At 37.5% G+C, this 60,463-nt stretch overlaps 1 protein-coding gene across 4 annotated transcripts; it reads left to right on the top strand.

Moving 5' to 3' along the window:
- Positions 1-11,251: 11,251 nt before the first annotated feature.
- On the top strand, positions 11,252-50,780 carry VAC14_1 (PtdIns(3,5)P(2) sythesis regulation factor). Of its 4 annotated transcripts, none has more exons than XM_051211404.1 (17): positions 11,252-11,459; positions 11,546-11,654; positions 11,688-11,838; positions 11,880-12,047; positions 19,602-19,772; positions 21,673-21,782; positions 27,526-27,638; positions 36,144-36,476; positions 37,686-37,857; positions 40,030-40,306; positions 40,406-40,716; positions 42,846-43,020; positions 44,281-44,399; positions 45,333-45,412; positions 46,898-47,054; positions 47,808-48,144; positions 49,096-49,399. In XM_051211404.1, the coding sequence occupies exons 2-17, from the start codon at positions 11,557-11,559 to the stop codon at positions 49,153-49,155; spliced, it is 2,832 nt and encodes a 943-aa protein (XP_051071459.1). In that variant the 5' UTR covers positions 11,252-11,459; positions 11,546-11,556; the 3' UTR covers positions 49,156-49,399. The 4 variants fall into 4 exon arrangements, with proteins under 4 accessions (XP_051071459.1, XP_051071458.1, XP_051071460.1 ...); XM_051211403.1 differs by having other exon boundaries at positions 47,805-48,144; XM_051211402.1 differs by lacking the exons at positions 11,252-11,459; positions 11,546-11,654; positions 11,688-11,838; ... (10 more) ...; positions 47,808-48,144; positions 49,096-49,399 and adding an exon at positions 21,843-22,778 and having other exon boundaries at positions 18,790-19,772.
- Positions 50,781-60,463: the final 9,683 nt, after the last annotated feature.

The following is a 60,463-nucleotide window of genomic DNA, read 5'->3' as shown; positions in this document are numbered from 1 at the left end:
ATGTCTAAGGACCTAAGTATGCTTTCAAAACACAATGGGCCAGAATGTGTCGTCCAGTTGACGGTGAGAAGGTTGAAATCACCACATACAACTTTGTAGGTGAAGTCAAGCGAGGCAGCCTGAGCAAATGACTCACTTATAATAGTGTCAGTTGAACTAGGAGTGTTAGGAGCTCGATATATGCATCCGATTAGTATTTTACATTCATGAGTGTGCACAGTAAGCCGTATCGATTTAGGAAGTTTGCTGAGGACGTGGTTGCTATAGATTTCCGCTCTCAAATTTTTTGATACATAAACAAGACAACCACCACCCTTCTTGGTGACTCGATCACAGCGGAAGAGCTCATAGGTGTCTATTTGTAGATATGTGTACGTGGTATCGGAGGACAGCCAAGTTTCCGTTATCAAAACAAGTGAGGGGTTGTTTAGAAGTAATAGGGTGCGTAGGTGAGTCATCTTACTTTGTACAAATCGAGCGTTGATTAACATAAGTGTCAGGTACGGTGACTGTTTGTCTAGTAGAAGGGTATGATGTAAATCCAGTGGTTTGTCTGGTTTGCCATGCGAAAAGGAAGAATTGGGAGCGTTGACTCCATATTGATGAGCGTTTAGTTTATTACCAGTAGGGTTAATGCGAGAAGGGTAGTCGGGTGTTGTTTTGGTGAAAGAAGTATGTCTAAGAGTGGAAGGTAGAGTTGAATGGTTAGGTAGTGTGTCCGGGGAATGATCAGGAGGTTCAGTCAAGGAGTTTTCAAGACTAGAGACAGTTATCGAAGTTAAGAAGGATGTGCCACTCCCCATTAAATCGGAGTATATAGATGGTTTCAGAATAGTGGGGTTGTCGCCCTCAACATTTGGAGACCCCATAGCAGTAATGTTGAGGGGGAGAGAGATAAAAAAGCATGAGATAGTGTGTATGTCGAATCAGGGGGGACTAAACCGTTGTATTGGGTGGCTTGACTTAGATAGTACCTAGAATCAGTAGGTGGGTTCCCAAGTAGGCCAACGTTATGGCTTCCTTGTGTGCGGTGGGCAATTTTAGTCCTACTGTGGGTAGTTGGGGAGGTTGTATGTTTCTGGTAAGGAACGAAGGATTGCCTGATATTATTGCCAAGAGAGGTGTTTCTTATGTGTATTTGTGTGCTGGTTCATGGAGCTCGCAAGGTTAACACTATATGACTTACGCGTATCACGTGTAGGTGTGGTTCTTGTCGAGTGTCATTTCACATTAGGATGAGTAGGTGTTGTCAGTTCACTATGTTTGTTGTAGGGCATTCTATTTCTATGAGAAGGTGCATGTTTTGGGTTAGGGGTGCTGGAGTATTGGTGAGTTTTTACGGAGAGTTTGGTATTATTTCGTACAGCGGAGTCTGAAAGTCTGTAGCTGTTAGCGCAATTCCTGGGAGGATCATTTTTAGGCATTTTATAGGGCCGCTAGGGTAATACTTGGACGCCATTGAGGCATAAGTGGTTTGGCATTGTGGGGTAGCTGTGTGCTTGGGCTGAGGGTGAGTGGTTATAGCTGCTTTATGTGCGGTCTTGTCCTTAGGACAAATAGCAGTATCCGACGTGCCTCCTTTTTTTAGGGGGGGGCAGTGTATGATGTTTTAGGATTTGTGCAGTGGCAAGAGCTGTGGCTGCCGCGGCTACGTAGGCTGTGTTGATCAGTTTGTGTTCCATTGCAGTTTCGACGCTGGATAGCGGTCCTGTCATGAATGATCCTAATTTTTCTAAATGTTGGAATACGTGTAGCGTGGTGTCGAGTTGGGATTGACTATGAACACCGCTACCAAGAAACACGTGCCAAGTAAATCAGAAGGCGAAGGTTGAACGTAACCAAATAAATCACTAAAATCCCTGAGAAGCCAAATATCAGAAGGCAGTTAATGGACGAAGTCGAGATATATTTGCCGGCGATCTCGTGGTATCGAAAGGATACCGAGATCGTGCCAGGATACAAGCTTGGTTACAGAACGTAACCGAATTCGCGCGAAGTCACAATCAAAGTGTAAGAATAAGAATGGAAGCACAATATAGCTGTCATTAGCACAGTCAAACAAAAGGACATTAAAACAAGCACTGGTACAGTTGGTTATAATAATAATCGTTTTTGTCAAACCAGTCGTGTTCTCGTGATAAATGTGAGTCACTACATACGCCTCAGTAATGACTGACTATTGAGGAGGTGATCAGCTTCAGTGGTACTACCTAACTGAAACAGAATGGGACAGGAGGCTTTAATGTGTGCTTTACGTAATCTTCTTGTTACACACCGAGATTGCGACAATCCACATTCTTGTAGTAGGGTATTTTTAGCAATCTTTACGTTCGTACTATCAGGTATATTATACACAATGACATTCTGCATACACTGAAGTCTTTTCAACACTTCAGTTGATATATGGTCAATTACTTTTACAGTGTTTTTTATAATTTCCAGATCGGGATTTTCTGGAACACTGATTAAATATTTGTACGGTAATAGGTCTTGAATAGTTTGGGTGAGGCTAAGTTCTGTTTGGCTGCTTTTAAGTCTACCAATGGTGAGATTATTGAAGTTTACATCAAAGTTTTTAAGGTTGATATGGTTACATACAGGCCTGTTGCAGGTGTCTACCGGGTGGTCACTTTGTGCACACTTGGTTGGGGGATGGGGTATATGTCTGGGTGAGTAGTCAAGATCTACATCATCGAGCTGGGTATTGTAGGCAGGCTTACATGTACTCCGTGGGCCGCTACTCTGGATGGCGGATTGTGAAATTGTTGGGTGTTTGGGGTCAGCAGCACTGTTTAAATACTGCTCACAACATGTGATGCTTTTGTTTGGACTGACAAATGATGTCGACTCTAACGGTATGTGACTGCTTTTATTTATATCGACAAGCGAGATGCAAGGTAGTGATATGTCTTGTCCAAGTAAACGGTGCACGTTTAGTGTAGCTGAGGGAAGATCAGAGTAGGATGCAGACTGATCAGTGTGTTTATAAGGTTTCACATTATTCGCTTTAGTGACTGACTTAGATCTTTTGCAGGTGCTATAGGCATCAGGAGAGATTATATGTTTTTTAGATGGCCTGGATATTATCGGAAGTAATGTAAATACAAAGTTTAATTAGGTGGACTGCGATAGTTGTAATTTAACTTAGTGAACGTGTAAAGTTTTATGGTAGGATCAGACCCAGTATTAGTTAAGAGTAAATATATTGACGTTAATTGGTGATAGAGATAGCGTGAAAATTAGCAAGATTAATTTATGACGTTGAGTTCCTAAATAAGGTGTCAAGTTGATAGAACCCTATCAATTACGAATTATTTATCGCTATTAAGTGTTAAATTAAAGAGAAAAACTAGTGGGGAAGTAAAATAGTACCACGTGACAAGAAGTTACAACCTTCAAAAGCGCGCGTTTGGCCGGCAAGCGAAAGTGAAATTTTGAACAGATTATGACAACTACGACTCATAGTGCAGTGCCAGCGTACAAACCCGTTTAATAAGCTGTTCGGATATATCTGCATTCATAATCTGTCACAAATTTCCACCGACACCTATTTAATATCCTTCCCCGTGTAGCATCTAGAAGACCCAAATACCAATAATCGGTTCAAATACAGAGCTAACAAACCAAAATGTAACCAATTAGGCCAGGCTACTTTTTTTCGTATAGCGTGGGAAGCATTTATATGTGACTTGTATTCGGTTATATTAATACACAAACGTTGTGTTCAATTTAGACTGTTCTTATTTGAGGAAGAGAACAAATTATTTCAAAGGTAATAAACACTTTAATCATACAACCTGTGTTGTACAATCAAGTGTTTCTCTAGCACAGATTAGCGCGCTAAACAGGAAAAGGAATAGTAAATGAACAAGACTTCTACACCTGAGAATCGATAAAAATATTCACAACAAGATGAGGTCGAGTATCTATCTGCAAAAGTTTCAGCAACCTTTCCAAACAGACTACCAACGGCCAATAGTCATAAACTGAATGACGCCATGACCTTGATTTAGGTCAAACAAGACCTTATTGTCAATGACTGGGCAAAATGCAACATAACTCAAGCAAAAAGAGTGAAATCTTCGCCATAATCATATAACATAAGCCTGAAACCCAAGGTTGAACTATACACAGTGTGGTTAAAAGGAGACCTGTACATTGGTTAAAATACGGGATAGGGAGAAGAAAGTAATAAATGAAAAAACTGTTCAATAAAATGTTGTGGAGCCATTTTCAGCTTTTTCTTACCGTCCCAATCTTATTCGTAAATCCACATTCTGAATTATTGATTATATCTGTGAAGATGGCGTACACTTGCATTTTCAGAAATATGTTATTACAAAAAGCATTCAGTCACGTTCTGCCTTCGTAGTGGCTAGTTTTTCAGTGTCCAGTAATATGTAGATCTAATCAAAACACTATGTCCAACATAAAAAGCTAAAAGTTATGTTCTTTATTAGTGAACATTGGCTTAAAATATTTGGATTTGTAGGACAATACGGGTAGTTTCCGTAACTATTTTGCAACTATTTTGCATTATACCCTTCGTATTGCCTATACTTTGATTGACAACGTATAATTTATACTCCAGTTAATTAAAGCATAGCGTCGATGCCTTACTCACAGTCCATAACTGCTTGATTAGCTTGCAAAATGTTTCTTGTATAAATAGTGTTTTTAAATGTATGTGAAACACAGAGCATCGTGTGAGGTATGACATTTGTCTAAAAATAAACATAAAGGAACCTAACATCACAAAAATAGGGAGAGTGGACTTACCGACCAGAAAGCATTGGTGGTGAGCTCCATACCTTCAATCCACTCGTGTTTGTGGGGCACGACGTTTTGTTTGTATCATGCTTTTATGATTGAAAACAAGTCAATCAATCCGTGATATTGAGGTTTTTTCCTACACTCATCACTGAGACTCATGTTTCCAATGTTATTCTGGATTTGCAATTCCACTAAGACAACCTATAACATGGTAACTCGGACTTTGACACTAAAACTATGTGGCTGGCATTAGATGAAAAAAGACAATAAAGTTTATAGTAATTAATTTTCTTAACACTCTCGCAATGAACTTTCCGTCCAAATAAACAGCTTTCTTATTGTGACTTCGAATTTCCCTCCATTATTTGAACCTGCTCCCGCTTGTTAAATATCAAAATCCACTGTTCTTTAATAATACATTCTCTTATGTGTAGACTTTAATCACATTGCTCTCTAGCAACAAGGACTAGTATTAGTTTGATCTACTAATTTGTCATACCTCTCTCTGTTCCACTACAAAATATTAAGCACTGTTTAACGTTCATATCCAAGTGTTTCGATGCTCCTTTGTTTCTCTATTTTCAGAATCTTACTCTGAAAGCAGCACAGAGGTCGTATTTAAACAACTCGATGCAATGGTACTACTATTATCTACCTGTATCAATTTTTTGAAACTACAGAAAACAAACCAACAAACGACAGTTAAAGTGGTCAATCAGCAGGAACGTTTAACTAATCACTCAGTGTGTACGAATGAACACATACCGAAAATATGAGGCAGCACACTATTCAGAAGATCACACAATGGTTTTCAAATGAAGGATGCCTACGACCACTTTAGCATTTCAAAAAGATGTAAGCCATAAATAAGTACCTTTTATCTTATGCCTATAAATATATCCTCCAAAGTGGTAATCTATATATTTAAAGAATAGCAAACAATAAGGTACTTCGAATATAAAATAAATACTGCTCAATTCTTTTTGTTGTATTAAACGTGCAATCAGTGGAGTACTACAGGTTAGGAAAGATGTTATCATACGTCATATTGGATATAATTTCCATTCAAACAGATGACCAACTTCTTTCAAGACTCAACCACGCTTAGTGATGGAATTAAAAAACATACGAACAAACTAGATGATAAACACTTCTTAGTTATAACCTGTAGACCTTGAATATAGCATTTGAAAGAGGTGATTTCAAATATGCCACAGGTATTCGGAGTTTGACAGTGCCTTTTTACACGTAACATATTTATAATCAGCGTATACCAACCCAGTCGAATCAGAAGTCAGAAGTGAAGGAATTCGAAGATATATTTGAAAGGCTATTGATATATCGGAAAGCTCGTAGTCTAAGCTCGTTAGCGGTTGAAAACGGTGTATCTCTAAAACACAGATTATCTGTCATGTTCTAAAGCACTACTTCGAAGATGCATTAAAAATATCATATTGCACTGAACTTATTGGCCTCGCATTTTCACGTCAGCGATAGGTACTAACAAACTTTTGCATAACCTTATGGAGAGAGAAGAGCATACCTGTAGCCGTAAATAAATCCACAAAATCAACAGCTTTGTAAGTCCTGGAAATTTAATACTACTCGGGTTCGTTTTAATGGACTCACCTGGCTGAAGGCGCTCGGTCACGCATCCGCAACAGATCACGTGTAGGTACTCTGTGAACAACTTTTACTACAGCCACTACTCAGTCTATGTCAATTACTTTCCGATATATCGATGGCCAATCACAGATATCTTCGAACCTATTCGCTTTTGACTTTTGATTTCACTGGGTGGGCATGTTTCGACCATAGAAAGATTTGCTGATTAAGGTGTTGTCGAACTCCAAATACTCGTGTCAACTTTGCACAATATCGAGTATTCTGCGTTAAAATTTTTAACAGTTCACATCTCTTATAGTGATGTTTTTGAGCAACTAAGTAAGGAATTTCCGTTCTGCTCCTCCTCATCTTATATCTACTGATTGCAGCTCCATCTTTTTTCATATTGACCTGAGTGAGCTTGGGCTTCTCAAAGGCGGTGAGATTCTGAGCCTTCCGAACTTATGTGGATCTGCTGTCTTGGATATAATCTAGCCTTTGTTTATAAAAGAATATATAGACACTATTCATCTTCTTTCTGCTAGTTTCTTCAAATATTCTTTAGTCGAGGGTTGTTGACCGATAAGAGAGTTTTTTCATGACGCTAGGAAGTTGAAAGCTTTTACTTACGGACTAATTTCCGCACTCCTGGTTGTCCTTGAAATCAAGTAATGAGTTCTTATAGTATCGTTGTGAAACTACCTACACGGTAACTTTAGGGTCACCGGATTTCAACTATGCTGTACAAACCTACTAGCTAGAAGTTCCCATTTGGACATGAATACTCTGTGCACTTGGGTCTCGGAGATTTTTCCGAGGTATTTGAAACGGTTGATGATCAAATTCTTTGAGTAAATCTGATGTTAGTGAGCATTAGTATGTACCCGATGAAGTGGCTTTTGGATTAAATATGGAAAAGATCACAAGCCGAAAGTTTATGCTCCGTCATATCTGATTGTTTATTGGTGACATATAGAGTACTACAAGACGCGTCTCCCTAACCACTTCTTTTTCTGGTTATTTGTCTGCCGCTCTAGTCTTGTGAACTATGCTACATGTAGATCATTTAAGACCTGGTGAGATATACTAGTTCACTCAAATCTTATTTGCTTAATATAACTTGGATAAGATGTACTAATAGGGTGCTGAAAATCTCCTCTCTCAATACCAGAAAATATAGAGTGCTAGCTGTGAATATAGGTAATATTCTATCCACTTTTTATTTTCTAAATTATTCAGCATCCCATCCCTAACCACAATAAACAGCATGAAAATCACTCTATATGATGTTCTACGTGCTTCCTACCATTGATATTCTCAAACATCAAACATGCTCAGTCTCTAGCTTTCGTCCCATAAAATCAGGTCGCGTGATTATTTAATTATTTACTGTTTTCAGTAATTACTGAAGACCTAGTTTTTAAAAATCTGTATCATACCCCATATCTTAAGAAGGGATATCAATCTTCTGAAACGTGCTCGAAGAAGAACCGCCTAGTATGCATTCAATCCGGAATAACCTTACTCAACTCACCTAGGAGCTTTGAATTTACCACCTACAAAGTACAGAAAGATAAGAAGTATTATAACCTAAAAGTATCATCATTTTTGGCTTGACAGATCAATAATCCGTGAATAGCCTATTTTGTATAGACTTTCTTAAGAAAGCCCACTTTTACTGCTGATAATGCATATAAATGTTAGTAGTTGGGATCTATCCGCAAGGTTGTAGTTGGCGGTGTCTTTGTTTTTAAAGTAACGACACTGTGGTATCGTGACGCTTTTTTGCGCTACTTCTCTATTTCTGCTTTGCGTACAGCCAAACATCGAAATCAATTATAAATAAATTTGAAGCTGTATTTTCTGATTCCAAAACTGAGTGCTTTCAGGCTATAGACAAATCTACTGAATGTTGAACGCCAAGAGGTTTTCGCTCCGGGGTCATTTAAAAGTATTGTCTATCTATCATTAGTAGCCATCTAGGTGGAGGCGGAATATGCGTATGGCTAACAAATGTTTGGTTGTTAAACGGTTTATGTTGCAAAAAGCGATGTAGTTATAATTTGCATACATCCCTAATGTTATTAACGAAGGTTTTTGAGGTATCCCGATCCCTCGATTTGAGCGAAACTTTTACACATTTTGGGGAAGCCGCTGTAGAAAATTTTGGGGAAATGGCACAAAAACCCAAAAATTTCCCCAATTCTGATTTATCGCGACAGATCGGTTCTTGTTACTATTTGTAGTTGAATTGTTCTGCTACTGCGTTTACTGTGAAAAGTTAACAAGGAAAAATGGAATGCATAAATAGAAACTTTTGGGCACTTAATATTCCAGGGAAATTCCCCGAAATTTATTGTGTTAACAAAATATTTGTTCACAATTTTCAACTGATATCAGAGAAAAGCCTGGCAACTTAAGTAATAACAATCCAAAAGTTTCTATTCATGTATTCCGATTTTTTCCTGTTAACTTAGCACAGTAAACTCAGTACAAGAGCAATTTAACTACAATCGGTGATAGGAACTGATATGTCGCGATAAATCAGCACTGTTGTAATTAAAAGGCTGATTCGTCACACATGAAAATATTTGTTAAACTTTAGTAAAGTATAAATTATCCATTAATACATAACTTCTTCCAACTCCTGATAATTAATCATGTGTTTTGGAGAAGTACGTTATGTAGATGTTGAACTTTCATTCACAATCTTCTGTAGAAAGAAAAAAAGTTACTCTTTAGTAAACAAACACATATGATGGCAATCATCCAACTTATGAATCGTAACTGCCATATAAGAGGTTGATTACGTACCAACGGTATAACAATAATGTAGTCTGAATAAAAAGCTTATAGTTACGTCTATTAACACTTGCGAAGCCAGCCGAAAATGAGATGGACGAGAAATAATTTCAGTATAAAAGTTTATCAGAAACCAGTATATAGTCACATATATAAAGTGCATTAGGCTAATCCTATCTTTGGATCGCCATCCACGGCAATTTACCTTATTTCTTGAGTCGTGTAAGAAAGCCTGTTTGCAACATCCATGGCTTGTGTTGCACCGCGGAACTGTTGACACAGAATATCTACAAATAAATTAGTGCTGTGATGTGTACTTACTTCGAATCGTCCTGTAGAATCGGTAATTACTGATATCTAATTTACTGTTAGTTCCATGATTGTCAGTTCCGGATTCAGCACGTAAGCTGGACATGCTCTGATTGATTTCCGAATATCATTGCATACGATCTCGGATAATCTGACCACTTAAATTTTTTAAACATCTGTTACAACTTACGAGCTGATCACGAAACAGGAACTCCTCCAAAGCAGCTTCAAAACTGCACACTTCTCAGGTGTTTTCAATTGGGATGCGAAGCTTGAAGTGTCTGGGTTTTCGCTGCACCTGTCCTTCGCACCCATGTATATGCTCCTAACGTAAGTAGTCAATTTATCCATCTTTTCAGACAGATAACTGATTGCTTTCAGAATCATTTTGGTGTCATCAATGTACAACTTTTTGTTATCATGTTTACATTAACTCCAAATTACGGTTTACTAACTTCCATTAAAATGGATGGAGGCGGTAATGAGAAAAGCTTTGTTTTCGATGAACTGTTTTATTGACATTTATTCAATAGGTGCTTACCTCGTTGTAAGTGAGAAGTTCAAAATGTCAAAATTCAAAATTTCGACAACATGTGGAGGCATTTCGTTAGTCGCATTTGTTAATAAAAAGCCTAGACTACACCATTTGCTGTACTCTGTGCACACTAGAAGTAACCACATGATGCAGTGGATGATTTTGGGACAATGCTGCTACACCGCTTTGTAGCTACGGCGTTCTACACTTCTTCCACACCAGCTGAACTGTAGTTTTCATAGTCAGTGGTCGTTGACTGTTACTTCTTCTAAAATTCAGATCTTAACCTCCTCAACTTTTTGTTAAAGGTTGATCTGGGACAGCCCATCAAGTTTAACACTCTGTTGGCTGTAACCTGTCTTTTATCACTTTCATTACACTTTGGATTATTAGTCTAAAAGAAACAATTAGCTGCAGTCAGACTGAACATGTGCATCGATCGAAGGTTTGGACAGTATAAATAACTCACATGCATGGAGTGAGAGTTTTAAAAAAGTGGCGTAGAGTCGACAATTTTCGTGTCTGTTTGGCATACTAAAACAAAACCTCAACATCGGCAATGTACTCGTAACTGAAGTTCATGATAATATCCAAAAATCATATTTATTAATTGCAATTTCATCTTTGAAACTTTTAAAAATGCAACGGTTACTAACTGTTTGTCCAAAAAACAGTGCAATACAGACTTTTGCGTTTTTTCTCAAAATTTCTACATAATATGGAGATCGGGATTGTGGTTCTCATCATGACGTAACATTAGCTGTAGTGTAAGAACAAATTCCGACCGGAAATCTGATTGGTCTGTCTATATACTTTACTCCTGTAGCTATTTTTAGTACATAAATAAATTCTGTGTTTTCGCCTTGATATCTGCTTTCCGTTTAATTTTCCTAAACTCACTTAACTTTTAAAAGCAACTGAACAATAGGTCAGGAGCGAGTTAATTAACTGCTAGTGTTTACATACAATAAAAAAACAATGTTATTCACTTGTTCAAAAGGTTGTAAAGTTTTTGCACTTAGGTTTTTAGTCGAAGATGGCAATTTTGTATAAATAGTTATTGCACGTGCGATAACTACTCATTATGCATATTAGTACTAATATGCATAATGAATTAGTACTAATTTTAGTTATTGTTTCTCATATTTTTGTTTATTAGCTTCTGTAAACATTGTTCCTTCCTCTAACTATACATATATTTCGGTTTCGGGTGTTTTAAATTTTTAGGCGAGACTAATTTATGAACGTACCAATCAAATTCAAGATAGCGGATCTTGGATTTTGGAGCGAAATTCATTTACTCATTTGGCCAAATACTATTATAGCTGATGTCGGTCCGTGATAAAAGCATTAAATCGAATTCCTAACCCTGACATCCAACTTTAAATCCTACTCTTAATTCCTCACACAAATATACAACCCTCATTTAACCCTGGTAAGTAGGTGGACATTTTCAAGGTCATTCTAACGTTGCTCAAAGGTCGTCCATAAATTATAGTCCCACCACATTTTCTTCTGTAGGTACTACAACCATGGATCGCGATTATGCTCCACTTTCGTCCAGCTGTATAAAGAACCTTGTGGATAAGCTTTTTGATAAACGCAAATTAGCATCTCAAGAAATCGAAAGGTAATTCGTATTGCGTACTGATAGTGAACATAGAGTTGTCAAGGATTATATTAGTCAGGATAAGCTATCAGATATTTCTCGAATCATTGGATACTTCAGCCAGGACTTTATTCAGTCTGCCAACCCTCATACTCGAAAAGGTGGTTTATTTGGTCTAGCTTCTGTAGCAATCGGATTAAATGAGGTAACGCAGTTGTATGTTACTGGATATTGCAACCTATTTAGGACGCACGTTTTTTTCATGGACCAATAATTTTACCTATAATTCGCACATTCCATGATAACGACCCACGCGTGCGACATTATGCATGTGAAGCCCTTTTTAATGTGATGAAAATAACTAGGAAAGAGACGTTAAATTATTTGAGCGATGTGCTTGATGCCATTAGTCGAGTGAGTCAGGTTAATTCAAAATATTGATATTGCTTTCCTGATAACTAAGAGTACGTCTCGCTTTTTGCTGTACATATATGTATCATAATTTTTTTCTTTTCTCAAATACATTTGTAGATAGAGTAAGATTTTTATACGAGACTGTATGTAGTTCAGGTGTCACATCAGTGGAAATAAAAGCTTAGTGCTGTTGATCAACTACCTATTCTGGAATATTTGATCGACCATTCCCTGATACCCTGTGTCTAACTTCACTATTACTTACCCAGTGGTCCTAGCATATACGAGCAGTTTTTCTAAGGCATCTGTGGTCAAATACTAGTAGCTTACGAGGATATTCTACTCTTAATTGCCACATTTCGCAGCCGTAAAATAGAACGGAACAAACTGCCGCGAAGTATACTGGTCCCTTAATTAATAGACGGATATCTCGCCTTCGCCATAGGTGACGTAAGTTGGCGAAAGCCAAACGACAACTTCACTCCCTATCCTTAGTTCAGGTGTTGATGCAGGCCAGTCCTGAAGCAACAACTTGTATTTAGAGGGGGAGGAACGCATTCCAAACCTTCTGGTATAGAGTTGTTCAGTGCTACCAAAAGACTGCATTTGATCAGCGTTTTAACCAAACAGGACTATGTCATTTGAGTATTCTAAGTCGATAAGTTGACCTCCTGGTAGGAGATCAATTCCCAAAAATTCAGTCGACGAGAACGTTATTTCCATCAGTAGGTCTATGATGAAGTTAAACAAAAATGGAGAAAGTGAACAGCCTTGACGGACACCACTTGAGGTTGCGAAAGCAGATGACAGTCTGCCATAAGCTCTGACTCGACTAGTAGTGTTCGAGTAAAGAGCCTTCACAAGGTTTATGTACTTCTGAGGTATGTCTTTCAATGACAGACACTGTCTGTGTTCTAGAACCTGACGAATGGTGAACATGTGGTCGATACAGCCACGACCAGGTCTGAAGCCAGCCTGATTTTCTCGTGTTTGCAGTTCACGAGTCTTAGTTAGGCGACCGACAATTATCGACGCTAGTATTTTAGATGTTATGTTAGTCATACTAATCTTTCTATGGTTGTCACAGGATGATTTTAACCCTCTCTTATATATTGGGACGATCAGTGATTGTGACCAGTCAGATGGGATAACGTCCAACCCCCAGATTTTAGCTAAAATATTAGTCAACTTAATCACCAAAACTGGACCACCGTACTTAAAGACCTCTAGAGCCAATCCATCTGGACCAGCTGCCCTTCCTCATTTCAGATTAACTATAGCCTTTTGAACTTCAGCTAGATTTGGGAGACCTACTTCAATGTTCCATTCACACTGTCTGGGAATGGTGGGTAGTTGTAGAGTAGCTGAAATTTAACTGAACTGCTCCTTAGATTGTTCCGCCCATCATAGTGCTATACCTATACCCGCCAGTCCACTTTGGTTAACCTAGATGTGATTTGTTTTCGCCCTTCATCATGTTCGGGGCCTGATGGGATGAGTTTACGAGAATCTGTCAATGCAATAGACTTAGTAGAAATCCATTGATTTTTCGTAACCCTTCGTTTTGAATCACTAATAGATGTCGTTTCTGTTTCCACAGCTGTCCGTGTGTCTTTCCAAGCAACATCTGGGTCAGCCTCGTTTTCAGAACTACCTAAGTGTGACCTTAGTTGTTCCTAAAATCTACTTTTGGCTTCCTTGTCACTGAGTTTGACTCTAATGGGTATTCTTAATGTGGTTTCTCTGGGTCCAGTGATGCGCAAGCAGATGTGTGCTCGTATTAGAGCATGATCCGAGTCCAAACATGTACTCTTGAACTAGTGGCAGTCTTCTATCGAGCTTCTGCAACGATGACTGATGGCAGTATGGTCTATTTAAGTCCATCGTTGATTTGGTGTAGGGGGTCGCCATGTTAGACGATGTCTCTCTTTATGCTTGAAATTCGTGTTTGCTAATAATAAACGATTATCTGAGCACAGTTGCAGCAGATGATCACCATTATCTGTTCCCTGAGCCGGAATATCAAAATACCCACCTAAATGTCTTTCCTTTTGGTTTGTGCTACCTATCTGGGCATTGAAGTCACCTTCTACGAGTACTATGTCTGAACGTTTAGATTGATTATGAATACAGTGATCTTGAGTTCTGTTAGAGGTATGAGGGCGGTTATCACTTCCCGGTTGCTCACACTCTGTAAGGGTTCTTCTGGAGGTACCTGGGAAGGGAATTGTGTTAGAGGTGGTCATAGTGACCTGAGAGCGTGACCGCAGTGCCCAAGGGACAACTGCTTGAGGCTGGTCACACACGGTTTTTTGTGCTAGTTCGATACTTATTGAGACATTATCACCGTGTTACATTTTTCTCTTACGGTTATGACCCAGCCACTCCTATTGCTTAGTATTCTCGGACACCGATTCACTCAACAAGTCACCAAATCAGAACACGGTTGAACAGGAAAGAGGTTATATTCCAAATAACAAGGTTAGATGGAAGTAAGAAGCACAATAGGGAAAGCGTTAGTATATTTATAGTTTTTACATGAGAAGATTCTAGAGTATTCTCTAAGTATCGACTAGTGCTGATTGGATAAGAATTAGCCAATCAGCGTGCAGCAAAGCAATCGTGCATTGAGCATGCTTTAATCCAGTCTATGTCCCGCTAACACACCGGAGACGGAAATTCGTGGGATAAGGCGAGGTGTGCATTTTTAGGGTCGACCTTCTCTAACCCCACCCCTTCTTATGAGAAGGGAGCATCGCTGTAATGCTGGTTATCTGAAGGAAACACCTTACTGCTGTCACACCTCTGTACATTCATCGACCCCGAATGCCCATGGTACGGCCCCCGAATGCCCTGGTACGGCCGAGAGTGGTGAGAGTCCGCTCTCCCTCTCGAAATACTCTCACATGGCCACGCGTATACAGCCTCTGCCAGGGAAGTCCTACTCATTGCCTTCTCGTGGCGGGGGTGTTGTTTACGAAAATGAGAGGACGAAAAGCGAATGTCCGGCGCTTTAACCGGATTCCAAACCAGTGGTGCACATGGGCTCCAGTATCCTGCGGGAACAAATGGCGTATGAACCAATCGTTGGTCACCGGCTACCATGGGATTGCATCTCCTTACGATGCTCCACTGCCTTGTGGGTTAGACCTTTAGGTCAAAGGCTCGGGGTGTGGCCCCCTAAGATAACCACCTGCTTCGGTCTGGGCACCCGGGCAGTATCACAGCCCACACAAATGATGAACTCTTTATGTCTATGGAAATTACTTTTCTCGCTTCGAAAAACAATCAATTGATTCAAATTATTATCATTACAATTATTGTCATTATTAATACTATTATTATTATTATTATTATTATTATTATTATTATTATTATTATTACTATTATTATTATTTTCCACATTATTCACCCTCTTTTATATTTATACAGCGGCTCGTCTTTGGTGGAAATTCGACTGTATCTAACGTTCTCGAGTCACTGTCCGGTTGAAAATTGTATGTTACCACCGAATACGAGAACTGAAGCAGTTTTTCTGAAACCACGTGCACCAATCAAACTGGCTACCTTCAACGTTCGCACATTTATGCAGGTCGGACAACAGATAGGGCTGGCTATGTCTTTGGAAAGTCTTAATATTGATGTTTGTTGTCTATCCGAGACCCGTATTCAAGACTCTGGCGAAGTACTACAAATTCGATCTCCATCTGTCGCTTCGAAAAGCTTGTTTTACGTGCGCTTATCCGGGGACCCTGTGGCATCTTCGTCTGGTCTTGCTGGCGTTGGTGTCGCACTAAGCGCTAGAGCTGAGGCAGCACTAGTCGATTGGATCCCCATTAACAGTCGGTTATGTGCTGTTAGATTAGAAAGTTCCATCAAAGTGAGAAGAAATCGGCGTGAGAAACGATGTCTCTTCGTCATCTCCGCCTATGCCCCGACAGATTGCAGCCCGGATGCAATCAGGGAAGAATTCTACCACCAGTTATCTGTTCTCCTACAGAAAGTGCGTTTGACAGATATTGTAGTACTAGCCGGAGACTTGAATGCTCAGGTTGGGAGTCTAGGCGCAGAAGAGAATTGTTTAGGTGGCCGATGGGGACTTGTTGGTCGCAGGACAGATAAAGGGGACCGTCTACTGCAACTGTGCACAGACCACAACCTGTTTCTGGCTAGCACTAACTTTCGGCACAGTCATCGCCGATGTGCCACCTGGCGTCCTCCCTCTGCATCTCAAGCCTTGACTCAGATTGATCACATCGCGATCAGCTACCGCTGGCGTGGTTGTGTACAAGACTGCCGCTCCTTTTGGAGTACCTATCTGGACTCTGACCAAGCCTTGGTCTGCGCCAATCTTGCCTTACTTTTCCGTGGACAACGAAGTGACCGCCACCAAAGGATTGATGTCAGCAAGTTGGTTGCAACTTCTGTTGCTAGTAAGTATCGATCCGAGCTAGCTTCTAGGCTGGCTACCATTCCACCGAAAAGTATAGATGAGCATTGGTTGCAATTGCATGACGCCATGAAAATGGCGGGTACAGTCAGTTGTGAGTTCGCGAAACGTCCCGCTTTTAAGCACTGGGTTTCTTCAGGCTCCTTACAACTAATCGAGACCCGTCAGTCTACTCCGGGTGACCGTGAGTTTGACCATAAACGAAGGATGTTACGTAATGAAATTGGGCAAAGCCTGCGTAAGGACCGAGAAGCCTGGTGGTCGAAGCGTGCTAATGAGCTGGAAGCAGCAGCTGCATCTGCTAACTACCGGAAGCTCTTCCAAATCATCCGAGCCACTGGCAGCAAGAAGTCTGGTGTGAGTGAAACAATCTGTGAGGATGATGGGATGCCAATCATTAACATCCATCGACGTCTTGGACGATGGGCAGAATTTTTCGAAGGGCAGTTCAACTGGCCTGCTGCTCCGGAAACATCGGTCAGACTGTCCTGCCCTCCATGGCCGGTGACGACTGATCCACCAAACGGGAGGAAGTCCGCAAGGAACTCCAACTCTTAAAGCACTACAAACCACCTGGCCCAGATGACTTACCTCCGGCTCTTTTTAAAGATGGTGGTGACTTTTTGACTAAGGAATTGACGACGTTGTTTGCAAAGGTTTGGGAACTAGAGAGTGTACCAACGTCATGGAATGAGTCGATAGTTGTCCCTATCTTTAAAAAGGGTTCACGTCGTTCCTGTAACAACTATCGTAGGATAAGTCTACTTCCGATTGCGTCCAAGCTATTGGCTTCCGTCATACTTCGTAGGTTGTTCAAAACCCGAGAAAGATTGACTCGCGAGGAGCAGGCTGGGTTTCTTTCTGGTCGAGGATGTATTGATCATATCTTTACCCTCCGCCAAATGTTAGAACACCGCCATACTTATCAAAGGCCAACAATCGTAGTGTTTCTTGACATCAGGGCTGCCTTCGATTCGTTGGACAGGACTGTTCTCTGGGATTGCCTATTGAAGAAGGGTGTGCCTGAGAAGTTTATTAACATCCTAAAAGCCCTATATAAAAACACCTCAGGCAGAGTGAGGGCATACAACCACCTCTCTCTATTGTTCCATTCGAGCAGTGGGGTTAGGCAGGGTTGCCCAATCTCACCATTCCTCTTCAACTTTGCCACCGACGACATTCTGGAAACAGCTCTGATGGATGTAAGTAATGGTGGTGTGGATCTGTTGCCTGGAGAAAGACTTCTCGACCTTGAGTATGCGGACGATATTGTCTTACTGTGCGATAATGCCCAAGGCATGCAATCCGCACTTAATCAGTTGACAATCAGTGTCCGTAGGTATGGTATGTGCTTTGCACCTTCGAAGTGCAAAGTACTTCTACAAGACTGGCAGGACTCCAATCCTGTACTCACCCTGGATGGTGAGCAGATAGAAATAGTCGAGAAGTTCGTGTATCTGGGTAGCTGCATAAGTGCTGGTGGTGGCGTGAGTGATGAGATCAATGCATGTATAGTGAAAGCCAGGGCAGCTTAAGCCAATCTGGGCCATCTTTGATGCCTTCGTGATGTCAGTCTGGCTGTAAAAGGTCGGATCTACAACGCGTCGGTGAGAACAGTTTTGCTCTATACTTGTGAAACCTGGCCTCCTCGAGTTGAGGATGTTAGACGACTCTCTGTGTTCGATCATCGTTGTCTCTGAAGGATTGTTGGCATCCAGTGGCAACACCATGTCAGTAATGCAGAGGTTCGGCATCGTGTGTTCGGGCACAGAGATGATAATTCAATTGGTGTCACCATCTTGAAACACCGACTTCGTTGGCTTGGACATGTTCTACGAATGTCGTCCCAGGAATTCCACGTCGTGCATTATTTGCCGACTCTGGGACTGGTTGGAAGAAGCGGAGAGGTGGTCAGTGCATGACATGGTGTCGTGGTATGAAAGAAAGCTGCAAAGGACTGGCTTCTGTCGGTCCTTCACGACTCCCTGGTTGGGGTCTGAGAGATGGTGCTACACAGTGGCTAGAGACGTTATCAGATATAGCTCAGAATAGAAGCCAGTGGCGATCCTGCTGTAACCTTTTACTTTCTTCATAAAAAGTGGTTGTGTCTCCCTTACCTGAAAGATTTCTTCTGATTGTACCTTTCCGTTCCCTCGTTACTACCACACTACCTTACACCAATCTCTTCGTTATTGTTCTCTTTTTCTTTTGCGCTCCTTAGTTTTTTTTCTATTTCTCTTCGAATTCTCATTGTTTTGTGTGGCGCATATATATTGGCGCTCTCTTGTACCAATATTCATGTGTTCAAATAAATAAATAAATAAATAAATAAATAAATAAATAAATAAATAAATAAAACGACTTCGCCTTCGGACTTTGGGTTTGCTACTTTTGTTCTTACCGTTGTTCAACCGACCTACCTGGCATAGTAGAACTTTGAGAAACGATTGTTCCAGCAAGTATAGCTCGGTTGCTTCATCACGATGGGCAAGCCCGAACACCACGTTAAGGTAGCAACAACGGTCGGGGTCCGTGCAGTCACTGACAACTGGACTTAGCCATATTTGTAGGTGTAGACTACCTGGTTGGGGTCCGTGTGGTTATCATAATCAATGTTTAGAGACTTTAAATGACATGGCTCAAAATCGTTTGCAATAAGTGCAGATGCATTAATTTTCTGTTGTCCCCCAGGTCCTGAGATTTTAAATTCCTCGCAAATTTTCTTTGTTTTTATTTCACTGATTTATGTTTTCTTGTCGAGTCGTATCTTCGATCTTCTTTTCTATTACCACTGCTATTGCTACTACCTCTAATATTCTGGAATTCGACCACATATCTCTGTCCTGATGGAATATGGCAACTTGGACCGATGTATATACGTACAAGTCCTACGTTGTGACTGAGTGGTTTAAGTAGCCAGATATAGCAATGGGCATTTTACTGAATTTTAAATTAACAATATATAGTTCCTATAATCTTAAATGCGGCTGATCCAACTTTTGTTTTGTGGTAACTGGTTGAAAATACTAATTTTATGTTTCGGTAGTTATTTTATATTATTAATTGGATTCAGGTAATATCATATCCAGTCTTGTTTTATTTAGGGTGTATCGGACTCTGACTCCTCTGTTCGTCCCTCAGCCTTACAATGTGATAGACTTTTAAAGGAAATTATCATGGAGACTGAAGTTTGTGACTTAACAGATATTGTCTTATTACTGAAAGAACGTATTTACACGAACAATCCGTATACTCGTCAGTTTATTGTTTCTTGGGTAAGTCATATGGTGTATTGGTTATCTTCAAAAGCAATTTTCTTCCTTACTTACTAAGTTCACTAGGTATGGGCAGTCCTTAAGCCATCAGCTTTTTGGGTTTATCATGGCTGTTCTTGTATTTGAATTATTACCCACTAGATTACAGTGATAGAAGAACAATATGAAATATAGCAAAATCTTACATCCATATAAAGTGTCATGTCATTCAGCAGATATGATTTCAGGAGAAAAAACAGGTATAGGAGCGGAATTAAAAAATCTTCCTAAAACCTTATTTAAGGAGTGAAGGAATTCACACCGATAGTTTGATGTGTATTATATCGCCCATGTTCCAAGACACTTATTATGTTCACTAATTCTATGTTTTCTGGTTCCAATAACCTCATGAGCTGTACTGGTGGACAGGTCTGATAGCACGGTGTCTCCGAACGTACTCATATTTTAGCTTACATAAGTAGTCCATTCCTATTTACGAATTTTTCATATCCTTACCTAAGCATAGTATTAAAAAGCGAAATTCGAACTGGAATTACGAATAAACTTTTAGCCCTTTCGAAGCTACACTAAACTATCACTTAAGGGTAATGAACTTCAGTAATACTTCCATGCAAGTTTCCGTTATTATAAAGTGGGCCAGTATCCAATATTGTATTTATAGCACATCGATTGACAGATCTTCAGCTGGTCAAAAAAAGATGTTAGAAGTGTAGTTTGGTAACTTTTGTGTAATTTAAGGAACTGATCGTTTTGATACATTTTCACGTTTAAGCATTGGTAGTCAATTAGCACATAGTATAAGTTAACACATACAACATCGTCTTTTTTGGGTGCTTCGGCCATAATTTCCAAATTTTCATCAGATTTTTTTGGTTTTTTAAGTGCATTGATAACAAAAAGCTAAATAATTACAGATAAGATATAAACGAAATTGAGAAAAGTAAAATCTAATGTCTCTGTAAATCACCAAAACGTTTCAAACTGCCCAGTGGATCATTTATTTTTGTAATAATAGTTGTTTGAAGGGCGAACAAGGACTCTCAACCTCTTTTGCTCACGAATAATAACTTTGCCGATATTATTTCGTGTCCGATTGCTGAAAAGCAACATATAGAATGCTAAGTAGTCCTTTGTATACTTGAATTAGCAAACATCTTTGGAAGATGATCAAACTGCGATATATTTTCCCACTGAGATATTGATGACATGTGAACGCCCCTTGATTTTTACTAAATTATGACTGTCTCTTCACTTTATCCATAAATTAGTTTGTCATCATCACTAGATAGGATGAATTTCTGCTCATTGTAGAGATATTTCGGAAATTCTTAACTTCAGTTTTATAACGTGATAGTGTAGTACAAATCATTTCTGAGCATATCATTGCTTAGTTATTATTTCATATGGGTTATGATAACAGTTGTATTTACTTTAAGTGTGTCGAATCCATTAGCATCTTGAATCTGAATTCCTGATTCACATATTACAATTTCCAAATGATGTATTTTGCCTTAAATCTGGCCAATTTTACGGATTATTAATCTGGATTTATAATTGTAGAACCTGATGAGAAATTATTGAAAAGAATATTCTTCGTTCATACAATTGTGTTTTTAATATAATGGGAATTTTTCAGCGAATATAGTTTTTTTTAAATTCTACGCATATTTCACCTTGTTGACCAGTTTAAACCCTTAATACTTATGATACTGCGGGTTAAAATACAGGTTTACTTTTCGTTAGTAAAGTTTTATGTCAAGCAAAAGCCAGTACACGATTGAGTGAATAATTTCTGTTTTTATACTTTAATACATGTTAGGTGTTAAGAGACTGGTTTATTAAAACTGAAAGAAACCCAGTAATATTAACGTGATTTATTGATAACCTTTCTATTAATCAGATCACTACCTTATATGCTATACCTGGACTAAAAATTTCTGTTTACTTGCCGCAATTATTGGATGGGCTTTTCCGTATACTTGGCGATCCGAATCCGGATTTACGAAGACAGTAAGAATGATTGTTGTTTTATGTTTTAAACAAGTGTTTTTATTTTTACCTGTTTTAAAGTGGGATTTCGAAAATTCTTAATTTGAACTGTACTGAAAAAATAGGCATTCTAAGCAAATATGATCCAAGTGAGTTACAAATACTATCAGATCTTCAGTGCTGACCGAGTTTGCAATGTAACTACCAAGCCAAGTGATTAGAGCTTTGTGTGTCGTATAGTATTCAACGTTGGATGATCAGTAACAGGACGTATAGCTCTAGACATAGATCTCAACCTTGCCTACTATAAAAGTATAGTTTGAACAAGAATGAGAGATAATTTTCCGTGGAATCAGACCTACCTCATTCAGATTTGCGATGTTTTCGATTACAACTTGTAGGTAAGTGAATCTAATCCAGTTCTCAAAAGGTCGGTTTATTGGCAGTTTATATCCCATTGTTTGCGAAGTGTGGGTTTCTTTGAGTTTGGAGATACTTTTCGCGAATAAGTTCCCACAGACATATGATCTTCTTTTAAACTACTCGAATTATGCGCTTAGTTGTATTTCAGTAATGCCGAACCTCTGCATTACTGACATGGTGTTGCCACTGGATGCCAACAATCCTTCAGAGACAACGATGATCGAACACAGAGAGTCGTCTAACATCCTCAACTCGAGGAGGCCAGGTTTCACAAGTATAGAGCAAAACTGATCTCACCGACGCGTTGTAGATCCGACCTTTTACAGCCAGACTGACATCACGAAGGCATCAAAGATGGCCCAGATTGGCTTAAGCTGCCCTGGCTTTCACTATACATGCATTGATCTCATCACTCACGCCACCACCAGCACTTATGCAGCTACCCAGATACACGAACTTCTCGACTATTTCTATCTGCTCACCATCCAGGGTGAGTACAGGATTGGAGTCCTGCCAGTCTTGTAGAAGTACTTTGCACTTCGAAGGTGCAAAGCACATACCATACCTACGGACACTGATTGTCAACTGATTAAGTGCGGATTGCATGCCTTGGGCATTATCGCACAGTAAGACAATATCGTCCGCATACTCAAGGTCGAGAAGTCTTTCTCCAGGCAACAGATCCACACCACCATTACTTACATCCATCAGAGCTGTTTCCAGAATGTCGTCGGTGGCAAAGTTGAAGAGGAATGGTGAGATTGGGCAACCCTGCCTAACCCCACTGCTCGAATGGAACAATAGAGAGAGGTGGTTGTATGCCCTCACTCTGCCTGAGGTGTTTTTATATAGGGCTTTTAGGATGTTAATAAACTTCTCAGGCACACCCTTCTTCAATAGGCAATCCCAGAGAACAGTCCTGTCCAACGAATCGAAGGCAGCCCTGATGTCAAGAAACACTACGATTGTTGGCCTTTGATAAGTATGGCGGTGTTCTAACATTTGGCGGAGGGTAAAGATATGATCAATACATCCTCGACCAGAAAGAAACCCAGCCTGCTCCTCGCGAGTCAATCTTTCTCGGGTTTTGAACAACCTACGAAGTATGACGGAAGCCAATAGCTTGGACGCAATCGGAAGTAGACTTATCCTACGATAGTTGTTACAGGAACGACGTGAACCCTTTTAAAGATAGGGACAACTATCGACTCATTCCATGACGTTGGTACACTCTCTAGTTCCCAAACCTTTGCAAACAACGTCGTCAATTCCTTAGTCAAAAAGTCACCACCATCTTTAAAAAGAGCCGGAGGTAAGTCATCTGGGCCAGGTGGTTTGTAGTGCTTTAAGAGTTGGAGTTCCTTGCGGACTTCCTCCCCGTTTGGTGGATCAGTCGTCACCGGCCATGGAGGGCAGGACAGTCTGACCGATGTTTCCGGAGCAGCAGGCCAGTTGAACTGCCCTTCGAAAAATTCTGCCCATCGTCCAAGACGTCGATGGATGTTAATGATTGGCATCCCATCATCCTCACAGATTGTTTCACTCACACCAGACTTCTTGCTGCCAGTGGCTCGGATGATTTGGAAGAGCTTCCGGTAGTTAGCAGATGCAGCTGCTGCTTCCAGCTCATTAGCACGCTTCGACCACCAGGCTTCTCGGTCCTTACGCAGGCTTTGCCCAATTTCATTACGTAACATCCTTCGTTTATGGTCAAACTCACGGTCACCCGGAGTAGACTGACGGGTCTCGATTAGTTGTAAGGAGCCTGAAGAAACCCAGTGCTTAAAAGCGGGACGTTTCGCGAACTCACAACTGACTGTACCCGCCATTTTCATGGCGTCATGCAATTGCAACCAATGCTCATCTATACTTTTCGGTGGAATGGTAGCCAGCCTAGAAGCTAGCTCGGATCGATACTTACTAGCAACAGAAGTTGCAACCAACTTGCTGACATCAATCCTTTGGTGGCGGTCACTTCGTTGTCCACGGAAAAGTAAGGCAAGATTGGCGCAGACCAAGGCTTGGTCAGAGTCCAGATAGGTACTCCAAAAGGAGCGGCAGTCTTGTACACAACCACGCCAGCGGTAGCTGATCGCGATGTGATCAATCTGAGTCAAGGCTTGAGATGCAGAGGGAGGACGCCAGGTGGCACATCGGCGATGACTGTGCCGAAAGTTAGTGCTAGCCAGAAACAGGTTGTGGTCTGTGCACAGTTGCAGTAGACGGTCCCCTTTATCTGTCCTGCGACCAACAAGTCCCCATCGGCCACCTAAACAATTCTCTTCTGCGCCTAGACTCCCAACCTGAGCATTCAAGTCTCCGGCTAGTACTACAATATCTGTCAAACGCACTTTCTGTAGGAGAACAGATAACTGGTGGTAGAATTCTTCCCTGATTGCATCCGGGCTGCAAACTGTCGGGGCATAGGCGGAGATGACGAAGAGACATCGTTTCTCACGCCGATTTCTTCTCACTTTGATGGAACTTTCTAATCTAACAGCACATAACCGACTGTTAATGGGGATCCAATCGACTAGTGCTGCCTCAGCTCTAGCGCTTAGTGCGACACCAACGCCAGCAAGACCAGACGAAGATGCCACAGGGTCCCCGGATAAGCGCACGTAAAACAAGCTTTTCGAAGCGACAGATGGAGATCGAATTTGTAGTACTTCGCCAGAGTCTTGAATACGGGTCTCGGATAGACAACAAACATCAATATTAAGACTTTCCAAAGACATATCCAGCCCTATCTGTTGTCCGACCTGCATAAATGTGCGAACGTTGAAGGTAGCCAGTTTGATTGGTGCACGTGGTTTCAGAAAAACTGCTTCAGCATTCGTGTTTGGTGGAAGCATTCAATTTTCAATCAGGCAGTGACTCGAGAACGTTAGATAGAGCCGTATTTCCACCATAGGCGAGCTGCTGTATGAGTTGAAAATTAAGGATACACAGAGTGGGAATAAAAGAGAGTGAATAAGTGACGTGGCTCAAAAAAAAAAAAGTGAATGTTATCAAATGTGTATGTGTTGTTTGAATAATAATAGGAGTTTGAGCAGTATATCAAATAATCATTGTGATTTCATTTTAATTGCGTGCGGGCTATGATACTGTCCGGTTGCCCAGACTGAAGCAGGTGGTTTTCTTAGGGTCCACACCCCGAGCCTTCGACCTAAAGGTCCGATCCGCAAGGCAGTGGAGCAACCTGAGGAGATGCAGTCCCACGGTAGCCGGTGACCAACGATTGGTTCATACGCCATTTGTTCCTTCAGGATACTGAAGCCCATGTGCATCATTGGTTTTGGATCAGGGTTCTCCAACTCCCCTAGGTAAATCCTCCGTGTCCACCAATCCGATCAAAGCGCCGGAGTTCCGCTTTTCGTCCTCTCAATTTTGTAGACAACACCCCCACCACGAGAAGGCAGTGAATAGAACTTCCCTGGCAGATGCTATATACACGTGGCCATGTGAGGGCATTTCGAGAGGGAGAGCGGACTTTCCCCACTCTCGGCTGTACTAGGGCATTTGGGGGCAAAAGTACTCTAAGTATGACTTGTGTTTGTATTAATCAACAAAATGTCCTATTACTGTTGAATACAAAATAACTTTTTCTTATTCACAATCATCAGATCAGTTATCGCTGTTACCAACACAGTGTTTTCTAAAGTGTATTTATAAATACGTTATTAAAGTGTGTTTAGTTTAGGGTAGAGGGTATTTTCGATTGATAGATTGTGAATTTCTTCCGTTTAGATGCAAAGTGAATCTGTACTAGTTGAATCACCATTGAATATTTGAGCGTAGAACCTAACTTGAAAAATGTGAACAAAATAATGCTCATTCTATGTAATGTAATGCTAAATAATCCTTCCATGTTATCGAGTATAATGCCTGTCTAACTACATAGTTCGACGAAGCTGTAGATATTCTGTTGGCAAAATTATTTCATGTGGTAACTTGTATTATTCTGTACTTTTTTGTTTCTATTTAACTTCAACCATGCTCGTTTAGTGTTTGACCCTAAGATGTATTTTAATAGTCTTTTTTTCATATTTTGTCTTTTGTACCAATTCATTTACATTTAAGCTGGGTTTTAGTACTTGAATAATTCCCAAGTTGTTTTCACTACTAGTCGATATTATTTGCACCAGTTGATCAGTAGATAGTGGCCAGTTTCATGTTGTTTAGTCCTTAGAGAATAGAAAATTCTAGCTGTTGGTTTGCAGTTTGGTCACTAATCAGATTGACTCGAAATTGAGGTAAATATTGCTTAATATTCGATGAAATTGGTTAGTGTAAACTTTTTAGTCCTGCAAGAGGTCTATCCTGGTCCGAATAACCTAGTGGTAACTTTTGTGACTGTGACACATGGTTCAGGTTCTACATGTTATAACGGAACAAATATTGCAGACGTGGGGACTAGTTTTTCAAACTTATTAATTATAATTTTGTCGTATAGTTACTGATTAATTCAATTACTACGTATGCATATTCCACTTATCATAAGCTTTTGGTTTATACGTTAACTACTGTTGTACGGTTTACTTTTTTTCAAGACTTTTTTCTAGTCCATTACTCACAGTCTATTCACAGTCACTATTGGCTTGTTCATGTATATTTGTTATTTTTAACTTCATGGTATGATTCGGTGCGGTATGTCTGTATATAAACCGCCTCTGTTTAAAAATATAAATATCGTAGAGGTTGGGTGCTGACGTTTGGACGCAAAGGTGGGGATATAATGAGAAGCTTACGAATAGTAGATCAATGTAGACTTAGCTTAATGTCACTAGTGCTGGTTGAATGTGTAATTGGCCAAGTCAGAGATTAAGCTATCGAGTAAATAATAGACTAAATTAGGATCATTATTCTGGTTGGTGACTTGGCACATGACATTCGTCAGTGATCACACGACATAAATCCTACGAAGATTCCAGATATCTCTTGCTGAAGAGTCCCAAGTAGTGCAAAACCCAGGTCCAGTAGTTTCTGCCGACTGCCTCTAACCAAATAACATAACGGTACTTAAAAAGATAAAGTTTCCTGATGTCTCACTATACTTTAATCATTTTTCTGGAATCCTTTGGCTGATATTTCGAGGCTTTAGGTGGATTATACCATTATTATGTGTGTCATTCAGTATCGTTGGGGGGGTTTATGTGCTCTCACACACTGATTAAACTCTAAAGTTTACTAAAACTAGGCATTTAGTAACTCTTAATTCCTCACTACATACTTTAAAGTATTCGATGGATTTTATGTGGCTTGATGGGTTTGAATGATAATTTTATGTGCTACTATGTTTAAATTCCTCACTTTTACTTCTGATTTTGTTTTGCTTTAGGTGTGAAATGCTTTTAACAGATTTACTTAAAGAGATTGAAGCTAATCCAAATGAAATTGCATTAGATACAATGATCAACAGTTTAATTGTGCACTGTCGACTTTCAGCAACAGGTTAGCTGTTTGTTTAATGTTTCAATGTGTAACTCAAGGCGATTTCTTATATTAATAGATACTGGCTTTTTATCACGTATTACCATTTTTGAACACAACTGGTTGAATAAAGTTGTTAGTTCTCACCATCTACCTAGTAATTTAAGAAATTGTACTAACCAGTTTCATCCTGTTAGTTTGGACGTGGTTCTCATATAGTAGTGGAACACACACTTATTAGATTAATTCATTCGTTTGATGCAAAGTCAAATAGGTTTGTTGATCCTTATTTGACCTAATAATAACTATATCAGATAAACCTGACCATCTCAGGTAATGAATAAATATCAGTTCAGTGAAGCTTTTTTATAGATACTCTTCAAAGTTTGTTTTATAAAATCTATATTCAAATCAAACATATACTTTGGCTGATTTACTCAAGTTACTTTTCATCAGTTGTTTGGACTATATGAACCTGGTTGTATTGCAAGTATTTATGTCTACGGTTTCACTGGGAGTCTGTATTCTAAGTTTATTTTTGAAGAAGTTCAGGTAAGCAGATTTTATCAAAAAACCTATGATAATTATTTTGTCATCCAACTTGATACACGATCGGACATTTTACATTTCTTTAATATTTTTTTTTAAAATTGTTGATCTAAACCACACTACTGTTCATTAAAGTTTACCAGAGCGTTATGGACTGAGATATCCATGCATGTTATCACTCACCGTCAGGACTTAGTTTTTATTATTCTGATGAAAATCATGCTTATCATAACATTCGATTCAACCCCAATTCAGTATTGCATTTAAGCATATTATTGCTAAAATATTTGGGTTCTTATAACTGTTGAACCCGTTTATCTGCATCGTTTTGGTCACCCGATAGTGATTGATATCGATATTATGCTTATCGCTAGTAATTAGATTTTATCTTTGAAAGAGTGACTACTGAAACAAGTGGTACGAGAGTAAAATGTGTTAGATTTGCTATCATATGTGCAGATGTAATTTTCAGTACTTGTAGAATCATTTTTTGTTAACAGTTAACAGAGTGTGTCTTGTCATTTAAATAAGTTATATTGATCAATAGGATTCGATTGATTTTGAGAACTAGGTAATCATCTTGATTTTATTTTGATCGTATATCCTTGTTTTGTTATGCTTTTTACCTTTTTAATTACATAACTGCAACTAAATGAAATACTTCCTGGCTTGTTTGTATTTATCATCAAGAAATCCCTTAATTTTCCGTCCACTGGCCCTCAAGATGCCCTGGTACGGTCGAGTCAGTCAGCAACAACTTGGATTTTGTACGTAGGTACATCAGTTCGAGTTGCCATACCACATTAGCATAGGGATGCAGTTGTCGATTCAAATCCCATAGTGGTAGAGGTAGTAAAAGTATAAGCAGTAATCGGAAAGATTAGGGTTTGAAGATGTTATTCAAGGAGTATAGTTTAGTGAAATAAATTTGGAAAGAGAAAAAGAAGAAGGACATAGAGAATACAGAAGATTAGAATTTGGGAGAACACAAAGGGTGGATGCACCTGCGCCATTGCAAACGATTTTGAGCCATGTCATTCAGGATCATCTCGCGGTCCCCAACCAGGTAGTCTACACCTACCAACATGGCTCAGTCTACTTGTCAATGGCTTCATGGACTTGTGCCATGTTTTGGTCTGGCCACCCCTAGCTTTCTTCCAATCTACTCCTATACAACAAAACATCGCACATCGAGGAAGTCGGTGGTTGGGCATACGTAACACATGTCCCAGCCATCTCGAATGATGAAGTTTCACCACTTCATCAATTGATTTACCATCCTTACCTAGTACCCGTTTCCTAACAGCTGCGTTACTTATTCGATGTTCCCAGGATATACGAGCAATGTTTCGAAGACACCTATGGTCGAATACTAGTAACCTACGAATATCCTCTACTTTTACCGGCCACGTTTCACAGCGATAAAGTAGGACGGAACGAACTGCTGCGCAGTAAACACGTCGTTTGGTTGATAGACGGATATCTCGCCTACGCCATAAATGACGCAAGTTGGCAAAAGCTAGTCGAGCCTTCTGTATTCGTGCTGAGATTTCGTCACACACCAGACCACAAGGGCTGATGAGACTTCCAAGATAAGTGAAGCGATCGACACGCTCAACTACTTCATTCCCTATCATTAGTTCAGGTGTCGGTGTAACCCAATCCAGAAGCAACATTTTACATTTCAAGGGGGAGAATCGCATCCCGAACATGCTTGCATTGTTGCTTAGAGTGGTCAGAAGACTCTGCATTTTGTCAAGAGTGGGGACAGTCCTCTTTCCCTATCGAAATGCTCTCAATATGGCCGCGTGTATACAGCCACTGACAGGGTCAGTCAGTCAGTCACAACGTAGGACTTGTACGTATATACATCGGTCCAAGTTGCCATATTCCATCAGGACAGAGATATGTGGTCGAATTCCAGAATATTAGAGGTAGTAGCAATAGCAGTGGTAATAGAAAAGAAGATCGAAGATACGACTCGACAAGAAAACATAAATCAGTGAAATAAAAACAAAGAAAATTTGCGAGGAATTTAAAATCTCAGGACCTGGGGGACAACAGAAAATTAATGCATCTGCACTTATTGCAAACGATTTTGAGCCATGTCATTTAAAGTCTCTAAACATTGATTATGATAACCACACGGACCCCAACCAGGTAGTCTACACCTACAAATATGGCTAAGTCCAGTTGTCAGTGACTTCACGGACTGATGCCATGTTTTAATTTGGCTGCTACTAGTTTTTTTCAGCCTGCTCCTGCACCAGAAAACATCGGTTGTTGAGATAGGCGCTGGTTCGGCACACGTGACACATGTCCCAACCACATCAGCTGGTGAAGATTCACTACCTCATAAACCGATTTACAATGTTTGCCTAGTACTCGATTCCTAACCCTGGTGTTGCCTACTCCGTGGTCCCAAATACGCGATCGATGCTTTGAAAAGAATATCTTCTACTCTTAATGACCAAGTTTTACATCCATAAAGTTGAACCGAGCGAACTACTGCACAGTAAACCCGCTTTTCGGTTAAAAGACAGGTATCTCGCCTACTCCACAAATGACGTAAATTGGCAAAAGCCAATCGGGTGTTCTGGATCCGTATCAAGATTTCTTCAGACACCAGACCATCAGTACTGATGAAACTCTTAAGATAAATGAAGCGGTCGTTGCGTTCAACTATTTCACTCCCTTCCACTAATTTAGGCACTGACACAAGCCAATTCTGAAGTATCACTTTACATTTGGAGGCAGAAATCCTCATCCCAAACATGCTCGCATTGTTGCTTAAAGTGGTCAGAAAACTGCATTTTGTCAGAATCTTCACAAAACACAACTATGTCGTCTGTGTATTCTAAGTCAACAGGTTAATCTCCTGGTAGAAGATTAATCTCTGAAAAGTCAGACAATGAATGTGTTATCTTTAAAACATGTCTATGGCTAAGTTAAAGAAGAAAAAAGAAAGTGGGCAACCCTGATGAACGAATCCCAACGACAATTAGTTATAAGCTCTGACTCTACCAGAAGTATTCGAGTAGAGAGCCTGTACAAGGTTAATGTACTTCTTCGATACGCCTTTCAATGACAGGCACTGGTGCAGAACCTAATGATCAACAAAGTCGAACTCTGCCTTAATGTCAAGGAATACAACTGTAGTACGACGTCGAAAGGTATGTCTATGTTCTAGAATCTGCTGAAGGGTAAATGTTTGGTCTATACATTCATGTACAGATGTGGACCAGTCTGGTTTTCTCAGATTCGCTTTTCAAGAGCTATAATTAGACATCGAAGTATTGTTGAGGCTAATATTTTAGACATAGTATTAGTTAAATTGATTCCTCTGTGATTGTCACAAGAGGATTTTTGTCCTTTCTTGTAGTCTGAGACGACCAGCGATCAAAACATTTCAGATGAGACCACGTCCATTTTCCAGATTTTAGCTAAGATTTCAATTAATCTTACTGCTAAAACTGGACCACCATCCTTAAAAATCTCATGGGTTAATCCATCAGGTCCTGCTGTACTCCCTCGCTTTAGATTACTGATAGCCTTTTCAACCTCACTAAGATTCGGAGGTAGAAAATGGGTGACTGAAGTGTGGCTTAAGACCAGTTGAACTGTCTCCTAAAGTGTTCTGCCCATTGGTCCAATCTCCTGAACTGAGAGTGAATAGTGGTCCCGTCTTTTACTGAAACAGTTCATTACCCGTTTCCTTGATAAGTCTGAACAGTTATCTACTATTACCTATTGCTGCTGCCTTTTCCATCTCTTCTGCTTTCTCTACCCACCACTGCTCACGATCATTATGTAGGCCTTTTATCAGCCTATGTTTAAGCTGCCTCCGCTCCTCATCGTGTTCGGAGTCAGATGTGATGAATGTCCGAACATCTACCAGTTCTGTAGACGCAGCTGAAATCCACTAATTTTTCTTAACTTTTTGCTTCAAGTTACTAGTAGATATCACAACTGTTTTCACAGCTTTTTGGATATCATGCCACGCTACTTTGAAGTAAATATCACTTCATGGTTGACGAACTCCTTCTTCAGTCGTTCCTGAAATATATTTTTAACTTTAAGGGGTTTTCTTGCTGTAATTTTTCTACGTTCAGTGAGACACAGACAAGTGCGTGCTCGAACTAGAGGATGTTCTAAGTCTAAACATGTGCTCCAGAATGAGAGACAGTCTTTAATGGAGCCATTGGAACTATGGCTAATGCCAATGTGATCTATTTGAGTCCACCGATGAGTCGATTGTGGAGGTCGCTACATCATACAATGTTTCTTTTTTTCTTAAGGTTGGTGTTTACCAGAAATAGAAGATTATCTGAGCATAGTTGCAACAGACGACCGCCGTTGTCTGTTCACTGAGCCTCAACAGTGTAAGATCCACCTAAGTGCCTTTCAGTTTCGTTTAGTCTACTTTAGCATCAAAATCGTTTGTCACTATTACTAAATCAGAGCGTTTAACCTTTCGAGAAAGTTTGGATAGCTTCGTATAAAATTCATCTTTAACTTTATCCGACCTACAATCAGTGGAAACGTAGGTAGAGACAACGAAAAGGCGATGGATTGTATCCTTATCTTTTCGAGTTCTCACTGTCCCGTTTAGTTGAACAGTGCACAGGAGACTGTCGATTGGAATTCAGTCTGATAACCTGTTCTGCTTTTGAACTTAATGCTATACCTACATCAGTGAGGCCACAGCAATTAGCACTGGGATCTCCAGATACTCAAAGGGTAAATTGTGCCGGTTCTTTATATTGACAATGTGAGGTCAAATGAATGACTGTACTTAGATCCTGTAATCGCATTTCGGAGGCGCAGCATACATCGACGGCGCGAGATTCTAGAGTCCTAGCCTAAGGAGCCTGTTTTCTTATTGGACACAAGCTTCGAACATTCAAAGCTCCAGCATGTAGTTTGGTGTTGTTTCAGGAGACGAGGAATAAAATTTTGTGGAGTCAAATCATTAGCATTGGTGGCCCGTGGTGATAAACACATATGAGAATGGTTAGTCGTAGGGATGGAAGAATTACTGATAGGTAAGGAAGGAATTCGATCGTCAACAAGATGATCTCTGGTGGTGATAGAAGTATGAGGGCGGTTATCGCTTCCCGAATACCCACCCCGTGGAAGGATATTTGTTCTTGAAGGGCCTGAAAATGAAACTTAATTAGCGGTGGTCTTAGCGACCTCGGGGCGTAACCGCAGAGCTAAAGAGACAGTTATTTGAGGCCGGTCGCCTACGACCTTTTTGTTATTGATGCGTTAGTTCCTCACTTCACAAGGTCATACCAGCGCCAGAAACGGAAATCCATGTGGTAAGGTGAGGTGTGACATTTCAGGGTAGACTATTCCTAACACCTTTCTTCCGTTGTGAGAAGACAGCATCGTTGCAGTGCTGGTTGCCCAAGGGAAGCACCTTACTGCTGTCACACCCTCGTCGCCCTCGGGCCTCAAGTTACTGCTTTTAGTCTTACCGTTCTTCAACCAATCCGCCTGGCATGGTAGAACCTAAAAGAACGTGTGTCCTAGCCAATATAGCTCAGTTGAGTCATCACAATAGGCCGACCCGGTCACTACGTCAAGATAACAGCTACGGTAGGCGATTGCTAAAGAAGTCCTAATCACTACCTTCTTGCGGCGGGTGTGTTGTTTACGAAATTGAGACGGCGAAAAACGAATGTCCTTTCCTAACCGGGTTGATTGGTACGCGGAGGTTGCACCTAGGAGAGCAAGAAAACCCTGATTCCAAACTAATGGTGAACATGAACTCCTGGATCCTGGGGGAGCAAATGACGTATAAACCTGTCGTTGGTCGCCGGCTACCATGTGATTGCATCTACTAACGTTGCTTTACTACCTTGTGAACTAGACTTTTAGATCAAAGGCTCGGGAAGTGGTCGCCTGAGAAAACCACCTTCTTCGGTGTGAACACCCGGAGTTCATCCCAGCGCACAAAAACTAAATGATGACTGCAACTAGAAAGGTTAATCACTCCTTAATTCCCATTTTCGTGAATCATACTTGAAACTATTTATTAATATTTGTTTTTATCATATATTAGGTCACTTGCCTATTCCTTTATTCTTATTTAGTATATTCCTTTATTCTTCAACTTCTACAGCAGCTCGTCTATGGTGGGATTGTCTATTGAAGAAGGGTGTGTCTGAGAAGTTTATTAACATCTTAAAGGCCCTATATACAAACACCTCAGACAGAGTGAGGGCATACAACCACCTCTCTCCATTGTTCCATTCGAGCAGTGGGGTTAGGCAGGATTGCCCAATCTCATCATTCCTCTTCAACTTTGCCACCGACGACATTCTGGAAACAGCTCTGATGGATGTAAGTAATGGTGGTGTGGATCTGTTGCCTGGAGAAAGACTTCTCGACCTTGAGTATGCGGACGATATTGTCTTACTGTGCGATAATGCCCAAGGCATGCAATCCGCACTTAATCAGTTGACAATCAGTGTCCGTAAGTATGGCATGTGCTTTGCACCTTCTAAGTGCAAAGTACTTTAACAAGACTGGGAGGACCCTGAACCTGCACTCACTCTGGGTGTATTGATCGAGAACACAGCTGGGGATAACCATTTCATTTATACATAATTACAGAGTTCTTGGATAAAATGTGAAAATCATACGTTCAATACTTAATTTGCAAATTCCCTATCAATTGTCTCAATCTTCTTCATTCCTTCACTGTTATTAAAATTATTCTCTGTTCCTGTTCTCTTCGATTCGATCTTATCAACCTTCTGCTGCCCAGGCATTCCACTTCTGATTGCTTTACATACTACTTATGTCGACATAAGTAGCATACACCACAACAGTGTGAAAAACTTTCAGGCATCAGTCATCATCCATCATCAGTATTACAGGCAATAAGAAAAGATTGCATTAATTAGGGTTTACATGGAATACACCACATAGGTAGTGAGCAGTCAGTAGTTGAGGGGATCGTGCATCTGGGTAGCTATGTAAGTGCTGGTGGTGGCATGAATGGTGAGATCAATTCACGTATAGTGAAAGGCAGAGTGGCTTATGTTAATCTGGCCCATCTTCGGCGCCTTCGTGATGTTAGTTTGGCTGTAAAAGGCTGCATCTACATTGCGTCCGTGGGACCAGATTCGCTCCATGTTTGTGAAACCTAACCTCTCCGAGTTTATGATGTCAGGCGACTATGTGTTTAATCACCGTTGTCTCTGAAGAATTGCTGACTTCCAGTGGCAACACTATTTTAGTATTGCGGAAATTCGGCATCATGTGTTCGGGCGCAGCGATGATAATTTAATTGGTATCAGTATCTTGAAATATCGACTTCGGTGGCTTGAACATGTCCGACAAATGTTATCCCAGCGAATTCCACATCGTGTATCATTTTCTGACACGGACTGGTTGGAAAAAGCGGAGAGGTGGTCAGTGTATGACATGGTGTCGTCATGTGAAAAAGAGCTGTGCAGGACTGTGTTCTGTTGGTCTTTCACTACAGTGGCTTGAGACATGGCTCAGAATAGAAGCCAGTGACGATCTTTCTGTAACTTTCTTTTGCTTTCTTCCTATAAGTGAGAGTAATTTCTTTAACTGAAAGAATTCTTTCTGGTTGTACTTTTGTTAACTGAACTGCCTCTCCCGTTATTATTACTTCACTCTCATACACTAATTCCCATTCGTCTTTGTTCTTTTTCATTATATCTTCCTTTCTCTATCTCTTCACATCCTTGTTTTTATTGTGTGGCGCATATATCTTTTAATGCCCCATTGAGCCGATGTTTATATGTTGTAATAAATAAATAAACCGTAGTACGAAGTTTGTCATGGCATAGATTTTTTAGTTGTCATTAAGTACGAAACATTGCGGTATATTTATGCCTATATTGATTATTTTATTTCTGTACTCCTCATATTCTGTGTATTGTTTTTCTTATATATACAGTACCATGGATTTTTTCGTGTTACTTTCACTAGCTTGTGCTTTGGCCGATATTGCTTTGAAGCCATCATCTCCACGTAACTCTCAGTTTTCTAATCTCCTCAATTCATCAATCGTTGTTGATACGTCGGCTCAAAGTATTAGTCTCACACAAACTGCTCAAAACGCTTCTGATTCGTGGTCCTTAAAAAGCGGAAATATATGTAACGCACCAGAACAATTAAAACAACGAGCGGCACTAAAGTGGATAAAAACATTTGTTGAAATAGATCCGCATCATATGCTTCCATATGCTTCAGGAATTATTGGTGCTGTTCTTCCCTGCTTTATGCTCTGTGGACCATCTGATGCTTTACAAGAAAGGAAAGGTTTGTTTTTAACTTTCTATTTTATATAGGTTTATTCAATATCACATTTCTGCCCGTCAATTATTCAATTTTGTATCATTTAGAATATGCTTGGGATATTAAAAATCTTGTAGTCTATCTGTATTACAGTATGGAATTGTTTGTCTCACTCAAACTTAGTAACTATGTACTCTGTAGTATTTCTAAAGATAATAGGTTGAAGTAGGTTGGTTGTATGATTATTGACTCAATGATTCTAACTTTCAGTGTGTGTCAGTCATAAACAGTGTAGGAATCAGCATTTGTCATCCTGACTTCTTGGTGTGCTTTGTTGTTCGAGTTGTCCTGTTTTTGCATGCTTTATTCTAATTGTTATAGAAGCGTTTTCATAGGTCCTGTAATTTTGTGACTAACACAATGTGCGTTTTAAATATATGCTTTCATTTAGAACTTGTCGACATAATCTGTCATATGATCAGTTTATCTTGTCTATTAACTGTCTTAATACGTCACAATTTAGCATTTTTAATTTTCTTGAATGTTATTAACTGGCGTTATCCTTCGAAATGATCGATTTTTATTTTGAGTGCTGTATGTGCCTGTTCAGATGGGCCGTGGTTCTATTCTAGATTTTCTGAAAGCTTATTCCTTTGAGTTTTGCTTACCCCATGGTCCACAAAGTAGTGAAATGTGTACTGAACTTTTTTTTAATTGAAGAAAAGTACTGTCTTTCCAAAGCCGTAACAAGTTAGTTATGTAAGTTTTATATTTATAAATTAGTTTTTGTTTGTAGCATAACTAGGTGTTAGTTGGGTTCTTATAAAGTCAAACGAATAAACACACTTCCATGGTGAACAGTAGGATACGGGTATATTTGTTATGGTTTCAAATGACTTCATTTTTCCATTACTGTCAAGCATCATAACAATTCTTCCAAACCACTTATCATAGGTATTTGACCGCGTGATTTTACTGATTCTTCTATCTCATCATCCATCAACTGCATGTGTTTTATAAGTTGCCAGTTATCCTCTTAATGTGACAGAGACTGTTCTCGATTGTAATACAGTAAATCATAAATATATTTTGCAGATTATATGGTTTTCATTTTGTGGTCGTCGTGTATAAAAAGCTAGGTGTGTATCTAGTCAGTTTTTAAAATATATACACTGGATAAGCTGAATTTTATCTTTCTTGTTTTAATTATTCTAATTATTATTCGTACGAAAGTTGCTCTCGAGACAGCTGTGTGCATAAACGAAACGCTTTTGAAGGCTGTTAGATTATTCAATTCATGTACTATGAATAATTTGGATTCATGCGAATCAATAGATCACAGTGCAATGGATTCGCACCGAGTCTCACTGAATTCAGGAAACCAAAGTGAATCGTTAGTCAAGTTGTAAGTTTTGATGTTCTGCATATTTATGTGTTAAGATAAATTCATAACACATTCTAATAAGACTTAAATATTTTTCTAAAATTTGTTTATGATGTTTGGTTGGTAAAATGACTAACTATTTGATAAATCTTCCAACTGAACGCTAGAATCGGTTTCCTATGCTCTTCTAATGACCCCAGGGTAAATCTACACGAGAGTAAAGGCATGAATTATGAAAAGAATGCTTTACTCCAAGGTTAGTTTATGTACAGAAAATCGAGGGTATTTATAGTATTTCAGATGATCTTGGGCTTCTGGAAGGTTCTGGAACCATCCAATCAGAAATGTGACACATGATTCCTGACTTTCTAGATATTTCTGAAAAATTTCTATTCAATACTAATTAGATGAAGTGCTTTCCAGCGTTTTTAGGGCCCCTCTAAACTGTTTTCGAGGAATAATTTAGATCTCCCCAATACTGCTAGATATGTTTTTCTAACAGCAGGTATTGGCTTACGGAAGCACAATCGCCAGTGCATCCAGAAAATTATTTATACCTTGGTAGGCATGCAAGTTTTCGGATAGTGCATGTGATAAGTGGTTTAAACATTTACTTATCATACACCACTTCTTAACGTCCTTATTATATAAATATGATATGGGTCACAGCATAGGATTTAATTCCAGTAATATGGAAAGTTAATTATTAAGTGATCAAGAGCTTTGTGTTCACAAAATTACATTTCGAGATGGAAATTTCAGCAGTAACTATGACGTTTACTTTCCCTTGAATCTTATCACCATATAAAGCATTTGTCTATGATTACAATAATTAATGTATTATTTACAGTCTTTATCTTTATATCCTCCAATCTGTTGTAATCTGACATCTGACAATTCCATAATATTTTAGCACTTGATTGAACTTAATTTATATTCTAGTTTTATAATTTATGTCAGTGATTTTTCGTTTTCTGGAAGAAGATGAAGTGTTAGTTTGATTTATGCTTTGAACGTACATTATTTACCATGGTTTGCTGAATATTGTTTTTAACACTTAAGAATATTTTGACTTGATAGATATTTTGAAATTAGGTTTAAATTTATTATCAACAGTAAAATACACGTTGGGAAACATACTGTAATAAATACCCGTTTTTTTTAAAATTAAAAAGCCACTTGTAACACATTGTAAGATATCATGAACAGAAATTCAGCTAGTGTACCAAGTTCCGCCAGAATAATCTATATTGTATGGTTGTGATTGAATGCAAGGGTTGCATGTCTTGATATAAGGATTAATGTCAGATTGCTAAACATAACTATGATCTTCAATTTCCTGTTAGTCAAGGATATCATTGACAGGCTGTTTTTGTTTAATTTTAAAAAAACCTACACAACCATCAAATTCAGGTTCGTGTTACCGGACTGAATTTACTGCACTTTATTTTTTTACCATGATGTAATAAAGATTCTTTCACATCATCCTACGAATGGCTTCTCTGAGGCTTATTCACTGAACACTTTCCTGGTACTGGCGTAAAACAAGGCAATGACCAGAAGGAATATTTGTTTTGAAAAATTACAAAATAATTATATAATACATATACATAGCCTTCGTCTGGTCTCCAAGTGTTTTTCCTACCCCGTGTTTTTCATGTACTGAAGCTCTTCTCCCTGACTGACGACTGTGGCAGCTTCGACACCACGTTTCGCTACATACTACTTACTAGCAATCTTGTGAGTACCGTCCGTCACACTAGAACATGGGCGAAGTTAAACGAGTAATCAGTTTATAATTTTACTGTACCGCGCAATGTGTCATATATACATTGAGTTGGCATCAGTCAGTATACTATAAATCATTCTATAAATTTTTATGAATCATCCAGTTCAGTGACGTAAGATATTGTCAATTGTGTTTAGGAATCTGTCACATAAATAAAAACTCTAGTTTATAGAGAAACCACGCTTCCCATTGTTCTGCAATAGTTTTTCATTTGATTATTTTCCTTTTCCATAAAATTGTGATTTCAGCGACGCGTTTCCTGATGTTTCTTTATAACAGGTTTCCGTGATAGGTTTGTTTGTCTTTAAAAATGATAGCAATATGGGATGTTTGTATAAATCTTCTTTATCAAACCAAACATCCTTGACGACATTACCAAAATATTTTGCCTATACTTTTTATAGTTCACAGGCTGAAAATTCAACTAAACAGTTTACAGACTCATCTCTCAACACCACAACTGATACACTATCCGGTGGACAAAACAATTCACAAATTTTGTGCACAGATGCAATCTTAGAAGCTACTTTTCAACTTCTTAATAATTCAAGTTTATTTACTCGCTTGGCAGCACTACGCTGGATTACTGTACTTGCAGAAGTTTGTTCATCTGATGTTTTTTCTCATGTTGATCGTCTTTTACCAGAAATGCTCAAACTAGTTTCTGATCCTGCTGATGAAGTAAGTTATACAGTGGGAATCAATGAAATTTTGTCTAGAAATGATATCAGCAATTTTGTCTTCATTTCATGCATGACTTTTTAAAATTTATTTTTATAGATGGTGCATTCTACTATTTCATTGATTGGAAAACTCAGTCATCATACTACCGTTATTGGTAATAATTATCACAACAAAGAATCTGTTATTTTACCTCAAGAACTAGTTAAGTTGCTTCATGATCCGGCTATAGTGAATGGACAAAATAATAGTCAGATTTCTGATTGTTCAATGGAGACTTCATCTCAAGAATCATTACCGTCATCATCTTCTGCTCCAAATACATTTTGTTTACGATTTCTTTTGGACTTAGTCGAATTGTTTAACAAAGATTCAGAATTATTACGGAAACGTGGAGATATGATTATTACGTAATTAGCTTCATGGGTTGATTTTATTTTATATTTCAAGACGAAACAAACTATTGTGTCATGAAAATTTTATCAATTTTTCACAACCAGTGTTGGTTTGAATTACTTAATTTGATGGGAAAAGTGTTTCTAAACAAGATATTTTCTTCAGTAACAATCCTCATTAGAAACTCGTTATTACCAGACAACATACGCTTGCTTGAAGGCTTCGCAAATGTCGATACTCTCGATAATAATGAAAACACTTTATCAACCAAATAAGAATAGTCTATTGAACAATTTTTCCTTTCAGTGTCAGTCACATGAAATGCTTACTAAGATATGTCCAGTTATCAAAACCATGAATAAGCGTAGTTTCTGTGTAGCAGTATGAACTATTTGTTTTAAATTCATTGGATCTGTGTATGCTTTACCTGAATGGTTGGTCCTACTTCATGATCTGATATCAGTACAACCAACGAATTTGATTTTAACTAAGAAATAACGATCATTTTCCGTTTCTATTTTTCATCAGGATTGATGTCAAGTGCTTAGTACTGACTTTTGTTGAAATAATGGAGTGTATATTTGTTTGACCCATTTTTTAAGACTTCAATATTAAGGAATGTTTTATTTACATAAGTAGACGGATCATGCGTGCTTGGTTTCTCTTTGATAGGTCGATGTTTTTTCTGCCGTAGAGTATTTACTAAATCTTGTGGAACACATGATCTTTTAATATTTTCAACTGGAATGTTGATTATGTTTACCATATCCCCTTAAAAAGTAATGATTATTAGTCAAAATTTCAGTTAACCTGCGTAGGTATTCAGTATTTGTTTTGATTCCTTAATTTGTAAATGACTTTCATCACAACCCTTTTATTATGTTCTTTTACTTCTGCCCATTATGAATTCGCTAACGTATTTGCTTTTTGCGTTAAACGATCGATTGCTGTGCGATATTCTCACCCATTCTCAATCTACCAGTCAAAACTGCAGAAGGACCCTAATATTCTGTGTGATTCAAATCTGATGTCATTCTATTTACAAAGTACAAAACCATGGTACGCCATAAATGACAAACGCAGTATGTGAATAACAAGGACACAACTGAGTAGCAGGCTTCTGATTAATTTTATGGATGGTAAAATATATAACAACGGTTAATGAGCCAAATAAAAGCGCACAATTAACTCAATTAAAAAATACCATAAGCCAATCGTGTAATATTAAAATATATTTATAAAAAGCCTCCCTAAAGAATAGATATCAAAGTTTCACACTTTCATTTATTCGCTCCGTCTTAGAAAACCTGGAATCAGTTAAGGAATCGAATAACTGATGAATAAGTGGTCGTAAATCGTACGAATGTTTGGTTGTAATATTGAACTTCAATGTAACATGTACTATCGACCCCATATTGGATCAAATAGAGGGTCTTCATGTTTTGCGTAAAGCACGAAGTTGAAATTCGACAGTTTGTATTTTTCAAATTTTGAGACTACATATAATGGAAGCTGCGGTTCAGTTTCTCTAACCTATTAGACTTAGATTTAGCTCATTTTATTTTAAGGTCCTTACAGGGAGATGTAATCTTTAGTATTTGGTCTGAGGTGTTCTTTTTTGTAATACATCCTGTTTTATTCACTGAATTATCTAAAGTTGCCGACTGTTGAATTTGTGTTTCGGCTCCCAGAGATGTCACTGCCCTAACCGGTCATAGGCATTAATCGTCGTCTTTTATGACATTAGAATGTTACTGAATATAAACCCTCAATATTCCCACCTGGTCCTATTGTGATGTGTTCTACTTATATCGACAGATATAAGTAGTATGTACCATTAGTTGAAAGTGAAATGCATGAAAGCAGAAGGTTAAGAAGATCGAAGGAAAGAGAAGGATAATAGAATTATTGGTGTTGAAACGAAAGAACATTGAGGTCTGAGACGATTAATTAACATTTTGCAAATGAATTATTGTATGGTTCTCAAATTTTACCAAGAGATTCTGTAATTTTGTGTTCAAATACATCCGATTGTTCCCACTTGTGTTCTCGTTCATTACACTACCAGACTTGTCAAGTAAGTTGTTCATAATCAGCAAGTTTATTAAATCCTTTATTTATTTTGTTTTTACTGTTTTGTTAGCGATCTCTGCCAAGTTCTTGGTGCTGATACGGTTTACTGCACCGTTTCAACAATTATTTCTTATATTAAACCATTGGAATCAGCATTTGTACTGGTACAAGCGTTGAATCGGATTCTTTTAACTCAACCAGTGTTACATAATTTCCGTAAACAATTACGTTGTATTAATACGAAGGTAAGGTGGAATAGGTAGTGTTCATTTATAAATATTGGTATATTTTCACCAAGAGATAATCACAAAATATGTTAATATTTGATTCTGCTAACATCTCTTAGTACTATTCGATGCTTTCCCTCAGTTGATTGTTTAGAGGTTTTATTTGTTTATTTTTTCGCTGTACTAGTAAATTTTATCTAATAATACTTAATTGTTAAAATAAACTCGTTTTTAAACAGTATATGTTTCAGGGAAAAGGTCGGTCTTCTAGCTTCGGAGAAGTTTTTCAACTATTAGCCATTTATTCTGGGTTGCCAAAAGTTTCATTGATCCTCGATATATACCCCGAATCGATTTCATAAATCTCATTCAACCAACATTGTTTTAAAACTAGATTAAATTAAGTAATGGGATATCAAAAGTCGAATACTAAATGTTTTAAGCCTATTATGTTTCTAAAACCATACAAGCGAATGATTACAGCCTGATCCAAATTGTTGAGTTAAACATCACTCAGTTTTTATGTAAGATAAAACCAATTAGAACATAGATAAAGACAGACAACAGACGGACTTATTCATTTGTAAATAAGAATGAACATAATTTATCGTTCGAGCTTATCTCATGTAACTCATAGGATTACTATGTGTCTACTTTATAAGCTCTTTACTTATCCAAAAAGAGCTAGTGCCAGTATAAGTCAATCTTTCTCAGTGATTGTTTGCTGAAGTCTATCTGACTCGAATATTGATTAGTTCGTGATGATAAAATTTTACGCCATTGACCTTAATATCTCAACTATTAGTTTGTAATAGTAGATCACCTGATTAAAAAATTGATTCTAGTTACTACGCTTATCGATCATTCAATAGGATATACTTTAATGAGCAACAACAATACTTGGTGTTGAGGAATAATCCTAACCCACTGAATGTCTCCTTGTCAAACAATAAAATCGAATTATGAGTGGTTTGTTAAATAATCACAAATTCTTCTATATATAACATAGTCCTCACTTTATGTAGTTAAGTAACATAAAAATATATGCTAAACAACAATATTATTTGTGAGATACGTTCGTGTATTGACATCATATTAGCTCATCCAAACAATTATGCCTAATGATACTGACAGTACTTTAAGTATACCACACGACTGATTTCAATTCTTACACTTTTTTTCACAATATATCTTTATATTCAAAGCATTTGTCTATTTTCCTTTTTTATTTTACAAAACAAATATCTACATTCTCTCCGTCGTATGTACATATTTTAGGCCCAATGTCAGTTGTTTGAAAAACTGTATCGTGCTTGGTGTTATAATCCTGTTTCTCTGTTAGCACTATGTATGCTGACTGAAAATTATAAACATTGTAGTCGTTTAGTGAAATCATTGTATCCTTTTTTTAATTGGAAAAAAGTAGAATTTTAACAATGGATTTAATTTTCAATCAGTTTTTTAACAGCATATAAAATAAATGAAGTGGTTAGTTTTTTTTATAATTTTCATTGAATAGAACTAATCTATGGTGTGAGATTTAAAGGGCATTTGTAAATGTGTTGTGTGTACAAAGAGCATGCAGCAATTATTTCTGGTATTGTTGTATTCTATTCATCGTAATTAATAGACAACGAGTTAATCAATTCAAGATAGTAGTGGTATAACTTACCACATGTTGTATCTCGAGTCTAATAAAGCTAAAAATTTCTCAGTGAATTCTAAGGAAGGAAGTGGACTTGGCAGCTTCGCAAAAATATTCAGATCACTCTGTTAATTACACTTACTGTATGCAAGGTAAGTGAACTCCTTTGACTAATAATCGCGGTAGATCGAGTGAAATACAAACGGTTATCCTACTAGTGAAATTACTATGTCTGAAGAACTGAAGGATGCTTTTGGTGATTTTTGACAAAATTTACTTCCTTTTCTGACTTAAGAATTAAACAAATCACATCATAGTGCCATAATATCAAGTATCATTTTCTGATAAGTAATATGCCTTTGGTTACCATATCTTTAATAATATTTAAACCATAACTTCGTTCACACTTTTACCTCATTCAAAAACTATCCCGGTTCCGTATACGTTGAGATATACGTTTTTTTTTTTAAATGTACAATTTCATTTATGTGATAGCTTAATTGTATTTTAATAATTAGAATAAATATTGCGGGGAAGAAGAACAAGGAGATTTGATAAACAATCATATGTCAACTAAACGATACTTAGTTCAAATAGGGAATGAATTTATGCGTAAGGTAGTGCGTTCTGCATGCTCCATGCGTTAGTTTTATTCCTTAACGATATTATTTTGTTTTTGACTAAGCGGAGATATTGTTATTACTGTTGAAACTCTCTGTGATATGGATCAGCTAATTCAAATGATAGAATCACCAATATTCTCCAGTAAGTTTATACATCAATGATAATATTGAGAATTGTTTAAATCAAGTCACCTATTGATGTACCCTTTTTCATTACGCATCTGTCTGTTTGCACAATACCATATTATAATTTTTCTAAATTAAGGTGTAATCAGATCAAGGGAGTTTTCGTGCATTTTGGCAGACATGCAAAGGTTATTTTACTGAAATTGGTTCGGTGTTAGTGGATTTTGTCATGTATTAGGCTTCAGTTCTAAGAAATTAGGCGATGTCGTTGAATAATGAGATAATCATAATATCGTTCAATGTGTGAGCATGTTATCATTACTTTTATGATTTGTGCGGTTCTCTCATGTTTGTTTGAAAAGTATTTTGAATTCTAAGGTTTTAAATGTACTCTGACAAGTTTATCTTCAATATATTTTCTTATTGAGCTAACTCTTCTGACTGTATGTATAATTTTAAGGGAGGCTTCTAGTGAAGCAAAGTGGCTAGAATTGATTAGATGCTCCGAGATTGAGCTTTTGACTAACTTCTGTAAACGTTTGGAGAGCTAGATAGTGTAATATTCGGAAATGCGTTTCGAAAAAACTCGCTTTGTGTGGCCAATATAACCTACTTCACATGATCAAGTAAACTGACAGATACACACTGATTTCTCTCAGACTTTCAAGAAAACGTTCTATTGGGTTGAGCCTCACACTATCTTTTCTAGCTGACCCATGATTCTAAGTTGCGTAAAGGACAATCTCCCGTATTGGGCGAAATCAGTGTAAATCTATCAGTTTACTTGATCATGTGAAGCAGGTTATATTGGCCACACAAAGCGAGTTTTTTCGAAACGCATTTCCGAATATTACACTATCTAGCTCTCCAAACGTTTACAGAAGTTAGTCAAAAGCTCAATCTCGGAGCATCTAATCAATTCTAGCCACTTCGCTTCACTAGAAGCCTCCTTTAAAATTATACATACAGTTAGAAGGAGTTGACTCAATGAGAATGCAAATGAAAAACTTATGTACAGCAAAGGCTATTGCTATCCACCAGTTTTAGCCTAACCTTTGTGGACAGAAATAGTATGCTCAACCCCTCATTCATCCATGACCCTAACCCCGCTTTCTATATTCCATAATATATCGTCTTTATTTATTTTATCATTCCTACTCCTTTCCAGTTGTTTTCACAACTATTAACTAGCAATCATTACAACTTTTAACAATTTTGTTCTTAATAGCTATCAAGTGGATAATTATTTCGCCTTACCATTTTTCACTAACCGATTGCTACTTAACTTCCTTTCAATATCTGATTTCTAATTCGTGACAACATAACACTCCAAGTTTTTTGATTAGCTAGCTGCTTTCTATCTCACTATTGAATACTATTTTAGCGAATAAAATTGATAATTTTTACGTAGTTTGGCATATACTTACGTATAATAAATTTCAACATATTACTCACTAAAGAAGCACAATATACAGTTAAAACGTAATGTTTCATTTTTCAGGTCTTCGGATGCATATGCTTGATAAACGATTCAGTGCTGATCTTCGCGAAACTTTATATTGCCTACTTATGTGTCTTCCACAAACAGATGCCTTTCAGACACTTTGGCGACGCTTACAATGCTTACCACCTGTGGAATATATTTCAGATAATCCAGTGTAATAATTATTTTCTTTAGTTTCTATTTATTTCCAGATGCTCTGTGCAATCATAAGATCTGAAACACGGAGAATTAAATATTGATTTGGAGCGTTATTAAGTGTTAATGATCTACATGGTTATAACAAGAACTCATTTAAGTATAGCTGGATGTAATCAGCATTTAATTTTCCAGTGTTTGAAATCTTATGGTTATCTTTCAAGAGTTATATTACCTTCTTGATAATGTTTTAAGACGTTAAATCCTTTAATGAGACACGGTAGGGATTTTCCCATTGCTGTTATGACTGACTGTTTTTATTCTTTTGTATTGAATGTCATGTTTAAAGAATTCTCTATTAATAGTAGTCATTTTATTCTGACTTTTGCTTGTGTTGTATGATTTAGTATGTCTTATTCCCAATTTTTGAGCTTTTTATGCATTACTGCAATCCGTTATAAGTTAAATGCATTTGCGACCTAATGAATTTACGCCTACTGACTTTATATAACAAATGTGGGTAACTGTTTATGCTACTTACTAATAAAAAGTAGTTCGATATCCCAAGCTGTAATAAAGTGGAGTCCCCTTGAGTGCTTAGTCTGTTTGCTATGATAAGAGCAAAACTGTCATAGTTAACTGTTATTCATTGGATTTGTGTATAATGGTTTAGTTATCTTGAATAAGATTTCCATATTGAACTAATATTTATTGTTATAAGGTATAAATTTTTAAACCATTTCTTTTTGTATTGATCCACTCTTTTAAGTAGTCGGATTTCAAAAGGTCCCCAGTCTACACAGAATATAATTAGTGTGTACATCAACTTTAATGAGTTATTTGATTACTTTCATTCAATTCAGAAGCAATCTGATGAATATCGTTTAATGAAAATGATAAATCACAATAGGAATGGAGCACAACCACAAAATCAAAATAGTTATACAATATCCAATGAAAATCGTTCAAATAGAGGTAGTCTTGGAAACGTTTTTAATAAACTGGCTGTCTCCGATGAAAAGCCATCTAATAATATATATCCAACTGATATTCAGAGGAAAATTGATTCTAAAACCACAGTTTGTTCAGCTAATGATTATCTTACTGCGGTAAATTTGTTTGCTCCTTGTAATATTGTTTTAATTATTTTCGTGAATTAAATGATATTAATCTTAAAGATGCTCTCAGCAAGCACAATAACAGCTTCCCTACTCGCAGCATAATCTCCACGCTTTCTTATAGCCTATCATGATGACAGGAAACTTAATGTATGTAACTGATGTAATGGCATGTGCAAAGTGTTTTTAACTTACTAAAGCTAATGTTTAAGTATGAACTTCATTTGTGGAAAAAAGTATTCAAGGGGTTTCAAACAAACCACCTCTTCTTAGTGTCTTCTGAATCGTTACTGAGAAGTGATTTCAAGATTTCACATACCACTGTGATTTATGTTTCTCGTATATACAACCAAAACAAATGCTTATTGTGTACATAAAATTAGCTATTTGTTTCTCTTTTTTCACCTTGGATTGACTTGTCAATGTTTTTAAGTGGAAGTTCTTATCTATTTCACCAGATATTTCATCATTTTGTAATTATTCCATTGATTACTTTGCTCATTTGCTACTCTCACTGTTCGATTATAAATTCATTTTCAACACAGATGTTTATTGATCCACGTTGCCATACCTCATCTCAGCACAGCAAGAAGAGAGAAATGGGACTAATACCCATAACAGTCATCACAATGAAAAGTATAATTAAAACAAACAAATAAAATTGATTAATGCGAATTACAGAGTGAATACTACCATAGTTTTTTATTCTCGCTAATAATATTGCTCTCACACTCTAGCAGACGGGTCGGATATTTCTTCAAAAATGTTCTGTTAAATTTGTCGATATGATTCACAGTGTAGTGAGATATTTATTTTTAATTTGAGAAGATACAGTAATAAAGCTGAATTTTCATCTGTACTATCGTTGATGTATACCTAGATGCTTCATATTGAGTTTTATCTAATATTATTCTAATATTTTTTTTCGAAATCTTTTTTTAGAGTTTTGTCAATCTAGGAATAAACATTGACTACGGTGCCCCATTGAATATCGTTGATTAGTTGGGTTTTTGTCGGAATCGTTTGCATGTTGAATATGATGCTTTTTATTGATTTTTGGATTTTTATCTTTACATACAAATGACTCCATGTGATCACTTCTATTTACATGTACTATGTTAAATTGTGATTTTTTAATACTTCTGAAACTGCATATAACTGGTGATTGAAAATATGATACATTTAAGGTCACTTCATTTATTTTAACTTTTTCGTAATTCTTAAATATGATTTTTCTTCATTACCAGTCTTTTGTTCTTTTGTCAACTGTGATCAATAAGACGGTTGAACTTCCTTGTTGGTGTCCTTTTACAACGGATAATTTCCATGTATATTCGGTACTTTATACAATTTATTTGTATGGATGTACGCAGTTGGTGTTGGTCACGTGTGATGAGGTAGCTTGTAATTGTTGCTCAACTTCAAATAGACTAAACATCTAACCAGTGGATCCTTGTAGTGTGTATATGTACAAATGGGGTGGATTGTTAGGTGTACTTTGTCACATTGCCTACCAAATTTGACAACACTATTTAAGTCTCCCTTCCCAAGTTTGGCTGTTACGACTTTAAATGTATGGAAAACAGCTTTTTTTTCAGGTAAATGGTTTAATCCAAAAAAAGATTAAGAAAATTTTAAAATGTTTATCAAAATTCAGGATCTTGTTATTCTGAATTGTGGGAGTATTCTTTACTGACATTGCATTGACAATTCATTGACGTTTTAATATTTAGTCTATAGACATAAAATTGTTACTAAATTAGATAGGAAACTGTGATAGATTGTCTAAATTCAACTAATATTTCAGTCAGTTTGTCTAATGATATTGCATCAACACTTCCTCAAAGATCTTTCGAGTCAGTTCTTTAACTTTTCATTGTATTTTCCATTTCGTAGCTAGTTTCAGCTTTATCAACTGCTTAAGGTTTAGTCATCTAGTTTCATCACATGTAGACTCAAAAGAATGAAATTGACTGATAATCCATCATAATTTTACGTGATGTATTCTCCCCATCATTACAGGGACTTGATTTAAGGGAGACAAACTGAGTCATTTTGTACAACCTTTTCAATTGTTGTTTTGGATCCAGTATTTCATATAAATACTGACTGCTAATTAGTGTTGCTTTTGCTATATATAGTCTTCGTCGGATATAACAATTCGTTTAACACTCGTGAGTGGGATAAATATGACATTTTATTTGTTTACTTTTGGAAGTATATGTTTCAGTCATCGGTGATCTGTTACTAGTATCATCTTAAATTTGATTAGATAAAAGGGGTGCTAGTAGTCGTCCATCATTTTGGAATTAAAACATTGTCGTACGACCTAAAAAGACATGTAATGCATAAAACTATTATCAAGATACAAGTCTACTATCAGTTGTGCCTAAGTCGCTGGGTTCCACTGTTTCTTATAACCCGGATTTTTGCTCCGAACATTTCCTATATGCTGACATATAATAAATCACCTGATGATCAATTAAATAGAAAGAATTAATAGTCGACATATCTGTATCAAATTTCTTAAGGAAACCTGCTGGTCCGATCTAACCTCAAGACTTAGTAGTCTGAAATGTCTTGGGGACACATTAGTACTTTCACACTGGTGATTTACTGAAGAGACACATATAAACATCGGCCCAAGTTTCTGCATCTCATTAGCATAACAAGATGGACAAATTCATGAAAGCAGTTACTTTAATGATAGTAAAAAAACGTTTCATATAAGAATGTGATATAGGGAGAAAGAAAGGTATAAAGTAATATTAATCCCAAGGTTTAAGGGAAGACAAAGAGTGTGTACGCCGACGCCATTGTGATAGATTCTGAGCTGTCACCCAGTCTCCAACCATTGGTTACGATAGTCACACGAACCCAACCAAGTAGTCTGTATTTATCAACATGGCTCAGACTAGAAGTTAGTGACTTCAAGGACTGATGTCGAGTTTCGGTTTGGCCACCCCTGACTTTCTTCCAGCCGTCTCTAACACTAGTCAGCATTACGCGCCGTGATAAACGGTGTTCAGGCATACGTAACACGTGGCCCAACCATCTCAGTCTATGAAGATTCACAACCTCATCAACTGATTTACCACCATTCCCTGATACCCTGTGTCTAACTTCACTATTACTTACCCAGTGGTCCTAGCATATACGAGCAGTTTTTCTAAGGCATCTGTGGTCAAATACTAGTAGCTTACGAGGATATTCTACTCTTAATTGCCACATTTCGCAGCCGTAAAGTAGAACGGAACAAACTGCCGCGAAGTATACTGGTCCCTTAATTAATAGACGGATATCTCGCCTTCGCCATAGGTGACGTAAGTTGGCGAAAGCCAAACGACAACTTCACTCCCTATCCTTAGTTCAGGTGTTGATGCAGGCCAGTCCTGAAGCAACAACTTGTATTTAGAGGGGAGGAACGCATTCCAAACCTTCTGGTATAGAGTTGTTCAGTGCTACCAAAAGACTGCATTTGATCAGCGTTTTAACCAAACAGGACTATGTCATTTGAGTATTCTAAGTCGATAAGTTGACCTCCTGGTAGGAGATCAATTCCCAAAAATTCAGTCGACGAGAACGTTATTTCCATCAGTAGGTCTATGATGAAGTTAAACAAAAATGGAGAAAGTGAACAGCCTTGACGGACACCACTTGAGGTTGCGAAAGCAGATGACAGTCTGCCATAAGCTCTGACTCGACTAGTAGTGTTCGAGTAAAGAGCCTTCACAAGGTTTATGTACTTCTGAGGTATGTCTTTCAATGACAGACACTGTCTGTGTTCTAGAACCTGACGAATGGTGAACATGTGGTCGATACAGCCACGACCAGGTCTGAAGCTAGCCTGATTTTCTCGTGTTTGCAGTTCACGAGTCTTAGTTAGGCGACCGACAATTATCGACGCTAGTATTTTAGATGTGATGTTAGTCATACTAATCCTTCTATGGTTGTCACAGGATGATTTTAACCCTCTCTTATATATTGGGACGATCAGTGATTGTGACCAGTCAGATGGGATAACGTCCAACCCCAGATTTTAGCTAAAATATTAGTCAACTTAATCACCAAAACTGGACCACCGTACTTAAAGACCTCTAGAGCCAATCCATCTGGACCAGCTGCCCTTCCTCATTTCAGATTAACTATAGCCTTTTGAACTTCAGCTAGATTTGGGAGACCTACTTCAATGTTCCATTCACACTGTCTGGGAATGGTGGGTAGTTGTAGAGTAGCTGAAATTTAACTGAACTGCTCCTTAGATTGTTCCGCCCATCATAGTGCTATACCTATACCCGCCAGTCCACTTTGGTTAACCTAGATGTGATTTGTTTTCGCCCTTCATCATGTTCGGGGCCTGATGGGATGAGTTTACGAGAATCTGTCAATGCAATAGACTTAGTAGAAATCCATTGATTTTTCGTAACCCTTCGTTTTGAATCACTAATAGATGTCGTTTCTGTTTCCACAGCTGTCCGTGTGTCTTTCCAAGCAACATCTGGGTCAGCCTCGTTTTCAGAACTACCTAAGTGTGACCTTAGTTGTTCCTAAAATCTACTTTTGGCTTCCTTGTCACTGAGTTTGACTCTAATGGGTATTCTTAATGTGGTTTCTCTGGGTCCAGTGAGGCGCAAGCAGATGCGTGCTCGTATTAGAGCATGATCAGAGTCCAAACATGTACTCTTGAACTAGTGGCAGTCTTCTATCGAGCTTCTGCAACGATGACTGATGGCAGTATGGTCTATTTAAGTCCATCGTTGATTTGGTGTAGGGGGTCGCCATGTTAGACGATGTCTCTCTTTATGCTTGAAATTCGTGTTTGCTAATAATAAACGATTATCTGAGCACAGTTGCAGCAGATGATCACCATTATCTGTTCCCTGAGCCGGAATATCAAAATACCCACCTAAATGTCTTTCCTTTTGGTTTGTGCTACCTATCTGGGCATTGAAGTCACCTTCTACGAGTACTATGTCTGAACGTCTAGCTTTCTGAAGAAGTTCAGAGAGCTTTCTGTAAAATTCATCTTTTACTTCATCTGTGCTGCAGTCGGTGAGAGCATAGGCAGAAATGACGAAAAGGTAACGATGTGTGTCCCTGTCCTTCCGAGTTCTTACGGAGCCGTTTAGCCGAACAGCACATAGACGACTGTTAACGGGGATCCACACTAGTAGTGCTTGTTCCGCCCTCATACTTAGTGCTATGCCTACACATACCAGTCCACGAGAACTAGCCATCTGGTCGCCAGATACACGTAGGGTGTATCTCGTCGGCTTTCCCTTTTTGTCGATGTAAGGTCGAGTGAATGACCACACTGGGATCCTGTATGTGTGTTTCGGAGACACAGCATACATCAATGGTAGGAGATTCTAGGGTTTTAGCCAAGGAGGCCTGGTGAATGGTTTGACATAGAGTGCGTACGTTGAAGGCTCCAATGTGTAGTTTGAAGCGAGGTCTCAGTAGACGTGGGACAGTGTTTTGCGCACTAGAATCGTTGGCTATGGTGACACTTGAGGAGGAAGCCAAAAGAGGAAGTTTAGAGTTGAAAGTCGATATAGGAGGAGTAATAGGAATTGAAGAGAGAGGTTGATTATGAATACAGTGATCTTGAGTTCTGTTAGAGGTATGAGGGCGGTTATCACTTCCCGGTTGCTCACACTCTGTAAGGGTTCTTCTGGAGGTACCTGAAAAGGAAATTGTGTTAGAGGTGGTCATAGTGACCTGAGAGCGTGACCGCAGTGCCCAAGGGACAACTGCTTGAGGCTGGTCACACACGGTTTTTTGTGCTAGTTCGATACTTATTGAGACATTATCACCGTGTTACATTTTTCTCTTACGGTTATGACCCAGCCACTCCTATTGCTTAGTATTCTCGGACACCGATTCACTCAACAAGTCACCAAATCAGAACACGGTTGAACAGGAAAGAGGTTATATTCCAAATAACAAGGTTAGATGGAAGTAAGAAGCACAATAGGGAAAGCGTTAGTATATTTATAGTTTTTACATGAGAAGATTCTAGAGTATTCTCTAAGTATCGACTAGTGCTGATTGGATAAGAATTAGCCAATCAGCGTGCAGCAAAGCAATCGTGCATTGAGCATGCTTTAATCCAGTCTATGTCCCGCTAACACACCGGAGACGGAAATTCGTGGGATAAGGCGAGGTGTGCATTTTTAGGGTCGACCTTCTCTAACCCCACCCCTTCTTATGAGAAGGGAGCATCGCTGTAATGCTGGTTATCTGAAGGAAACACCTTACTGCTGTCACACCTCTGTACATTCATTTGTACGACTTCACCTTCGAACTTTGGGTTTGCTACTTTTGTTCTTACCGTTGTTCAACCGACCTACCTGGCATAGTAGAACTTTGAGAAACGATTGTTTTAACCAATAAAGACCGATTGGTTCATCACGATAGGCGAGCCTGACCACCATGTTAAGTTATCAGCAATGGTCAGGAAAGCGACGATTGGATATTTTCATGTACTGTATGTATATTATTTACTCACTTACATTGTTTAAGGCTGTGAATTTGTTACGCATATCTTGAATTGTAGCTTCATGGGTGCTAAATAAATATATTATATGCGAAAAATTCAATTAAACTAATTCATGAAAAATTAGATAATAAAGCATAATGGCAAGAGAGCGAATAACAATTATGATTTAGTATATTGCATAAAATTCTGCTCATTCAAAAGGTGTTATTCAAGTGACTGAATATCTCCCTATTTAGTGAAGATATAAAAAACTGATCTATTGCCAACAGGTTGTGCATTGATTATAAATAACTACTAAATATATGTAGTATTATAGTGGATAAGGAACTTGTTATTACTTATTTATATACAGACTAAACAAAATATAAAGTCACTGGATATGGAGTACATACTAAACAATCAAGAAAGTATATTGTTCAAAACAACGTAATACATTAAATTATTAGATAAACACAGACATTATTAAGTAAGGAGATAGATGGGACAATTGGGGAATTATTTGAAGATCCAAACAAAATTATTATATCACCGATAGTTGGGTACATGATATTCTGCATTGCGAGTGAAACTTACTTTTATGCTATTTCTGTTATGGTGGTTATGCAAATCGATTACAGATGAAAAACTACCTAATTAGGTTTCAAAGCTCATGATAAACTTTTTATTAAAATGGTGGTCACTTAGTATGAGATTGGTTTAGTCAAGTAGTATTTTTGTTCTCATCTTGTCAGTCACGTAGAGATAGAAAAGAAATCTGGATGATTTTGGGAAGTGGAGTTTTTTTCATTATTTACTAATGTCAGTTAGAAAACTATTAGAAAAGTGAGGGTAGTGAACTGATATCAAAAATCCCCAGCATTCAACACTTCATCGTCATAATCTGTGTCACCATCTATTGAACTGGAATTGTTACTCCATATCTCGAAATTACAGAATCAAGTGCCCATTCTGAGATCATAATATTCTCAAATTTCAAAGAAACCTAAACAAGGATGAAATACTTGCATAGTGCTCCTTGGTTTCCAATAGTTCTCTGTTTTCTGTAATTAGATACAATTATTGTATCATCAATGAATAAATTTTGAAAACTTTAGCATCTGAATTGTTGTCTAGTTTTCTAATAATGAAATCATAAACAACTGCCCCAATGGTGTTACAACAATGCTCGAAAATAATCAAGACTTTATACCCAAAAAGCTTAAAACGTAAACTTTAGAGCTGTCAACCAATTCGCTTGTCATTAGCTCCTCAGCTAGTTTAAGCAACACATACTTAATCGCTTTTCGAAGTAGTAAATTAACAGCTAAAAATCTATTATCGGTTCGTTTTTGAAAGTTTGATTTGACGACTCAAGTAGATATGACAGTTGTTATATGACCTAAGTAATCAGTGGTATTCATAGGCACCGAAATTTGCTTTTATCATTATGTGTAAGTTATAGTTGGTTTATTTATGAAGTTTTATTTTAAATGTTGGTGCGAAATCCTACTGGAGCAATAAACTGGTTTTCAATGTATGATAATTAATATTTTACATCACATGACATTACGATCACTGTAGTTTTGAAACAGTATTACGAATTAGTAATGATAAAGTAAAATAGTAGCTCATCAATAAAACGCAATGATGAGAAATGAAGGAGTCCGAATTCAGATTCAACGGTATAGTATTGCATTACATTGATATTAATAATAATAATAATAATAATAATAATAATCACATATTAAAGCTAATGTTACTGAAACATTTAAAATGTATTATAGTTGAAACTGTTATTAGTTTATTCGATTACGTGTTGGATACCGGATATTTGATATATACTACATCATATATTCCAAGATGTGTTATCACAATATAAGCAGTCACATGACATCAATGTAGCTGTAAATTTGCTACCAGATCAAGGGATTCAGTATTGTGATAGATTTTGCTTACTGTTAGAAACAATCAACTCAAATCTCCAGATCTAAGTTGTGTTATCTGACACCTATCAGGAAAGCGTATCTATAATCTTATAGGAGTTAATGCAATTCGTTGAGTCCAGAGTCGCATTCGGTCATTTACTTTGATCAAATGAGTAGGGTTGGTTACCTTATGATCTTCAAACGCATCTTGCTAACGAGTGCTGATCAAAGCGAAACTGAACTCCAAGGCTTCTTAGTGATTGCTCCCAACACTCACTCTCTAAAATAGGTCAACAGGATGATAAATAATAAATACTCATCTAGCCAGTGTTCGGATTAATTTTGATTTTCTTTTAAATGTTTGTGGGCGAGAAGTAAATGAGCAAAGAGTATTAATGATTCTAATGAAGTAATTTACATATAAACAATGTTTGGCATTATGCTGTGCTTTTTGCCTAGTTCATTCCCATTAACGACCTCTCTTAAATGATTGAACAAAATATACAATCAATTATTTTCGAACTGTACATATATATTGGCACCTGAAGATAACAAAAATAGACCAACTTAAGAGTTCCGTACTATCATATTTTTTAATTTCTTTTCTTACCTATTCGTCCCACATCACCAGTCTTCAATTGAAAGGAAACAGTTTTTTAAGATAACCTTGGAAAGCAAGTTATTTAATCAGGTAACAATGAATTATCGAGATATATTTAGTATAACTTGGATGACGCATACATTATCTGCTACACTGATTGGCTAATATGCACCATCTGCGTATAAATGATCAAAAATAAAAAAAATAAACAAAAACTTACTTTTTTGACGAATTCTTAGTTCCTTCATCATCATTGATCTAAAATATTTTAATTCTATCCACTTAATTCAGGCGATTTTCCAATTTACTAAGTATTACAGTATTGTAGTCACATTCCTTCATAAACTCAATTACTGGTTGACAGTCAAAATACCTATTTAGTTTCAACAGAACAATGTAAGCATGTCAAACACAAATATCGTTGAGACGGGAAATGTTCTCTTTTCATTATGTACATATTATGATTGTAAAATGCATCAATATGTAGTTCGTTTGAGGTTGCTTAATCCAATGAGAGGATGCCTGTTTGTTACAAAAAATAGTGAAATATTACTATACTCTGGATTAGGCTTCCGATATAACGTATCGCACATTAGCAAATCATATTGTAGTGAACACAATCAAGGACATCCAAATGTATCTCGATTCATTACAGAATATCTTGGTAAAATCTGAGAACCATACAGTAATACTTCATTTGCAAAATATCCATCGATTGTATCAGACTTTGTTGTCACTTCATTTTCATACCAATCATTCTCTGTTCTCATCCTCTTTTCTTCGATTTTCTCAACCTTCTACTGCCAGGCATTCTACTTTTGATTGGCGATGCATGCTACTTATGTATGTCAACATCAATAGAATACACCACACTATAACCTAATGACTCTGTTTATATTATTTAAATGCTTCACAGTAGGACTTTACAAATATTGTTAATGTACATAGAATGATCCCTGTTGCATATATTGTTTGTAATTTTTGATGTTTTATTATGAGTGCTCCATTTTTCCATAATCTAGGATAGTTCCAAAAGCTACATTCGTTGCATGGTTAGGCATAACTTTTAAGCTTCATCTGAGTATGTGCCAGAACTTTCGCATCATAGTTTTTTTAATACCTGGAGTTTATTGCACACTTTTCCTGAGGAAGTTTTAATGAATTTTTCGTCCGCGATTTCCGAGAGAATAATATATCCATAAATAGAAAGTAATTCTCTTCTTATGGTTACATTTCAAGGCTGTCTCTGATCATTTTTAAATTTCCTCTATGTTCTGTTTAGAACAACTCACGTATACACAATAAAAAAAACAACGGAATTTATTGTTTTAACACTTGAAGCACCAATGATTTAAAAAGCTTTTACTAACTATTACTGTTGCAAAATGTTTAACATCTCAACATTATTTCGATTACTATGTTACCGACAGAATATTATGATCAGGAAGTTAAAAAGAAAGGAAAAGAATTTATCTAACTTGATTTGGATAATATTATAAAGAGATTTTTGGAATTCATAAAATTGTCCTGTTTCTAACGACATTTTTCTTTATATACAACACTGCATTACGAACATTCGAAAGAAAAGTATAAAAGTTGTATTAACGTTTATTTAAAAAAAAACTAGTCAACTAGATTTTAGTAATTCATCAAGGTAGAGGATGATTTTTAATTTCTACAATATAAATTATTTATTAATGCATTTGAAATTATTTTTATTTATGCATAACTGGTTACTTGAAAAAAAAACACGCATCTTTCTCATTACTTGTGTATAATCGGAACTGTATTGTATGGGTATATAATGCTTGAGTCGACTTGTGGTCGATATTATTATTATTATTATTATTATTATTATTATTAGTGTTAGTATGAGTAGTAGTGAGAGTTATCGTCAAAATATTTTTCTTTTAATCTGCTGTTTAGTTTCTTCTGCAATAAATGTATAATGTGCGGTTGCTCTAAATAGACTGTAGTGTAAATTCATTTCCCTTCTTGTAACTGAGCTCCATCGTAAAAATAAGTTTGTTAACTTTGATAGTGGATGTCCATTGCCGAGGAGTCCCACAATAGGACGAAATGGCCGTCCAGTGCTTCCAGATTCTCCATGATTGTCTAGCTTCAATAAGCTCATGATCTCAACCATTAAAAATTCATCATGATATCAACAAAACCCCTTTTGATAGTATTCTAGCTGATTTCATTCATCCGATAATAATTATTGACCTAAAGTACTGTTGTTAGAAGCTAGAAATTTAGAACTCCACAACAGTGTTATCATAGATATCTAGTATTAACTTTTAAGTCGCTAAAAGTTTAGAAATACCCATTTTTATATTTATATGTATTTTCAGTCTTTTAGGTAGTCACATAGCACTTGGACGTAGTTTAAAGTATCATATTGTAGAATACACTTTGAATTATAGTGTTCGGGTTTATTAATTTACGAATCCAATGTCAGTATACAAAAATACAATGAAACATTATAATTACTTTTGTTATTAAAATTTTTTAATATTTGCGGAATTGATTTTTGTTTCCTTGTTTATTTTCTCAATACAAAACAACATTGCTTACTTTTCATAAAAATAACTGATTACTATCAGCAAGCAGTCCGTTTTTTTTAACGTATATTCAATAATAAGTGTTGACAGGCGATATTGATTAATTGTTGTACTACATTCAACATTCCAACTAGCGTAAGTTACAATAACAACGTCTTCATATTTCATTAAACCGAAAAGTTAAATCAATCGTCAATCATGATGAGAAATCGAGTAGTCTAAAGTTGAAATGTTATCCCAGTTATTGTTATTGTGAATTTTTTGTAAACTTAATAATATCATTCACGAATTTAGTTATACAATAGGGAATTCATATTTAATATGAAAGCGTACGGGGATTTAAGAGAGCTGAGCTACTGAGAAAAAATATTTTTAATTTAACCAGATATTTACTGTTCTGTACATGAATATGACAAATACGAACAGTTTTACTCAATCTAAGGGAATCTCTGAATAGATTAAGGAATAAAAAATTGTTGATTAGTATAAAGTCACTTTATTTTAGTGTTTCTTATTAGCTGACACAAGATTTCTTGGTTCCATTCTTTTAAATCTATACCTGAAAATAAGTAAAGATTTCTTACGTCTAATCAGTGGGGTTTTAGTAAAAATTAAGTGGGTATCTTCATAGTCTTCAAAATAATTAACAAACACTGAATACAAGAATTACTTTCCTTTCTATATGTCTTTGATACTACTCATCTTCAAATTTTTCTGTGTATAGAAAAGGAAAGCGTAG

Source organism: Schistosoma haematobium, chromosome ZW, assembly GCF_000699445.3.
Source record: "Schistosoma haematobium chromosome ZW, whole genome shotgun sequence".
Lineage (NCBI taxonomy): Eukaryota > Metazoa > Platyhelminthes > Trematoda > Strigeidida > Schistosomatidae > Schistosoma > Schistosoma haematobium.
Note: the sequence above shows the minus strand (reverse complement) of the source record. Positions and strands in the feature narration are given on the sequence as shown.

Coding starts and splice junctions, on each gene's coding strand:
- VAC14_1 (XM_051211403.1), top strand. CDS start 11,557: ATGGATCGCGATTATGCTCCACTTTCGTCCAGCTGTATAAAGAACCTT. Junction 27,639..36,143: donor CTGTCGACTTTCAGCAACAG/GTTAGCTGTTTG, acceptor TACTTTCACTAG/CTTGTGCTTTGGCCGATATT. Junction 48,145..49,095: donor CTAATGATTATCTTACTGCG/GTAAATTTGTTT, acceptor ATCTTTTTTTAG/AGTTTTGTCAATCTAGGAAT.